The sequence below is a fragment of the Silene latifolia genome, chromosome 6, assembly GCF_048544455.1.
Source record: "Silene latifolia isolate original U9 population chromosome 6, ASM4854445v1, whole genome shotgun sequence".
Classification (NCBI taxonomy): domain Eukaryota; kingdom Viridiplantae; phylum Streptophyta; class Magnoliopsida; order Caryophyllales; family Caryophyllaceae; genus Silene; species Silene latifolia.
This window is the reverse complement of record NC_133531.1, coordinates 12,852,888-12,924,976: the sequence shown is the minus strand read 5'-3', so window position 1 is coordinate 12,924,976 and position 72,089 is coordinate 12,852,888. Positions and strand designations below refer to the sequence as shown.

The following is a 72,089-nucleotide window of genomic DNA, read 5'->3' as shown; positions in this document are numbered from 1 at the left end:
ATAATACGAAGTATATTAATTAATACGAATATAGTAAGACTACCTACTAAGTTGGTGGTGTATGTATTTATAACATACAAATTGGATATATCATAAAAACGCGACTTATACTATACGATGATCGTACAATGCAGATTTAAATGAGAGTTGGATAAAATTGTTACCGAAAATTTGAGATTTAAATGAGAATTGACATATTATAGGAGTAAGAGGAGGAAGAGTAGTTGTCATTGCTGCCTGAAACTCATGAACAGGTGAAACATGATGTCATTGGATATGTGATAATGGCTTACTATCTGTAATAACTTCATGATAGAGATATATTATTCTTGCTAAGTTAGCATGTTTAATACGATATCATCCTTTCAAATTCCTTTCCCTTCTTTTCCAATTTTCACTACTATTTCGTCAATTACTATTGTATGAGACTGTTATACACGTACAGTAATATCGTTTAGGTTTTTACCTTGTTTCATGGTTATTTCAATATTATGATTATGTTGATTGCCGATTCTACCGAAAGTAGTTCCATAGGTCATTTCACGTATTTTCAGGTTGATAAGTGAATAGCGTCACAAGGTGGTACTTAATCTAGAATTAAAATTAAGTACCTACACAATACATACGAGTTAATTAAGAGGGTGTTATTGTGATTCTCGATAGAACCTTCTCACATGTAAAACTGATCATGGGATTCTAACCATCAGGCTAATTAAGCTTTTGGTTGAGATGATTTCTTGATAAATATCTTTTCATGTTGATAGACCCCGCAAGTACATATGAGAGAGTGATATCGGAACTTAATACATATCATCTGATGCTCTAATCTGCTGACACCTTGTAACATCATAGATTCATAGTATCATGCATATATTCCCTTTGTTTCAATTATTTGTTTACCTTTGTTTTACTCAAAGGTAAATAAATGACTGGAACAAAAGAGTAACAAACTAAGGGATGGATAATGTAAGAGCATGTATGTATCAAGAATTGAAACTTGTATAATTGAACTTGTGCCAAAAGCTATTACAAATGTGTTGAAACATGAAGTGACCAATTACAATAAGAATAAAACATGGTTCCTTAACTGATTGAGATTTCATAACGCACGAAATCAAACACTCACCTTGTCAACTAAACTATATACTAATATGCTAATTAAAATTTACATTAATTACATGGAAAGCGATTAAGTAGCCGTCACCATGTTTTGGTGGTTATTGAATCAATATCTTGCTTCTATACTTCAAGTCCTCAACACATTTGATTTCTAACGTCTTGGTATACCATATTAGCTTAAAAATGAATTTAACACTCTTCCTTTAAAAACATACCAAAAATTAGTAATTATTGATATTGGTTGAGGCATTAATAATATCGTTAATTACTAGTGGAAGATTTCAGATGAATCGAGTTAGTTGGATTAATTAAGGTATTAAAGACCAGCTTATAAAATGATAATTACAGCCCTAAGGAGGCTGTATATAAGGTTCTGGAAGAGAAAATAAAAGCTTACCTTAAACATTTGTGATACTAATATATCAAAAATACAATTTACTTTCCAAAGAAAATACTAGAACGCCATATTAGATGGCTCAAAATATCAGTATCACCCTCTCATATACGGAGTACATGTTATGTAGGCCAGGGCCAGGGTCCATCATTTGATGGACCATATACATCATAGTGTGTTGCATGTTAAAGAGTAATACTGAGACTCAATGCTATCTGGTGATGTAATCTCATTTTACTTTCCGAAATATGAACCGTGTTCTTTCTGGCTTAATTTCAATTCATTTCAGTTTAGCTTAGGTCATTCAATTTAGTTCAGTTAAACTTGGCTCTATTCAAATTAATTTTTTCTTCAACTACATTCAATTTTTCCTAGTTGTATTCGGTTTATTCAATTAAGCTCTTTTCAGACAAAAAGAACATAATCTTAACTTTATGATCAGCTCGGTAAATCATCTGAAGTTTAGTGAAACAAGGACATAATAATAATCCAACGGCCACCTAAATAGAGTAGTAATGTGCTTAATTATTAAGTTTTGTATATGTAATACATACAATGAGGAATTTACCCTAAATATATCAAGGCATTAATAAGTGTTTATGAAGACAACTAAGCTTGTTCCTTAAATATATCATGTGTTTGTATGTGTGTGTCTTTCAGATATCCGTAAGTAGAAATTGCCCATGTTATGGCTTTATAGGTAGCAGTTAATGCCACACATATGTCATCACTCGTACTAGTAAGTATATATTTTACGTGACCATTTCACTGTGACATGCACCAACATCGTCATACAGTAATATATCATGCTATTAACTCCATTCGATATCTAACAATGTACAAGTAATTTGGTACGATAAATTGGTAAAAGTTGTTTAATGTCTAGGCACATAATACCGATAACATCGTGAGGTAAAACATCTATACATAAGTCGATTCATAAATTCGTTATTGTTATATCATAGTAAATCACATTATCGTCTGAGACACAAGCTTAACACAATAATATACGGAATATCATATATGTTAATAACTTAGCTAACATTATACGGAGTAATTTATTAAGGATAAATAGTATAACTATAATGTTCAACACATGATCATCGGTAAAATTGTCCTTGATACTAAGATTTTCATCAATAAATAGAGTTCAAAACATTTGTACATAAGTTGATCAAGTTCCTCATAAATTGGCTCATATCCGTCCATGGAACATATATCTTACCACGTCATATTTAATCAATAAATCGAATCGTAAGCCTGCTGTTGGCCGTGTTTATTGCACAGGGAAAAAAACATTTGTACATTAGTCGGTCTATATATCCAATCTTACACAATTATAAATCTCGGTATTATCTTCTCATATAATCCGTGTATATAATAAAGAGTAATTATTAGGACATATCTCAAATGTCACTATTGCTTTAAATTTGATGCAATGAAGGCACAAACATAAATTCTAGTGCATCACAACAAGTGATCTACACAACAAAAGAGAGTTCAAAGTCACATCAATTGTGTAGAAAACTGAGTATCATAATAATTTTACTAAAAAACAAACATACCCTAAGAGAAAGGGCCCATATCATAAGTAACACATACCCAAAATTAAAATCAGAAACCCTAGAAATAGCAAATTAACAGGTCCAAAAAAGAGCATCAACTCAACAAACCCTGCATGTTGACTACCCAAAAATTCCAAAATTAGGGCAACTTCATTAATTAAACACCCATAAATCCCATAATAACTAATATACTTTTGCAGATGTCCATTCTTTGCAATCATGTAAGCTCAGACATCCTTCATTTTTTTGTTATTACCTCAATATTCAATGAAATTTGTTACAAAGTAGTTGAATATGACGATGGCTTCATTTAATTTTCTTATGCTACCATTTTTTCCGATTTAGGGTTTATACATAATTACATACCAGTAATTATTGTGTGGTCGTTTATGTAAGGGAAAAAAATGATCATTTTATGTTAAATAGTAGAATCGTAACCACTTTTAAAAAGTTGTTATTTTGTAATAATAGAATTTTTTTGGTCAATTTTAACGTGAAATAGTTGGCCTGATATTTACTATAAACTGATCACGTTTTATGTGATTGCGACATAGGAAGGTCTCATAGTATAATTAGGATATGCATCCATGTTATATAAGGTGAGGTGTACACTTTTAATGGCATTTGACAACTCATGGTTGATGAAATTATGTAATTTAGGACATGACTTTCTTATTTAAAATTACTATTTTCCTTGATAATTTGTTTTCTTATGGACCACATCGACTATAATTAGTGTCTTACAAAAGGGATTGGAGATTATTTTTGTTTATATAATTTTGGGAACTAATAGCCGTTAGTTTGTGGCCACTTGGTAAATAAATGACAAATCTCTATATATACATGATAACTCATAAATCACGCATTGATAAATACACTAAATTTACAGTATTACTTTTAAAAAAGATGTTATAATTATACTGGCTACCTCCGTCTCAATTATTCATGATATATATAAACTGAGACGGTTATTTTTCCCTTAGTCTATTGAAAAAGCTAGGTAAAAAGTAAATAAAATCTCTGTTAAGACATCTGCAATAATACTAACTGTCTTCAATTCTTTATTATAGATATTGGTGGTCCATTTTATATCCAACTATATACTATGTATGAAATCCCAAAAAATAAATGTTCATGAGGTAGTTCAAAATAATTAGATAGGGGAGTGAAGTGCCCCAGACGAAATATATATGTATAATGAATTGAACCTTGTCATAGTTCCAAGGCTATGAGAACTACCTTGATTAAACCCTTGATTAAATAATGTTGAGTTAAACTAACGACATTTAGTTTTTTTGGACTATTTCAAAACTGGTTAATGACGGAATCAAGATTTGATATTACGGGGACGGAAAATATTAATTAGAAACTTTAGAATTTTTGTTGTTCAGCAAGGACAAGTGTCCTTGCTAGCTTCCTCAGCTTCGCCACTTAGTAAAGAGTATAATATAAGACCGTATCATTTAGCTTTAAATTATGCATGCCTATTTTTAATTAACTCAAAAAATTATTTGATTTTCATATCGACCAGTGGTCAATCGAATTATTTATCATCGTAAAATCGTCTTATTACGACATGAGAACTTGTGTAATTTTACCAAGTTGATTAATTGGTTCTTTAATCTACTCATACCCAACTAAAATAATATAGGTAACAGAAGAAGATTGTAAAAGATCTTAATTTAAGACGGTGTTAAGCAAGAGTGCAAGACCAACATTTTTACCGTCTAGATCAATTGGTTCTTCAATTGTTGAAGGGAAAATGTTGACGTGTCGACAGTCAATTTAAATACCGTGTTAAGCAAGACCTTTAACTTAAGACCGTGTTAAGCAAGACCAATCTTTTTACCGTCTAGATCAATTGGTTCTTCAATTGTTGAAGGGAAAATGTTGACGTGTCGACAGTCAATTTAGTAGGCATGCTTATAAGGTCCAAAGTGTTGTAAGAAAAAGACGTCTTAGCTAATCTTGTTTGATTGTTTTCTTTAGCTAAATCAATATAACACTGGTCACCTATCAAAAAAATACTCCCTCCGTCCGGTCAATTAATGTCCTTTGGTTTTGCGACAAAGCACTTTAAAAAAGAGGAGGAGTCGATAACTAAACGAAAAATTGGAACAAATTGAATGAGAATGATCAAATTACTCATCAAGTTCATTCTTAAAATAGAAAGGACAACAAATGACTGAGACACCCCAAAATGGAAAAGGACAACAAATGACCGGGACATAAGGAGTATAACACTGGTGTTGATAATATGGTTTTCTTGTCAGTTGATTAATCATGCCATCTATGACTAAACTAACAAGACACTCGTCTTTTTTGTTGTTAAATTAAGTTAGAGAATTAATGATCATAGTGGTGAATTTTGACAAATCATAATAAAACCCTGTCTAATACTCTTCGTATTTCTTTTCTCTTTTCGGAAATTAGGTCTACTGAAAGACGATCTATCAATAAATTTATGGGTTATTTCATAACAATAATCCATCCTATTGTTGGTCTGCAATAATCACTCCATCCTATCAATAATTTCAATTAAATCCAACCTAAACATCATACCTTCTAATAACAAACCAGCTGATATTTTGTGATGTTTATGTGTATCAAATAAACCAAGTTCTTGATTTATCACTTGAAAATATTACACATAAACTCGCATATATCTGCCAAATTTAGGTTGTCAAAAACTATCAAATATTCCAACATAAACTTCAAAAAATATCAAATTTGGTTCGTTATTAGAAGGTATGGTGCTTAGGTTGGATTTAGTTGGGATTATTGATAGGATAGAGTAATTATTGCAGACCACCAATATGATGGATTATTGTTATGAAATAACCCTAAATTTATTGAAAGCTCAATAATTATAAATTGAAGAAAAAATAGTATAAAAAATAATAAAAGGGGTTTATAAAATGAACGTTTAGACCATGGATAATGATAATGATATTTTATTATATTTTTCATTTTTTTTCATGAAAACATATAACTATTTATTTAATACTTTCACAAAACAAGTCCAAGTTCAAGGCCCAGGGGGGTAAAAGTTCTACAAATTTGGGCTTCCTTTCAAAGGCCCAATTACATAAAGAAGGTGATGGGACCCAATTAAATGTAGATAATATGGCCTATGTGTACCTTTCAAGTCCTCAAAACAAATGACAACCACATGAATATGATCCATTTTACAAGCCTCAGATTCTCTCAAAATTATATCCACATTTCCACCAACTATGAAAATCAACAATAACTTTACCAAACTCATCTAAAACAGAGAGTATAACCAACAAAAATACACAAACAAAGGTAATATACTAATATGGCTGCGGAAATTTGTATGCAATTGAGCACATCAGCAAGTATGAGAGTTATTGCTCAAAACTCTCATACACAATCGTTGCCTAAGTCTAATTTGTCGACAATTCGAGGTTTTACGAGATCGTTTCCGATGTTATCCTCAACACCTTCTTTCGTTTCGTCTCCTAGACGATCCCGTAACTCCGGTATTATTTGCAAAGCTAGTGAAGCTGTTCAAGGTAATTCTCTTCCAAAAAAAAAAAAAAATTATGTGCAAGCGTGTGACTATTATATTATACTCCCTCTGTCCCGGTCATTTGTTGTCCTTTTCCATTTTGGGGTGTCTCAGTCATTTGTTGTCCTTTCTATTTTAAGAATGAACTTGATGAGTATTTTGATCATTCACACTCAATTTGTTCCACTTGTCATTTAGCTATTGCCTTCTCCTCTTTCCTTGGTCTTTGTGTCAAAACCAAAGGACAGCAAATGACCGGGACGGAGGGAGTAATTAAATAGCGCAGTTAGTTTAACTGATAAAGTTTTTTATTTTTGATCAATCGAAGCGCACACTTAGTCTAAGACATTTTCGGTTAAACTTATTGAGATATGAACCGATGTGTGTTATGAACGTGCCACCATCCAAAATTGCCCGTGTGGTTCGCTTTAAATTGCGATTTCCATACTAGATATTTAGCTAGTAAAGTCATTGGTATCTGAATGTGCAGCATCCATAATTACCCGGGTGACTCGCTTTAATTTACAATTATATTCAGCATTTATATTATGAAATTAATTTACAATTCTAATTGATATCTTAACACTTATATTTGGCATGATTGTGTAGTCATAAATGTGACTGATTCAAGTTGGAAGGAGCTAGTCCTAGAGAGCCCAGTGCCAGTGCTAGTCGACTTCTGGGCACCGTGGTGCGGTCCTTGCAAGTTAATTGCCCCGTTAGTCGACGAATTGGCAAAAGATTACGCCGGAAAGATTAGAGTGTACAAGCTGGACACAGATGTATCTCCAAAGGTTGCTACCGAGTACGGTATTAAAAGCATTCCTACTATTTTGTTCTTCAAGAATGGTGAACGGATTGATTGTGTAATTGGAGCCGTGTCCAAGACCGTTTTGTCTGAAAAGATCGATAAATATTTAAGTGCTTGAACCGTTTGTCAACTCATTTGAACTCCAAAATAAAGACACTTTGTTGCCTGTTCGTAATGTTTCATGATTTGTTGATAAATTTGATCGGTTTACATTTTCGCCAGTACTCGCTGTATGTAAAGTTAATGTAATAGAATGAATTTGCTGAGCTGCTGCTTGCTGGTAGTGAGATGGTAGACTAGGTAGCACGGACACTCCTCCTAACTAGTCGTTCCGTGTCGGACACTCGGACACCCGACACTCGTCGGACACACGCCTAAACATGTTATAGTTTACACGAGGAATAAACTTTCAAAAAAGATTGATTAAAAGATTTGTTTGGGTTCGAAATTAGAATTAGTTATAGTTAAGGTCGAATTTTACCTTCAGTTGCCTAAATTTAGTATCAAATACACTAAATCTAGAATCAAATACATTACAATAATAAAATCATACATTATTTATAACCATAAAATATTTTTTTTATTAAATTTAAATAGCGTGTCCCGTGTCCTAAATTTCATGGGATGTCGTATCACGTGTCCGTGTCGTGTCCGTGTCCGGTTTGGTGCTACCTAGATGGTAGATCTAGAACGAGCGGAGCGAATTCGAGACGCTTCTTTTACCGTGAAGTAACGGTCGTGTAATATACGGAACAAGTTTCGAGATGGGTTCCGTGTTGTTAACATAAGGAGGAATGCGAAAAAAACTAATAGGATGAATTGAGCGATAGAGCAGCCTTGAATAACATTGAATCTATATAAACGGAGACTGCGAATTTTTCTTCGTCTCAACATGTTAGTACAAAACTTTTTAATCTAAGAGTATATATGATCAAGTAATGATACATTCAACTTTCGGTTTAGAAGCAACCTCGGTTCAGCAACACTTTGAACTCCCAACCTCCGACGAATCACGTGATTGAAGACGGAAACCTCGCTCAACCACTTAAACGGTCACCATTCTCGGTTTGTATATGGGAGAAAACAGAAGAGCCTGATTATGTTAGAGATCAGAAAAGAAAAATAGCACATTTTCGAGGATATGTGACGTTCTTTTTAATAATAGTAAAACGCTATGCTACATGTTCTCTCGTCTTCAGAAATTAGTACGAAATGTAGTTCACTTGAGCGAGCAGTGAGCACGGCCCTAAACTCCATCACGGTGCTGCTTCCTTCGTCTGGGGAATGACAAATCACTGAGAGCCTCAAGAGTTCTTGATTTGAATTTTTTTTCGAGCTGCACAAACAGCTAATTCCGCTCTCTCTTCATGGCGATGGCTTCCAGTCAAACTGAAGACCGTTAAAGCCATTCACGGCTCCAAGACCGCCAATCATTTGGCTCCCCAAGTCATGTTGTTGCTGCTGCTGCTGCTGCTGCAGGTTCATATTTACCCTTCCGTTCATCGAGTTATTACCCACGCCACCTCTAAAACCATTGACAAGGGATGTTTGGCCTATTCCCATTCCTCCACCAATTCCACCAAAGGGCCCGCCCCCCATACTCGAGTTACTACTTGTGGGACCATTAAGGCCCGTGTTACCAGATTTCACTTCATTTCCCAGGGAACCCAAGCCCATCACACCTCTACCGCCGTTCAGTTGATTATTCATCATCATTTCTTGAATGAATTTCTGGACAGAGCTTTGGGTATCATTTGTATCTCCATCACCAGACATAGCAGGCTGTCTTGCCAGGCTACCATGCGACGTTTGAGGAGGATTATTAGAACATGATTGAGTTGGTGATTGTAAAGGAGACATGTTTTGTTGGGCTTGCGGCATTGTAGTGGATGAACCAGGAGACAGCATTTGAACCGAATTTAGACCACCATAAGGACTGTTAGAATTGATCATGGGATTCTGATGTCGGGAATTCATTGAGTTCTGGTGGAGAAGCCCAGCTATGGTACTATGTGAAGTAGAGGAGGAAGACACATTAAGGGAGTTATTTACACTAGCCACCCCATTGGTTGAAGAAACCTGAATGGGTCCTCCCTGAGCCAAACTCTGATCGTTGTTGTTCGAGTTTTGAGCCATTGCTGCTTCTTGCTGCTCTTCGGGTTGCTGATTTTGACCCTGGAGTGCAGATGGTGTACCTGTTCTTCGAGGAAACTTGGCCAAACTTTCTGAAATCAAGTAGGAAAAAAAGTCAGATGCAAAATCAATGAGTCGCTTTTGCTTGAATTAAGTATTCCGTGCATGGTAAAATCAGGACGAAAATGCAAGTCGATAAAAAATGAGGGGAGGGGGCAACCATAGTGAGCACGTACGTGGGAAGTTAAATCTGGACAGAAGGATAACAAAAAAATGAGAAGTAGGCATGAAAAATTGAAAACTGTGGCAGTGGCATAAATTCAACGCTCGTTCCCTGCAACTTTTACAATTCCTATTAATTTTCATTTATAATGTGTCATAATTCAAATTTCGTCATGTGGAGACAATAAGCCGATAATAGGAGTACAAACTCTCATGCTTCTAATGCCTATTAATTCTTCGTTTTATAGTATGATTTTAGATATAGTGGACCGTCCTAGTTCTTATTTATCATGTAGAGGCCATTATGGATATAAACAAGGGAAACAACATAGAGAAGCTTTGTGGAAGCAGTTCATGTGACTGATGTGACAAATCGGTACGTAGAAATAACTATACAGAAGGACGACAAGCAAAGGCAGAGCCGTAGAGGCAGGGGTTAAATATATCAAACCAGATTTTCAAAAACATAAGAGTGTCCCGGCCTATGAGGAATAAGAAATGAAGAGAAATATTTCAGACTTACCCATTGGCCCTTCCCCCGTCAAACGACTATAATCAATCAAGTCTTTCATACTGTTGACCACTTCAGATATCTGACAGCGAAGAGACCAGCAAAGCAAAATCAGAAAAGAAATAATAATGATAAAATAAACAAAGCCTAAAAAAAAAGAAAAAAAAAAAAAGTTGTGAACATTTTAAAAAATTAGGAAAAAACGAAGACAAACACCATTGGCAGGAGACTCTTTAGAGGGACAGTGAGATGTTTATGCCAACATTACTTCACGTTAAAAAGCATCAAGCTTTGACTCACTATCACCAACAAAAAACAACTATACAGACCAACGAACCTGAAGGCAGCGAACATATCTCTTCGTATAACCTAAATCATTAACCAATGGCACTTCCAATGCTTTTGCCAATTGTCGAGCTGATGCGACAAACCTGACACATAAAGCCACCAGAGAAAAGGGAAAGAAAATAAAAATCACGGAGCATCAGCTTAAATACCACGGAAATTTACACAACCTGGGCTAACTCACTAACTCAAAGCTCACTAACTCAAAGCTTAATTATACAAACTGTCATAAGAGAATAGAATGGCCAACTAATCTTTGAGTTAGTGAGCTTAATGGGCATGCGAGTATATGGGTAGGGTTACATTTAAATGGGTTTGTCTTACATTATATCCACATGTAACCATCTTTTAAAATACTTATTTTAGCTTCACTCAACAATACTACAAAAGAGGCCCTCCATTTGTAAATAGCATTCTAAATAAAACAAAACCCTAGAAGGGCTAGAAGGACGACATTAAATCTGTTGTTGACTTCCGTGCCACCCACAATAACACAGGCCATAAAACTGATTGAATTACAATTTAAATGAAGGATAGTGGCCCTCTCACAAAATGCAAGTGGGAGAGCAAGTGGGGTATCCATTTTCCCTCCACTTGCACTATCCATTTGCATTTTGTGAGAGGGACACTATCCGTCTTCAGCTTATGACGGATAGTGTACGTCTTCAATGAGATTTTGTGCTCAAAAAATGTCATTACTGCTTACATGTTACAGTTACCCTGTAAATCTGAGGCAGACATACTGGAAGATGAATTTTGTGCAGCCGCCTGGTACTTTTGCGCAACAGTGCCAAGCTGACTAATCTGCAAAACAATCAACGTAAGATTTTTGATTTTAAGTAACGAAGAGAGATAGAAACAGAAAGCATGCATGGGAGAATAAGTTGTCATAACTGTAACTGCAGACTGATAACATGAGTGGCAGTATCTGGTAATCCGAATATACAAACAACATTGGCATATTATCTGCCATTGAGCCAATATATAGATTTGCTAACTTTAAATACCTCTGAAATTTGTCTTTACGTAGCAAAACTTCTTTAAATGTTCATCTTTTCTTATGCTTATTGAATTGATTGGGCCGTTTCTTTCTGGCGTGTGGTTTTTGTCTTTTTGATTTTGGGAACAGGGGTTAACCACAAAACAATGCTTAAAATCAGCGCCAATCAACAGTTAAATCCCTTGAAATCAAAAGTGTAACTAATATTTTTAGAGTAATTTTTATTAGCTTTTTTTCAAATATATAGAAATAACACTACCCTAGGCCTTAAAAGCTCCCAAAAACGGCGGGACCGATGGGTCTAATGTACACAACTTTAGCCAAATGATGGAAAAACAAAAAAAAACAAAAAAAAAATCATATAACCCATAATGTAAAATGTGTCGGGCAACTACTACATAAGAATATAACTGTACACTTCTCTTTATCGTGTCACATTCCAAAGAAAACATTCTAGTCACATGAATTACTGCAAAAAAAAAAATGTGGACACACGTACGCCCCCGTAAACTATCAAGATGAAGGTAGGACAAATCTACATCAGAAGATGAGAAAGATGCTTAATTGAGAAAAAAAACAGCTATAAGATCAACCCCTAGTATAGTTTAAAATATATTCCGCAACACACATGTACGACCAAGTTATCAAGGTTTTGGAGGTTATGTTGACCCTATTTTGGGGTTGTATCAATCACATTTATAGCCAAATGGTCGAGATCAGGCTAAGGCGACCAATTCTGAGATAAAGTCTCAAAACAAGATTTAATGCCATGACCCCTAGGCCCTAGGATAGTTAGAAAAACAATTTCATTTCATATGAATTCAACTTGATTTGTGACGGTCATTTGCTCAATGTTCTCCTGACTGCAGATCAAGATATACATAGCATGTCCTAAAAATTTGATAGGTGGAAGAACTTAGCAAGTTAGCAGTGTCAAGTTTCTGAATGTTTCCTTTGTTGGTGTTTGTTTCACTCTTCTCACCCCCTTTACCCTTGCCTTACCCCTAAAGTCCTCTACATCCATAACACCCCCTCTCCCCGAAGGTATTTTGATTCCCTTCCCCACTAACCCAACCAACCACCAACACTCACCCACTTTATCCCCCACAGCATCCACCACCAGGCATCACTGCACCAGCTACCATCTCCGCTTGCTACTGCCAACCTTAAACAGCCGTCCCGGCGCTGGTGACACACACACACACACTCACTGGTGGGCCAAACCTGACCCCAGTCAGACTCCCCTCCCATACACGAAACCACCGCCCAAAACCATTAAAAACCCTCCCCCACTCCCGAAATCCCAGACCCGGTAGAGAGTGACTAGGATCGGGTGGGAGCTGGCAACTGGGGTTGTGACGCCAGCACCGGCGGCTTTATAGGGTGGGCGGTGGAAGGTGGTGATGGTTGGGTGCTATGTTGCTCGGACTCTTCAATATGACATCGCGTACCCGTGTCGGACACTGGACACTCGGACATGGGTAGGACACTCGGACGCTTCATTTTAGACCAAAAACATGAATTTTTTCATAAAAATAGACAAATCCGACACTTGGACACATACCCGTGTCGGATACTTCTCACCGAGTCCGAGCAACATAGGTTGGGTGTTGGAGGTGGGTGAGAAAATGAGTGGGTGTTGATGGGTAGAGTGATTCACTTATTCCTTTTCATGAAGTAACCTACTAAGGATGAAAAACATGGGGTTATTCACCACTCCAAACCATAAAAAAAAAACCTCCCCCGCCCTCGAAATCCCCTCCTGCAATCCGGTAGGGAGAGATTAGGATCAGGTGGGGAGCTGACAACTGGGGTTGCCCCAGCGGCCTTACAGGGTGGGCGGTGGAAGGTGGTGGTGATGGGTGAGAAAACGAGTGGGTGTTGAAGGTTAGGGTTATTCACTTATTCCTTTTTCATGGAGTAACCAAACAAGGATGAAAATTTGGAGTGATCCCTTTCCTTTCCCCTCCCTTTCTTGATTCTTTTCCCTTACCCATAGACAAACCAAATGCCCCCCTAAAATATGCCGAGTACAATAAATGTAGCAGATAACAAAAATCATTTACTTTTGTTTTATGAGGGTCGAGGGAGACAAGGCCATTTTTTAGGAGCGATTTAAGGATTGATTCGTATTTACGAGGGCAGTTATTCACACAATGATACACTTATAAACACATAACTGACTGCAAGGGGAACTCAACTGCCACAGCTCAACTATGGCAGAACAGCGGAAGTTCGAGAATACGAGTTGAATATATCTAAACCCAAGAAGAATGAAGTAATGAAAGAATAAAATTTAACAGGCAACAAAATAAATTACCTGAGGTATCAAGAGTCGTCGGGGAATCAGCTCTTCATGTCGCCGAGCACAAAATTCCCACGAACATATCTGGAAAATATTTCAAATGGGTCTTAATTCAGGCAATGACATGTTTAACTAACTTCAAATACAACATGCCACAAATTTGTGTATACCAACCTTTAACTCTGGCGAGAAAACTAATCGAAGTTGGCCATCACGGACCACACGAAGTTGCTCAAATACACTCTCCTGAATTGCTTTTGCATAATCCAAGACAATTTGACCAGAGGAGTTCTGATATTCTCGAGGCATATCAACATACAGAAGTTCTTCTAATGTGCCACTTTCGTACTTGATCTTGAAAAGCCTTGGCAAGACCTCCACAGTCGCCTCTGGAAAGAATCGCCATTTGAACGTTATTTATTGGCCAAAAAAGTAACGAAAAACATTAATAGACTACAAGAGCTACAAACCACGTACCAAAACCACGGCCAGGCTTGCACTTGCATATTTCACAATGCCATACATCCTATTAATTTGCAATTGAAAATTTAATCAGTCTAACAAGGTATGTAAGGAAAGTGAAGCAGTAGAAACACGTAGCCAAACAGAAACTTTAGAATAAAAAGATACCATACATAGAAAAACATATTATTACTCTGTCCATAATTGAATTTGTTTGGCAGACGAAATAAGGAACATAACAAAATGTAGATGAACATGCAAGTAAATTAAGATGTGGGGTCACAACTCACGACTCACAAACCGCAATGACAACAAATATACAACAAACAAGGAAATATTCAAAATGAGAGGCTTAATCATTGACACCTTAAAATGAAAATTAAGAAGTTTATTAATGGAAAAACTGCATACCACTTTTGAGATTCATAAGCCATTAATAACTAAAGCAAAAAAATAAACTGTCACATGACATGTAATATCCAACTACTATTTAGGTATTATATGGGAGTAACTTGCCTGCGGAAATACTCCACTTGTTTGTCTACCACTTCCATACATAGAAACACACCACTTCTTTTTGGCATTTGGAGCGAAATACTCTGCAACAAATTTTCTCCAAAACTCGATATTGTTATCCTGCATATACCACCAGCAAATATAAGTCTCAGACAACAGCACTCATGGTATGCTCTCAATAAAGAGTCAAAATCTGGGATTGACCTCTGGTCTATGTTGCTGTTGATACATATAATGTGTGAGACGACGAGCACACATCCCAGGTTCATAAACTGATTTTACAGGTGACCTAAGAGACATGTTCTGGGGCGAAAAGTGTGGCTGTAATTGTGCCCTTTGTTGAGGAATAGACTTCAGAAGCTGCTGTTGTTGCTGTAAGTGAAGCATTCTTTGTTGCTGCAAAAGATTCATCTGGGCAGCTTGCGAATTCTGCCTTGACAGTGACATCTGCTGCATGAGTTGTTGTTGCTGCTGCTGCTGCTGCTGTTGCAAGAACAAAGACTGATTTGAATGTTGGGCCTCTGTCTTTACAGTCCCGGGCCCAATTCCTCGCATGTTCTGCAATTGCTGTTGTTCCAACTTAACCTGACCAAGACCTTGATTATGTGGGGTTCGATGCTGATCACCAGTCACCTGAGGCTCTGACTTTACAGGACCGCCACCACCTAACCCACCCCTAATCGACTGAAACGGCTGCTGGTGCGAAAATTGTTGAAATGGCTGCTGTGGGTGCTGAAAATTTTGGGATTCAGGCTGCTGGGATTGGGATTGGGATTGCTCGGGCAGCATATGGTCACCGGAAGGGTTAAGAAAATGCTGACCCTGAACCTGACCAGATGTACTAGGGTTTCCCATATTAGACGGGGGATTGAATCCCATTCGATTTGCAATTCCTGAAAGAGGGTCGGATTCTGCCCCTCCATTGTTCCCTCCTCTTGGGCTGTTACCCGTTCCATGAATACCCGGGCTCGCATTTCCATTCCCAAACGAATGGTTAAGTAGAGATGACACATTAGGGACATTTCCTAACAAGTTCCCATTATTAAATTGTGTTCTCGGCGAAACTAGAGAAGGGAAAGCCCCTTGTGAAGGCATTGGACCTCCTTGACCTCCCATCATCCCGGAATTCGACCTTATCATCGATGGTGTAACAGATTGGCCACCACTGGCACCAATAGGGGTGGAAGGCCCTGAAGGTACCATTTTTCTTTACAAAAACAGGTTTCTAACCTATAGTCACTTGGCTTCTATCTAACAAAAATCAACCTACCTAATGCAACATGAATGTCTCAATTTTGAATAACAGACCGTTTGGGAGCCGATATCATATATAGAAATCCACTAAGCAATTTACATTGAAATTTAGAGCAATGATACCCTAAAGTACTAATGAAAGACTAAAGCATCTGAAACACCTTTGTGCTTCACCATAACTTGAGAATCAGTAAATAAAACACCCAGTAATAACGATACTATACAAACCAGGCAACAATGTTTACTTCTGAACATTCGACGATGTCGTCGATTACTCCAATAATTCCACTTGGTTTGGTCTTGAAATTCTCAAGATTCTTCAAATTCTTGATTCTGAAAACAAAAAGGTACAAGATTCAGTCAAATTGAACTTAGATAGGTAAACGAAACAAATCTAAATCCCACATAAATGAAATAATCATGAACTCTTCTACTGTAATACGGAGTACAAATCTAACAAAAGACCCACATGGAAAATCTAATACTGTCTCTATTCATTTCGCGGAATTTTGAACAAACGTATGAAAATGACACGAGTGGAAGCGGTACACACTAACAAAAATTAGGATAAAAATTATTACTTACCAACTTTAAAGTTACAAATTAGAACTTTTATTAGGAACAACCGAACAAGCAAACAAGTTTTCACCTTTTGAGTAACCAAAAAATACAGAAATTCAATATATCGATCCAAGATTTCAATAGAGTAACGAAGAAAAGCTATTGACTTCAAACAAAAACAGCTAGAAAGACTAGAAATTGACTAAAAACGACGTCGTTGAAGGATTCAACAAAGCTAAAAAATACATTTCAACAGTTGAATTGACCCAAAAAAATAGAGAAAGAAATCAAAAAAATTGAGATATGGGTATTGAAATTCACAGTAAATAATGAACTGGATAACTTCAATTTATCAAAAATGAATTAAAATCTAGAGATTAAAGAATCAAAAACCCACCAATGAAATAGCAGAGTTTTAGGGTTTTATTCTTCCAATTTTTTTCTAATTTGGGAAAATTCTGTTAAATTAAATCTATTAACTAAATACTAAAGAGGGATTAATGGTAATTTATCTGAGTATTTGTTTTTTTTTTTTTTTTTTTTGGAGATATTGGTTGTATGCTGTTTGTTCTACGATGTATCTAAGCAAGAGAGAAAGTGATAGAGGGAGAGAGGATGTTTACTTGCGGACGTCAAGTTACTTTCTTTTTGAAAAATAATTTGGGTACTTCCATTTTGTTAGTTGTAAGTTTTGCATTACATGAAGTATCAATAAGTAGATTATATATCTGATGTAGTACATTAGATTATATAGTTTTCGAGTATTAAGATAAAGTTTTTGAGTTTTAATCTAAAAATTTTGAGTTTCAATTTAAAGTTTTTAAATTTATTTACTTAAACTTTAATCTCAAAAAGTTACATTATAACTCAAAAAAAATTACATACTATAAGTTCAAAAAAATTTGATTTTTAACATCATAAAACTAAAATATAGTTTATAAACTCTATTGTACTCGAAAAAAATACACAAAAACTCAAAAAGTCATTAAGTATGATGTAGTACATCGGATATACAATCTTTTTTCTCGATGAAGTATCTGTTTTAAATCTTAAAACGCGTAAATATATTATATTGTGTTAATAAAGACAAAAAAAATGGCATTTAATAGACAACTTGTTTTCTAATTCGTAATTTAGTACTGTATATATTTGACTTGTGTTAAGATTTTTAAGATTGATACCATCATCTTAAATAAGAATTTGTGATTTTAGATATTTTCACTCTTTGAAATTGAGTTGAAAGTGCAAGTCAAATCATCACATGTATAACGATGGAGATGAATGGATGGATGTTGTGAGGTGGATGGATGGATCATGGATGGGCTCATAGGTTTTATGTTGTATGGGATCATATGCTTTGTCAATTTACACACATTAGTAACGTTCGTGATGATTTGGTAGCAAAAAAAACAAGAGGTATATACTTTGGTGATTTATCTTTACCATGTTTAAAGTAGAACGGTTTACATAATATTGAAAAATAATTATTTTACGACATTTTAATCATCTTATAAATAATATAAGTTGTTTATAAGCTTTTTAATACGGGAATTAAGTGACCTTTATAGATAGATTTAAGGTCACCAACATTATTATAACCAAAGACGTACTCCCTCCTATTCTAGATAATTGTCCCATTTAGAGGATTGTACAAGAATTAAGGAGGGTAGTATAATAATGAAAAGTAATGCTTGGAGGTAAGAAGTTTGGATGAAGAGTATTATGATTATGATTGGTAATTAGTTAATTAAGAGGGTAAGTACTCCCTCCTTTTTTACACACCAAAATTCGTTTCCCTCCAAATTCATAAACTCAATGCTGATGCATAGACGGTTTTGCGTACACAGTTGGTTTTGCGTAGAAATAAAATTACATGAACTTAAATTATTACACATTCTAAATTGTAATTAAATTACATTAACTTAAAATAAAATTACATTAAACGATAAATTGACATTAAATTACACAAAAACTTGGACTTCAGATTAAATTACAAGCACAGTGAAGATCAAAACAGACGGATGGACTTCAGGTTAACTTTCGATTTTCGTCATCTTATCTTGACTAGCCCATATCAGTTGTTCCATAACCCAAATTGTCAGTCCAAATGTTAGATATCCAACTCACCAATATTGCAATTTGACACCAAAAATCAAATATGGAGACAAAAATACAAAGAGGCTTCATTATGACGCCAAAACCAAATTCTCAAAAGAGTGCAAAGTTCTTTGTGCTATAAATAGAAGGTGTATTTATTAGGGTTCATTGATTTTCTTTAGTCCAAAAAACAGCTTTCAAACAAAAAAATCAAAATCATTCAATGAAGAATCTCACAAACTTAGAAAGATCGAAAATTAATGAAACACTATTGGAAAACAGCACTAATGGAAAACCAAGGTATGGCATTATCAATGAAGTTGCAGCAAGGTTTTCAGTGGACAGGCCAATGGGTATAGTAGAAACCAAATGTATTGAGTCTATAAACAAACAAGTAACAAAAGAGATGATTCTACATTGTGTGTTGCCAACAATAAAGGCCAAATGGCCTTCTAATGTGAGTAAGCACATAATTATTCAACAAGATAATGCTCGTCCACATTTTAGCAATGTTGATCCAGATTTCAAAAAGGCAGCAACATCAGATAGATGGCAAATTGAATTGGCTTATCAAACACCCAATTCACCAGACTTGAATGTCTTGGATTTGGGTTTTTTTTAGGTCAATACAATCTCTCCAACAACAAAAAAAAAAAGCAATCAAGTTGGATGAACTTATTCATAACACAATCCAGACATATGAAGAACAAGATGTTCTTAAACTTAAATATGCTGGATAACATTGCAGGCATGTATGCTTGAAATAATGAAAAGAAAAGGTGGCATAGATTACCTTGTGCCACACATGCACAAATCAAAACTAGCAGCATCTCGTTTATTGCCTGAATATCTGAATGCTAACATTGATTTAGTGAAAGAATGCATACAATATGTACAGAATGTTGGTGATCCAAGCACTATGAGTTAGTGATTTCACTTCACATAGTAAAAGAGAGTGCGGAAAATATAGCAGGTACCAGTGGCACCAGTAATGAACCAACAGGGGACATTGAACCTGTTGGCACCATTACTGAAGCAGGTGAAGGTAGTAGTGACCCAACATTGGGGTTTTATCCCCCTGTTGGTAGCATTACTGATTGGTTCCTAGATTTATGTGCAAGGGAATGAAGAAACTTATATAAACATCATCAATATGAAACATTTTGGACAGTTAGAACTAAGCAAGGACTGGATATCTTATCAAAGTCATCATTTTCGCAGATAAAGTAAGAAGCAAGGACAGTAAACAATGAAGAAGGCCACAGTGAAGCATTTTGTTTAGTCTGTATTTGGTTTTGTTGTAGAACTTTGCAACTCTTCTGTACTATTCAGTCTTTGACACTAAGGATATTAACTTCAGACATGAGCAATTGAGTACAATTAGCTTTAGTAAACAACATTGTCGTACATACACAGCCTCATCACTACAAATGGTGGTGACATTGTATATGAACAACAACATTTCAGGCAATCAACTACCCTCAACATTAGAGATCATTGGGTAGATTAAATTAGAAGAAACAAAAATTATATAACCACCAGCAATCATCACCAGTCCCAAAAAAAAAATCAATGTAAAAAATTAAAGGAACAAGAAATCAACCTCCTGACGATTCGTCTTCGTCTGTAAGACAAAAACCAGGCCAATATTTAGAAAGCTCCCCCAGAAACCATTTTGTAATAACCAAATTTTTTCGTATGGACACCGGATCTAATTCCCCATCGGAATTACAAACATTATCAAAGTTACATGCAACATCATCTATTTTCTCCCTTGCACTCTCCTCCTTTTCATACTCCAATAAAACCCCAAACTCAGGCCATGATCTACATAGATCTTCCATAAACATTTTTCTGGTCTGAACAGATTGACGACTGGCTAACCACCTCTTCGCCTCCCTCTCAGAATCTCCTCACTTTGAATTAACCATCATCCTCATTTCCATCTCCCCATCCACGATTGTAAAAGGAGCAATATTTGAACAACATGCAACAACATCAGACGACCCATCATCAAGTCCGTCCTCTTTCATCTCCATCTCAAATTCACCACCCAGATAAAAATCTTCATATTTCTTCTCCATAGCACGAAGATCAAAATCAGACCGACTAGATTCAGATTTTTCCATCACAGATTCACCATCCAGATCAAATTTTGAAAAATGATCAGATTAATCAAAGTCGATGAACGAATATTATGAATAATAATCAATGTTTGATGAAGATTTAAAGAGGCGATGAAATTTTGATGAAGAATGGAAGAGGAGATGATAAATCTGATGAAGATTAGAAGAGAAAACAAAGGCGGTTGAGAGGAAATGAGAGGCGGAAGAGAGAGAGATAGGGTTTTGAGGGGATGTGGACGGGAATAAAAGGCGCGAGAGATTAGGGTTAATGGGATTGAGCTGGGTTGGTTTAGGGGTTAAGTAGATTAGTGGGCTGGATTAGTATACTAATAGGATGGGTTATGGCCTATGGGTGTGTTGGTTTGTAAATATTGAAAATTAACAAGGCTATTATGGTAATTACGTAAGGAAAAACACTATCAAAAATAGACAATGGGACAGTTACCTGACTAGACGGAAATGGACAATGGCTGGGACGATTATCTGGGATAGGAGGGAGTAGATATTAAGATAATTCGATTGCTTGTATCTAGGTATTTGGGTAAAATACTTAAGTTCAATTCCTCTTAAGGATCAGTATTTCAATTTTTGGACGGTGGTATTTAAAACGTAAAATTATTTAATTTCGATTCAACCATAGAAATTAAAATGTTCAAATAATTCGAATTTCAACTTCGGAGACATGCCTAATTAGAGATCCTATGGAATTTAATTTTAAATTTCAATTTTTAGGAAACCCTTTGCCATTGGACTTGCGGAGAGCATGTCAGAATGAAATATGTATTTTTTTTCTTTAAAAAAATAAAAGTATCATGCACAAAATATCTTTAGCAAAAATGTCACATTATAGGGAGTTCATTTTTTTCTACTGTTTTTCTTTTAATTTTTAATAATATATTTTATACTTCCTCCAATTTCATTTATTGTTCCCCTTTTTTTTTGACATAATAAATAAGGGAATCAATTTGGACCACACAATATACATAACCCCACATCAAATTAATTTTGGACCACACAAAGTTGTCCAAAAAAAGAAAGAGGGAACAATAAGGAAAATGGATGGAAAGGGAAAGAGGAACAATAAATGAAATTGGAGGGAGTAATAAAGTTCCTTCGTGAGGGTAACGACCTTACCTCTGAGTCTAACCAAAAAATTTACTTGATCCTACGTGGACCCGTTAATTTAAAGTATTGTATGAAACAAACTCCAAAAAGCAATTTTTTTTATTTTTTAAGCATAAAAAGAAAAAGGGGAAAAACATACTTCCGAACTTGGAGTGCTACATACTATATATATTTGGAATATTCTTATATGTCTTATTATCTTCTCAGGTCATTGTGTATGATAGATTTTCGAGGCAAGTACTTTGATGAGCATCAATAAAAAAAGAGGAGACGCGAAAATATACAGATTTTATAAAGGACATGTATGAGTGCACCACCGCGAGTATAATAAGGACTAATGTGGAAAAGACATGAGTATTTTATGATGATTAGAGTGCATCAAGGTTCGACCCTTAGACCTTTGTTATTTTCTATTGTTATGGACGAATTGACGGGATCAATTCAAGATGAGGTTCACAAACGATATTCTGTTGACTGATGAAACAAAGGATGGAGGTGAAAGGAAATTTGAGCTTTTGAGACACATGTTAAAATTTCGAGGCTCTACTTTGAGCAGAAAGAAGACAAGATATTTATTAATTAGAGTGTAAACGTAATGGAAATGGGCGGGAGCAAGGACTAGGGAGGCAGGTTGTATCACTCTTGAGGGAAGATAGTATATGGTTCCGACATTTTTAGATATCTAGGATCTATTATCAAGAGTGATGGTGAATTAGATGGAACTATGGAAGATGTGGCTCAAAATCAAAACAGGATGGTTGAAGTGGAAAAGAGTCACGAGATTTTTATGTGATCCGGGTGTACCTTATAGGTTAAGGGGTAATTTTTTATCGCACGACAATTAGGCTTACACTCCTATATATAACTGAGTGTTAGGCAGTAAACTTCAATCAACTATCTATTACTCTATTAGTACTCTTAATTGCTTAAATCGAAACATAAGTTTTTGTGTAAAGCGAGTAGCCACCTAGACAAGCATATTGTAAACATATTCTTTTGATCATTATTGTTAACATCTATTTGCCATATTTTAGATCGCAAAATTCTTGTTCCGGATGGCTATTTTTCGTCTAAAGCTTTATATGGGTATATGTGCTCATTTTATAGTTAAATGTAACCACTATGGTACACTTAGTGTTATAGCTTATGGTAACTTGTTTTTCAATAGTGATCATATTTGGCTGTAAAATGGTTACAAAATTCCGTCTTATTTGTTTCCACTATTACAAAAACAACGGTCAAAAACCGTTGTTATATAAAAAAGCGGACGTTGTTAAAGCGTCCGTTGTAAAAGGTTTTAACAACGGTTGGTTTTCTTAAGGAAACCGTTGTTAAAAATATTAACAACGGTTTTAAGTATTAAAACCCGTTGTGGAAAGTGTGACTCAATTTTGGTGGGAAAGTTATAACAACGGGTTATAATATACAAAACCGTTGTTATAACTAAAGACAACGGGTTGTTTAAAATAACCGTTGTTGTTTGTTCTTAAAAAAAAAAAAAAAAAATTAGATGTTACTAGATGCATGCATAATTACGGCCCGTTATAATTCCGATGCATGCATTATTACTGCCATCATTGTGCATATGAACGGACAATATGGAATGAGAAGGGTTAGTAATAAGATTTGAAGCATCATTGAGAGAAATGATGATGATTATGGCACAACTTCCTAACATATATATTAATTAAAAAAACAACTCAACCAACACATTGCTTAGTATAAATACATTGCATTATCTCAACTAACATTTCCATTATCTCAATATATATATCTCCAAACCCTAACTGCTAAAACAAACTCCAAATAAATTAACCCTACTTAATCTTTCAAAACAAACTCCAAACTCCAACAAAATGAATGATATCATCCTTAAGACTCTTACTATGATCGAGAACAACAACAGTTTCATCCGCCGGTTGCTCTATATTGAGGAAAGTTTCAAGAGCTACCTTGCCGATGCTCGATCCATACTGAAGGACGCCAAAGAAGATGGCTTGACGGAGCAAAGAAGAGCGATTGCGGCTATATGACGATATAGCAATCTGCGAACGAAACCTCCAAATAGCCAAGGAGGAGAGGACGGATATGATAGAGGAGAATAAGATCCTCTATGAAAATATAAGAATTGCATTTTTATTAATGTAATTTTTTTTTAATTTATGTATTTATAAATATATATATATATATATATATATATATATATATATATATATATATATATTAATTATGTTTATCTTGCTTCTTCATCTTGCTTCTTCTTTGTTTTACTAACTAATTATGCGAACAATACTTAAACAAATAACATAATGGTCGATAAAAACACATACATGCAAATGAAATAATTAGAAAAAGAAAATAATGACGATGAAACTAACAAAGGATTTTGGCGAAATTTACCTGATAATTACAGAACGTAAGAGACGATGAAATCAACAGTGACGGCGAGAAGATAAAGCGACGATGAGAAAGAGAGAGAAAGAGACGATGAGAAAGTGTGTGCTTTGTGTTTGTGTTTGTGTATTAATGTTTGTGTTTTGTGGCTGCAGCAGACTTGTGTTTGTGTGGTTTATAGTATGCAAGGTATTGACAACGGTTATTGAACAACAACCGTTGTCAAATATGTTTTAACAACGGTTGTAAAAAACAACCGTTGTCAAATATGTTTTAACAACGGGTTACAAACGTAACCGTTGTGATTACTTTTCACTAACTTTGCGCCAATTTTGCACCAAATTATTAACAACGGTTCCTCATGTGTTACCCGTTGTTAAAACTAATAACAACGGTTTTTATAACCATACCCGTTGTAATTAATTTTAGTAAAATTCGCGCCATACATTCTACAACGTCTATTGTGTAATTCGTGAATAATCGTTGTTAAAGGGGCGTTGTAGTTGCCTGAATTTGTAGTAGTGTTCATACCAAAATAGCCCGTCTAAAGCAAGACCAACTGATTTTAGATAGTTAGAATTCGTTTCTGTTGATATTAAAAGCACGACAAAACCATCCTATTAAAAAACATAAATCTATAAAATACTATTAAAAGCCTTCACTAAAATGGCTCCTAAAGTCCACGTCATTAAAGCCACGCGTGATTGAAAAAAAGCCACATATGATTAATGGAATGCCACATTTGTTTTATGATTGACACGGTTGCACTAAATGGCCAGCACATCAGCGATTATTCGGCCAGCACATCACCAATTACCAATTTCATCCCTCTTTCTACAATCACATTTCATATTGTCCCCGTACTCCTATCTCCCTCCTCCCCGAAAACGACATGATCGTCCAAAAATGGCGAGCGTGTATGCGCCCTCTCCTACCAACGAGGTCCTCCAGGTTCCCACCATATTGTATCCGTATTATGTCGTCCAATTGTTGCCGTATAATGCCGTTTGGCCTCCAGTCCCTCATACGGCTTCAGGAATCCTCAAATGGTCCGTCGGTCGCCCATTTAGACGGTGGTGGATACGGTGTCAAACCGTTTGTCAGGTACCGTTTTATTGTTCGATCCTGTCATGCGTTATGTATCCGTTGGTGTTTCACTGTTTCATTGGCTTGTCCTTTCAATTTCCGGTTTAATTTCTTCACTAAATGTATAATTAATATCGTTTGACTGTCACCGTCTACCGTTTGTCTTCCGTAGCCGTTTACACCCTATTATATATGATTAAATTTGTGGGTTTATTCCTTTCCCCAATTTCTACTCGGTTGGCTTCCCTTCTTTTACCTATTCTCTACTTTTATGATTCAACTCTGTTCTTATCTAATATATTTGTATTAGAATTTTAGACCTAATACATGTTTTCCTTTTATTTTATTGTCAACCCGCTTTCAACGTCTCAATTTGACCCTGCGTTGAATGCGGTTTCTGCAGGTTGCAAACGGTATTATGCGGTTACTAGCTGTGTTACTCCTCTCGTAGGTATTCACTTTTTACACTTCCCTCGACCCAATTATGTCTCTGTTTTGGTTTGGGTACTTATGTCGTAGTGGGTTTTTTGGAGTTGTTAACATACCAAGCAAATAAGGAAATACCCAATCCAATTAACCCATTTTTCACCTTTAAAATAGAGGATAAAAACTTACATAGAACTATCCGAACAAGCGAAACACTATGAATGCAACATGTTTGGAGGGCTTGCAGCAGACATATAATCGAACATTTTGGTCTTAATTGAAAATTTAATTTGACTAAGAAGTAAGAAGTTGTGTAGTAGTAGCCTCTCTACCAGTAAAGACACTCTGATATTTTGTTCCTGTCAAAGATAGTACTTGCATATGGTATAGCAGCTACACAACTCTTTCTTTATTCATGCTTGCAAATTTAATTTGTACTCATTTTTTTATTTAGTCCTCCATAGTTTTATATTTTAGAAAGATAAATTTTATAGTAGGGCATCCCTGTTTAAGTTCCTAAATCAACCTACCTTATGCAGTGGCTCTGGCACATCACCATTTTCTAAGTTATCATTGTTGCTTTGAAAGTGCACTCCTGCCAATTGTCCGGTTCAATGTGTACTTGATTAGGTATTGGTATCTGAATTGACTGAGGTTTAAGCGTGGTAAGATATTAAAGAAATGGAGGAGTATAAGATATGGGGGTCTACTTTGAGGTTAGCCGTCAGAACAGTAACAAACAATTTGTTGACCTGTCACTGCCCATTAGCTGATGTTATAGGACAAAATAGTTTCTTTATTAGAAATTAGGTAATTGATCAATGAAACCAAACTTCTGAAATAAGAGTAGGTTGGTCATGAAATGTGAGGGAGTTGAATTGAGTAACATTATAACCAAAAAATCCTGGGGCACTATTTGACAATGTGGTTTTCATATTTCATTCTAGAACTGATATGTTTTTCGCCACTGGGAAACAATATGCCGGGATGATGTAAGCATAAATTGTGTGCTTGCATCCTGAAATCCGGAAAAAAAACCACTTCGTATATCCTTCTTTGTCTTATTAATCTGCATATTGAGTTTTAATTTAATTTTTCTTTTCTATTTCCTTTGACTGATGTCTGTTCAGCTGAATTCTACACAGGCCATTGTCGAAGACAAACAGCTTGAATTTCTTCGGGGTCTTCCTAGCGGGGTCTACTGCTGGTGTCAGGATACCTTCACCGACATGTAACCTCACTTCACTTGCTTCTTTTTTGGGTCTGTAATTTTTCATTAAATGTTGTTTGAAGAGTTTGACATTCTACATTGGCGGTTTGACCTGCATTAGATATAGCTTCAACATTCAGGATAGTTTGAACTAAGTCTAATTAAAATATCCTCTCCTGGCTGATTTTTGGTGCTTGTGTTGTCTTTCGACATGTCCTTTCGCTTAACACTGGAGTCTGGAGTCTGGACTCAGACTTCTTCGACGTTACTTATCTCTTTGTTATTGACAGTTTTTGAATAGTTGCTTCATAACATGTACGTTTTCGAACATAATTTGCCAATTGTTCTGATGTGTTAATGGTCTCTCCACAGTTGGCTAATGCATAAGTGATTTTTTCATAGTGTGACTGTAAAATACATTATTCTATTTGTGGATGAGCACATGTCTTATTCTGTCAGAGTCATTAGCTACTTACTGCAAATATGGAGAAAATTATATTATCATATGGTTCTTTGAAGTTAGGACGTGCTCTTTATGGAACTAGAAACACTAGGCCTACTCATGCAATCGCATGGCCACACTCATAGAATTAGCTGTACATGATTGTCGACGTATTGGGAAAGAGGGAGAAACGTCAGGACCTCTATCACACTCTTCCTGTTTCAAGCATGTCATTGTGAACGATAAGAATGGATGTCCATACATATATTGCCATTCAAGATAATGTCACTGTTTCACTATTGGTCCTTGGGTTTATATTTTCGTATTTAATTGTCTTTACTTCTAAATGCATAAAACGTATCTGATTTACCAGAAGTGTGGTGTCAATCATATGGACTAGTTAGTTTTATTATTATAATATATCCATTATGTGATTTAACTTTGAAAAGAATGACTGATCTGTATTGTTAGGCGGCATGAGCTTCTCTTTTTAAACAACTCACATCTGTACATGTTTGTTGTGTAGAAGTGGTGGGTTGGCATGTCATGTAACAACACAGAAAACTACAATGGAGCATAGTTTTCGGAAAAGAGGTCGCCCACGCAAGACAAGGCCAGCAGAGGACCCTAACTCCTTCACCACAAGCAGGGCAACCCCATCGGTATCCATTTGCGACACCATTCTGTGGACAGCGGGCCGCCCACGGGGGCGCTTGGGAGTGAAGGGGCTCGAAAACAAGCGTTTGCATTTTGTATGGAGTCGCCACCAATTTTTATGGGAAATTGGAACCGTTCGAATACCTCGTGTCATGTCAAGACACAAAGTAGTGACATGAACACTAAGCAATCGTTACCCTTAGCATTCTATGTCTAGAATGACTCTCGCGGATGCCAATGAACACGGGTGCTCACGGAGATCTGGAGTAAGGGGTGAGGGTACGTATTAGGAAGCTCTTTTGATCGAACACCTAATCCCGCCCGCCTCGATAGCGGCCTCTACTAATGATTAGGGAAGTTATTCGTACTTGATATATCGTCGGCTATATGCATGCAATGCAACATCCAATAGATTAATCCTAACATGTGAAATTAGCTAAGTCGGTTAAACACGTAATTAGCACACAATTAGGGTCGAAGTTGGATTTAATGTTCAATTACATGTGGAAGCATACAAAACAATAAAATAAATAAAATAAATTACAATAATGGAAATTACATTAATTACATTGGATTAGGCGGTTTATGTCGAAAATACCTTTAAAACGGATGATTTGATAAAAAGGAACAAAATAACAAATTAACGAACAGGAATTAGCGATATTACGAATATTAGTTAATTAATACGTAAACTAATTAATCTAGGTCAAGGCAGAAAAGGAGTTCAGGGACAGAAGTCGTCCTGGAACAGGCGCAGCAGGCACTGCGCCCTTTGGAAGAGGCGCGATTCTTTGCGTGCGTCTGTTCCAAGGACGAATTCTGGCTGTGAAGCCGGAACTGCAATTGTTAACGTTAATTGGTGAATTTAACGGACTGATTACGATATTAGACTCGGATGAAAGTGATTTACAGATTATTTACATATGATTGAGTCATAAAACAGCAAAACATGGATGAAACGAAGACAAAGACAGATTAAACATGTGAAGGGTCGATGTTAATGAACGAACCAAACAAGCGAATAATTAACTAAACATGATGAATTGACGATGAATTAATGACTAAACAGATGAAAATATATCAACAATGAATCCCAGAAACTCAATATGAACGAATTGAATTTCTAAAACCCGAATTGAATTTAATGACGCAAAACCCGCAAATATGAATTACTTGAGATTTAAGTCGGATTAGATGAATTAAACATGTGAATGAACGATGAAATATATGATACAATATACATGCTAATTATTATGATTTTATGACGGAGAATTAACAGACGAACAAACAAAACAAATAAATTTGATACGAATTGCGAGAGGACGGAGGAAGAAGAAAAGAAGCGAGAATCTGCGGCGGCCTCACAAAGAGGCGCGGCAGGTGCTGCGCTCCTTTGAAGAGGCGCAGCAGTTGCTGCGTCTTTTCTCCACTGTCTGTCTACTGGAAATCCGCAAAAAAGGTTTTAAAGACGGTTTTTTTAGAAATCGATTTTAATGGTGTTTTCGACATAAACCTTACAATTGTTATACAATAATAAAAATACAATAAATAAAAGGAATTATACACCCTCAGACTTACATGTTGACGGAACGAGAAGAACTAAGAAGATCGATTAGTGATGCTCGACGCGAATGCAAGGAAAGAGTGCCCTCGAAAGAGGAAAACGATTTAACAAGTTGATTAATTAGATTGATTGAGTGTAGTGGTCAAATTGGTCGGTCATGCAACGGAGAGGCTGGTACCCGGAAAGATCCGAGCTTACGTGGTCGGAAGTCCAAGCACGTAGGCGCCAATTAGTAAGAACGAAGTCTAGAATGCAAAGGGAGAAGAGAAGGGCGGACACTCGCGTGAGAAATATGAGGAACGAAGGCTCCTATTTATACTAATCACGTGAAGGAATAGGGTTTCGGAGACTCTTTGGAAGTGAATCTCGGAAAGATATAAAAAAGATACGTAAATCATGCAAAGAAGGGCCTGGGAAGAGGCGCAGCATGAGCTGCGTCTCTTGGAAGAGGCGCAGCACCTGCTGCGTCTGTTCCCAAGAGGTTTCCTCCTGCTTAAGAAAGATTTCCGCGTTTTAGTTATGGTAGGACGGATTTATTTGATTATCTTTTAAATATTACGGGATATTATTTGCCAAAAGATAAAATTTGATGAATATGGAATAGAAATATCCGGAACATTCCAGAACATTCCGACTCGGGATTTAACAAATATCGAGAAAATGGAGACGGTTTTTGACCGGACTCGAATGTACTCTAATTACTGCCAAAACGACCGTATCGGCACGTAGATGACAACTAAGAGGTTGACATTTATATTTGAGCAATCACTTGACGATAAACTTACGAACTGTCACTAACCGTTCCGCGAATCAAACATGCGGCCCAATCATCACTTTGGGTGGTTTGCGAGGGTGCGAAACGAGGTGTCTCTGAGCCCCCACTTTGACCGAGGCTTGGACAAGGCGAAAGTCAAAGTATAACCATCAGGTCAATCGAAGATTACAACCTGACGACTATGGCGACGCGAGGCGGTTCAAGGGGTCCGAACCAAGGACTGTCGTCGGGAACATTTTAGAGTCTGTCGACTATCGGGGAGGGTCGTTTAAAGTCCATTAGACTACGTAAGGAGGCTCGCCACCATAAGAAGAGATCATACCCGAGACTTAATCGAACTTCGCGGGGAATAAGAGATATTGAAAACAGCAGGGACGTCGGTAGAAATCGCTGGGGAGAATCCGCTTGCGTCGGTCTCGGCGACTCGCGAAATTTGGAAGTTGAATCTGCTTGCGTCGGTCTCAAGCGAACTCTTGTTGGGGACCTATCGACGACGAGGAACATCTTGATCGTCGTAGGGGAAACTTCGAATGAGCAAGATCTTTACAAAATACTACTGCGCTGGATAAAATGATTTGACGACTAGGAACATCCGAATCGTCATGAAAGAAAGTCTCGAGTGAGCGATCGCAAAATACTACTGCGCCAAAATGGTTGAGCAATATCACAAATACCGCTCTGCGGGATAAAATGAACTCGGACAATACTGCGAAATATTGTCGCCTTTGGATAAAATGCGGGCCGGAACGAAAGGAAATCGTCGAAACGGACCAAAGTGATAAAATGTCATCGAGGAAGAGGCGCACCAAAGATGGGCCCACGAGTAACGAACTCATAACGGATTTTTGAAAATCCATCCGGAGGGAAACAAAGGAAGAGGCGCAGCAAGAGCTGCGTCTCTTGGAAGAGGCGCAGCGCCCTTTCTCTCTTCCCCCCATCAAAGAATTCCGCGTAAAAACGCGAAATCAGAAAGGTTTTATTTCATTTCATTTGAAACACAAATCCTTCAATTTCTCTCTCAAATCTTCACCATTTCTATCAAGGTTGGATTCAAAAGCTTGCCTAAAATATGACTAATCGAGGTATGTGCTTTAATCTTGCATTAATCTTCCATATTTGTCGAATTTTGAGCCGCGAACATTAGGGTTTTCGACCCAATTGATCGAAAATTTGGGGCTTTTCCCCCAAATGAATTTTTCATGCCAAATTGATACTAGAAACGAGTAGTAGGCAATGTTAGGAACATAACCATGTATTTACTTCGAATCAAGTTTTGAGCCCTTGAGCGAATTTTGAGACGGTTTTACAGCTAGATCGAAAATTGCTTCGAAAATGGCCTTAGGATTGCCCATCTGTGATGAAATTTGATAGTAGGGACCCTTGGATGATGGGTAAACTTTCTGTCATCTCGGAAGTTTGGTTTGTGACAACTTTTGCAGGACACCTTTTAGGGCATAATCGCCGTTATAGCGAAATGCTGTCGAATTTTCGACTCGAACTCGGAACTAGGTTTTGACTTTGACTTGACTTGACCCTATCCATCACATGAGTGATTGATTTGGCGGGAACACGGCCAAGGATGGCCGGAAAGGGGCGATTCCTGGGCCTTGAAGGCTCGAAAACTACTTAACAAGGGCTTGTCGTCATGTGACGCGGCCTGGATTTGCTTTAATCGTTGCAGGTGACGATGCTTCTACTTCTGGGAGAGATCCTATGGATATAGACGCCGCTGTTGTTGAGGAGGCTTTAGAGCGAGCCTTCACCGCCGCGGTGATGGTCGCTGCTGAGAGGAGGTTCCCGAGGAGGAGGCTGCCGACGAGGAGGAGATTCCGAGACGGGCCCACCTCGGACGAGGGGGTCGCCACCGAGAGGTGCTCTGCGTGGGCCGAGACACGGGAGAGTAGGCACCTTGTGTGGGCTGCAGAGGGTCACTTGTCCTACAGGACGGTGAAGAGCTTGGTAAATAGGAATTCCCTAACTCATTACCTATCCTTTTCCATTTTTGTTCAAATCTCTTCCAAATTTATTCCAAAACTAAAGATAGCTTTGTTTCAAATTTTAATAGGAGGCCGGGAACATCCGGTCGTTCTCGGGGTATACGACGGCGATGGAGCATTACGAGCGGCTGTCGGAGGAGGAGAGGGCCATGATCGAGCGCGGAGCGTTTGGTCCTCCTGGTTCGAGTTTGGAGGGATATCGTGAAGAGGAAGTTGCGGGCCAACCTTAGCCTGGTTCGCGCTTTCTTGGATCGATTCTGGGATACGACTTCCACATTTCACCTACCTTTTGGTGAGGTGGGAGTCACCTTGGAGGACTACGGCATGATTTCTGTGCCGTGCGGGGGACCGAGGAGATGGTGTGGCCGGAGAACGGCATGAGGGCGGACTCGGCCGAGGCGAGGAGGTTGATCGGTGGAACCCGTCGCCGAAGGCTGTTGCGGTCTTGGGTTTGGTACCCGATACCTATGTTCGAGATTACTTCGCGGGGAAGACCCCGTTATCGGTGGTGATCGATGGGAGGGAGACGGCTCCTCCTCCTTGTCTGGTGAGCGGAGGGGCTCGTCGTGGCTTTGGTGGTTCTTGTCTTCGATTTACCTCGGAGACAAGGGTGAGAGGTCGTCGACGAAGCTTCTCCCCTTTCTTTCGACCCGAGTTCCTTAGGGCGTTGGGACTGGTCATCTTTGGTTTTGCGGTCCTCATCCGCTTTATGAGGGCCATGGTTCGCCCGAGCCGATGGAGAAGGGGACTTCTCCCGGCGCCGTCGGACCCGGCTGTGTTGGAGGTATGAACCTTCCTTTAGATCAACGTAAATTCCTTTCTTTTATCAAAGATCGTCATTGACCATTTTGCTTTACAGGCGTGGGTGTACTCTTACTTTCCGGACCTCGCGCCCAAGAGGACGGAGCCGTTGGAGAGGGCCTATCCCGTGGTGAGGGATTGGGTCATGTGCCGGACGAAGAGCAAGCGTTCTTCTCACAATGTCTACCGGCGGGATGTGAACGCCCTTCACTGAGCAACGTGAGTATCCCATTTGTATTCATTCACATCTTCTCATATTTTGTTTTCAATTGATCATAGGAATGACCTTTGCCTTCATATTGTCACAAGGGTGCCCGGACCTTGGGCGGAGTACGCCTGGAGCGCCTCCCTTTGTTCTTTGAGACCCTTCGTCCTAGGAGCTCGAGTCGGCTGCTGTTGTGGACGTCGATGGGTCCTGTATGGTATCTGGGCGAGCGGTTAGCTCGTCAGTGCTTTCGGGGTGCGTTGACGGTTCCCGTCGATCCTCCTAGGACGATGTTTAGGGAGCCTTCCGAGGCTGAGAGGGAGGCGGACTTGGCCGGTGTCGGTGGCGACGACCTTCTTCTCCCTGAGGAGGATTACTCAGCGTTCCTTTACGGGAGGTTGGCGTATTGGCCGGTAGTGGTGAGTATCCTTTGTTTTCTTGTTGATTTGATTTTGAAAATTACGACGAAGGATCATCGATTAACGAGAGTTGTTTTGTCCTTGTAGGAGGTTGAGGCGGCGGGCATCGAGCCCCCAGAGTACCCCGAGACCCTCGAGTACACTGACGCCACTGGGAGGACGACGATCTCCGAGCTGCGTGATTTTGACGGATGCTGGCCTAGATGACTGGCAGCATTTGATTCGGAGGGTGAGCTCCCATTCTGCATGGTTTTCGTGTAAGAACACGTTTGACTGAATTTGTTTAATTTGCTGAGAGTTTCCTTTTGAAATGCAGGTCGCGCCATCTCGGTTCGTGGCACTATGGAGGGTGGCCAACCGGCTACGAGCTACGGCCATTGAGGCACTCGTCGGCGGTCGAGGTCGTCAGGTATGAACCTTTATATCCATTTTTCGATCTTCTTTTTTTTTTTTTTTTGATTTTCCAATTGAGTTGATTGACATGAGCCAATTCGTTGCTGTTTGCAGGATGACCGCGAGTCAGGACGAGAGTTGGCCCAGGCTCGGGAGGAGACGGCTCGCTTGTCGAGGGTGCTCGAGTTTCGGGATGCCGAGATCGCCGCTCTGATGGCGAGAGTTGCTGAGTTGGAGGGTGTCCAGCAGTAGCTTGTGCAGTTTTGTAGATTTGTACATTTTGATTTTGAAACATTTTTGGACTTGGTTCGGGGCGCGAGCCCCCAGCTTTCTTGGATTTTTGATTTGGTCGGGGCGCAAGCCCCCCAGTTTGCTTGTGCATCTGGACTTGTTCGGGGCGCGAGCCCCCAGTTTGCTTGTATATTTGCTTTTTGTTGTATATATTATGGCCTGAGTGCCTTTGCTGCTGGGTTGTTTGTTTGTACCTGCAGGTTAGTTATTGAACAGGTTTGGTAGATAACGGTTTATGCCGTTACGCTGCCGAAATTTACATGGAAAATCACGCGTTTCATACATCTTATATACACATAAGGCCTTTAATTAGCGCACAATGAGACTCAAAAGAAACGCAAAAATGCAAAAATTTTGCCGGAAATGACCGGAAATGACCGGACGGTAGGGAGGGTTACCCCCGAAAAAAAAAAGAAAAATAGAAATTTATAAGTTAGAAAATGTAGAAAAAGAAATTAAGAAAATGAAATAAATGTATAAATGTTTGAATAATAAGAATAATTAAATGGACAATTAAATACACAAATGTGATAAAATGGCGAAAATGTCAATGTCGCCTCGAAAGGCGTGTCCGTGAATTTAGGAAATCCCAAGACATGGTAAACTTTCGTAGTTTACCAAAATAAAATCCCATAGGGATAGGAAATCACGCGTGTTATAGAATTAGGAAAGATCCAAACGCGGAAATTACAGGAGTGAGCCTGGGGAAGAGGCGCGATGAGTCCGCGTCCTTTGAAGAGGCGCAGCAGTGCCGCGCCTTTGTTCCCAGAGGGGTTTATTCTGACGGATTTTGGAAACAGCAAATTAGTATAAATAGAAGCGCTGCCGAAGCTTTGAATCATATAATTCTTCCGTCTTTTCTTCGCCGCTTCTCCTAAAACTCCTGCCATCCCTTCTACTGCTCAAGGGTATAAGAGTAAGTTCAGAGATTTGCTTGGACTGACTAGACTCGAGGTAGATCGTCTTGTTACCCCGAAAGGCGTGCGGATGTTGGATTTTATAGATCGATTCATCAACAGGGCCGACCCTACTGTCTCTTATGTTGCTAGAAAGAGAGCATTTGGCTTCTGTTTGTTGCATGTGTATGTCTTTCAGGGACATGTTGATGAGGACTTGAGAGGTGATCCTCGCCTTTTGAGCCTTATTGAGCAAATGGAGCTGCGCAGGAGCCCAGCTTGTCTGTGCTTAGGGGAGATCATTTTGGGTTTGGATAATAGGAAATCCAACCGCGATCTGCCGTTCTTGGGAAGTCCCGTTATCCTACAGGTAAAAGACACCTTCTTTTTCTTTTTTTTCGTTTTTTTTTTTTTTTTTTTTTTTTTTTTTTTTTTTTTTTTTTTTTTTTTTTTTTTTTTTTTTTTTTTTGGCTTTTTTTTTTTCGTTTTTTTTTTTTTTTTTTCGTTTTGGTGTCTAATACCTGTCTTGGTAGGTTTGGCTCATGGAACGGCTCCGATTGCTTGAGCCCCGGTTCATGCGCTTTCCTATCATGCCCGTATGATTTCGATGAGGACACGGCTGTACATGGTGGACTTCACCCGGGTCTGCGACTATTGGAAGAACAAGCTAAAGACTGATGACGGCCCTTTGATCAGGTGGGTTGTACCGTGGTGGCACCTCAAGTCTGTCACTGGGGTGTCTTCTTTAGATCCCACTAGGTCCGTGCGCATCCCTGGATTGGAGTTTATGGTGTGCATCTTTCCTGAGAGGTTGATGAGGCAAGTTGGGTTGAAGCAGATGATCCCTAGGCTTGACACCGTCCCGCAGACTGCTATGGCGTTGACTACCGAGAGCCGAAGAGAGTGGGCTATGAAATGGGCCCAGAGAAACATGTGGTTCCTGAGCTTCTCCTCCAATGCCTTGTGGGTGTCGGACTCCTATCTGAGGTGGAGGAAGGCTGCAACTTCGGAAGAGCGCGAAAGACTGAGGAAGCGCGAGCCCGTTGATTACAAGGTGCGCGAGGGAGAGAAAGAGAAAGAGAAGCATCTGACCGAAGGAGAAGAAGAAGCCGGTTTTCAAGTCATTCATCCTTCGAAGAAATCAAAGACTACTCCTGCCGTAGAGATGGTGGTTGACAAGAACGGGAGAGTCAGGCCTCGAGAAAGACCGTTGGTGATTAGGTCTGAAGTGGTGCAAGAGCGCCCGGCTCGAGGTCGTGACAAGAAATATGACAAGAACGACAAGGGCAAGGGAAAGATGGAGGAATAGCCCAAGTCTTAGTTATTATTATTTGATTATTATTATTATTGTTGTAAAAAAAAGGAGGGATTTTTAGAATCCTAGCCTATCTATTTTTATTATTTGTCGTACTATTATTATTAGAAAGTGAATGAAATAAAAGAGGTTATGTGGTTATGAAACCGTTGGCATTTTCTTTAATTATTCTTGTCGAATTTCAGATGCGATGCAAATGTCCTTCTATTTACATTTATTTTATATATAATGGCGGGTTGAATCCGGTGAAGGATTGCCTACGTATTCACTTAAAGAAAGCGAAATCAAACCCTTGCGCGTAGTTCGAGTAAATGTAAAAGAATAATTGTTCGAAGCAAGAGCTTGTAATGAACATAGAAAACAAGCATGAGCTTTGCTTACTCTGGAGGTGCGAATTCAGTTTGTTTGATGATATGAGGATGACAAGTTTGCCAAGATGCAAGAGCATAGTGACATTCAAATAGGCCGGTAGTTTATTTAGTGCCACAAGAGCGACACGTGGGTTTACGCGAGGCGCGTTTCTGTTCTATCCTAGGCATAGTATCGTTTCAGTTGGTCGAGATTTGTGGGGTTTGAAAACTCATTTCCATCCAGGTCTGTGATTCTAACCGCACCCCCTGGGAGTATGGATTTGACAAGATATGGTCCGGCCCAATTAGGTTTGAACTTCCCTCTCGGGTCGACAGGTAAAAGAGCTCTAACCGATTTGAGAACTAAATCTCCTTCTTTGATGTTTCTTGGCCTAACTCTTTTGTTGAAAGCTCGTTTGATACGTGCTTGATATGTTTGGACATTATGTAAGGCACGTAGCCTACGTTCATCCAAGAGGATGAGTTCTTCGTATCTATCCCTTTTCCAATCGGCTTCCGGGATTTGACTTTCTAGTAGAATACGCAAGGATGGTATTTCTAGCTCAACTGGTTGTACGGCTTCCATACCGTAGGTCAAATAAAAAGGAGTAGCCCCAGTGGGCGTCCTGACTGATGTACGATACCCCCACAAAGCGAAGGGTATTTTGCTTGGCCAATCTCTATAATTGTCAGTCATCTTCTTGAGGATCGTGACGACATTTTTGTTAGCCGCCTCTACCGCGCCGTTAGTCTGTGGTCGATAGGGCGAGGAGTGATGATGCTTGATCTTGTACTTGGCTAGCAATTGTTCGGTTTCGGCTTGGAAGTGGGACCCATTATCGCTAATGATCTCATGCGGGCAACCATATCGACAGATGATGTTGTTTTGTATGAACTTTGCCACGTTTTTAGCTGTAAGAGCGGTGTAGGAAGCCGCTTCTACCCACTTGGTGAAGTAGTCAATCGCTACTAGGATGAAACAGTGACCTCCTGTTCCTACCGGGTTATTTTCCCAATTATATCAATTCCCCATGCGGAGAATGGCCAAGGAGATGTCATTGTGTAGAGCAACGAAGGAGGGACGTGTTGTACGTTCCCGAAGATTTGACAGTTGTGGCAATGCCTCACATATTTGATGCAATCGGATTCCATTGTGGTCCAATAGTACCCTAGACGTGTGATTTTCTTTGCCATCATAGGTCCACTCATGTGAGGACCGCATTCTCCGTCGTGGACTTCTTCCATTACTTTTCGTGCCTGTGAATGATCAAGGCAACGTAGGACTACACCAAGAGGTGTTCTTTTGTACAATTCTCCTTGCATCAGGATGTATTGGGAGGCTAGTAGGCGTATAGCTCGTTGTCCCCTTTTGTCCATTTCTGGCGGATAGGTACCGTTAAGCTTGAAGTTTAGGATTGCCTGGAACCAGGGTTCTTGTGCGATCTCTTCTTCATCGGTAATCTGATGGACATACGCCGGCTCCGACCGTCGTTCGATACACAAAGGCATTTCCATCATGTAATCTGGCATGTTTATCAAAGATGCAAGTTTCGCAAGAGCGTCTGCAAATTGATTTTCCTCTCGAGGTAGGTGTAAGTAGGTTACATGATCAAAGAATTGAGCCACTTGGTCTATCCTGGCCTGATAGGGTGCAAGGCTTTCACTTCGGATTTTCCAGGATCCCGTAATTTGGTTGATGATCAGTGACGAATCCCATGCACTCGTAGGTTTTTGATACCTAAGCTTACTGCCGCTTGTAGTCCAATGAGACAAGCTTCATACTCTGCAGCGTTGTTTGTCACCTCGAAGTCGAGTTTGACAGCAATCGGTGTATGCTCACCTTCAGGAGAAATGAGCAACACTCCTATCCCAAATCCTCTTAGGTTTGATGCTCCATCAAAGTATAGATCCCAAGACTCTACATCGGTTTGAAGTATATCCTCGTCGGGAAATGACCAAGTATCTATGGTTTGTGCGTCGTTGATGGGATTTTCTGCGAAGAATTCGGCGACGGCGCGACCCTTTATTACTTTCAGTGGCACATATTTGAGGTCAAATTCGGAGAGCATCATGGTCCATCTTGCCAGACGTCCGTTGAGAACGGGTTTCTCGAAGAGGTATTTGACTGGATCCATTTTGGAGAATATCTTGACAGAGTAGCTAAGCATGTAATGACGTAGCTTCTTTGTTGCCCACACAAGAGCGAGGCATGTCTTTTCGAGTTGTGAATATTTGCACTCGTATTCCAAGAACTTCTTACTTAGATAGTAAATAGCTCTTTCTTCACTTCCTACAGTTTGAGCTAGCATAGCACCCATGGCAGTTTCAGTTACTGTGAGATATAAACCAAGAGGTTGATCTCGTTGTGGTGGCATGAGCACTGGTGGTTTAGCCAATATCTCCTTGATTCTGTCGAATGCCTTTTGACAGTCGTCGTCCCACATGGTGTGGTCTGTTTTCTTGAGCTTCTTGAAGATAGGCTCGCAAATCATCGTAAGTTTCGATATGAATCGACTTATGTATTGCACTTTTCCCAGGAATCCTCTGACTTCTTTTTCTGTTTGAGGTTGTGGCATTTCAATCGTAGCTTTGATTTTGGAAGGATCTATTTCTATGCCTCGTTGGCTAACGACGTACCCTAGGAGTTTGCCAGATGTCACCCCGAATGTGCACTTTTGAGGGTTGAGTCTCATATTGTACTTCCGTAGCCTTGCGAAGAACTTGCGAAGGTTCGCAATATGTCCCTCTCTTTCCTTGGATTTGACAATCATGTCGTCTACATATACCTCGACTTCCTTATGCATCATGTCATGTAGAAGTGTAGTCGCGGTGCGTTGGTATGTAGCTCCGGCGTTGATCAATCCGAACGGCATTACTGTATAGCAATAGGTTCCCCATTGGGTGACGAACGCAGTCTTATGCATGTCTTCCATGGCCATTTTGATTTGGTTGTAACCCGCATATCCATCCATGAAGGATAGTAATGCATGGTCTGCAGTATTGTCTACCAATATGTCGATGTGAGGTAGAGGGAAGTCGTCTTTTGGGCTTGCTTTGTTCAAATCCCTAAAGTCAACACAAACTCGGATTCTCCCATCCTTTTTGGGCACGGGTACTATGTTAGCTACCCAGTCAGAATACTCGGAAACTTTGATGAACCCGGCTTTGAATTGTTTGTCAACTTCTTCCTTAATCTTTAGAGCCCACTCTGTTCTCATTCGTCGAAGCTTCTGTTTCACAGGTTTGAAACCTGGCTTAATCGGAATTCTATGTTCGGCGATATCCCTGTCGATCCCTGGCATGTCTTTGTAGGACCAAGCGAAAACGTCTTTGAATTCATTTAGGAGGTCTATGAAATCGGTTCTTTCGGTTGAGCTCAAGGTAGTCCCTATCCTAAGTTCTTTGGGTTCTAGTTCGGTTCCAACATTGATGGGTTCGGTGTCCTCAATTACAGGTCCCCCTTCCCCTTCCTGTAGTATTTCTTTGGCTACGTAGGGAGGTATTTCGGTCAAGTCTGGGTCTTGGTCATCCTCAGCATCATCATAAACAGAATTGCACTCAAGATAACGCAAAGAGTAAGCAGAACCTGATTTATTCATATTAAGATTTGAGTAAAGTTGAAACAAAGAAGCCAACTGATCCAAGGATAGTGGCGGCAAAGGGACGATAATTGGGGCATTTCCCGAACTACGTGACTACTCGAAAATAAGCTAGGAGAAACGAGGGAGTGGGGATGACGACAGAGTAGACTCTCTAATGACTTCTCTAGACTCTGACTCTGACTCCGACTCCGACTCTGATTCGAATTCGTCGTCTTCTGGTTCTTCTTTGAACATCTCTCCTTCTCCAGTGGTGAGCTTGAAGAGTCTTCCTTGACTGTTGGTCCATTTGATTGATTTTCTCCACCCTTTCTGCTGCTTGGTGTCGATTTCTGTGATCAATGCGGTGGGGTTGAAGCGATCGTCTTGAAGTATCGTAGTAATGATCTCATCTGCGCGCCCTAACAAATCGGTCCTCTCCAAACAGGAGGCTAACAGCTTGTTCGTCTAAGCAAGGTGCTTGACGGGTTTTGACGGTAGGAACCGTTTCTGGAGGGATGAAGTAGCAATCGTGAAAGATCTCGATTCCGGCTAACTTCTTCTCGAGGTAATGCCAAGGTTCGGGAAATCCATGAAAGAGTTCCGAACTTCCTTCTTGAACGAAGTATCCATTCAAGGTAGGGAGATATGGCCTCATTTGGACTCCTACATACTTGCGGTTTTGGACTTGGGCGAGCATTTCGAGAACTTCTTCTGTTGTGGATTTGTATCCTAGTCCAAGTGGTATTCTCGATGAGTTGCCTTTCTTGTATGGCGCGAAGGTGTTTTCCCGAACTGGGTTCAAAGGCATTCCAGGGAAGTATCCCTGGTTTTTGAGAATGTGGTTGACCACCAAGTTGGAGTAGGGATTATAGTATAAGGGTGCCAACTCACTTTCTATGACATTTACACTTTGGAAGCCCCCAAGTTCGTATATGGGATCCGCAAGGACTTGATTATTTGATTGCTTCTCGATTATGGCCTTAATGGGTGACGAAGTGATTGTCACAACTTTGCCATTTAGTGGGATCTTGATCTTTTGATGAAGGGTGGATGTTACTGCTTTAGAAGCATGAATCCAAGGCCTTCCCAGAAGTATGTTAAATGAAGCTTCGATGTCCACTATTTGGAAGTTAACCTTTCGTTCGATTGGTCCCGTTGCTATGGTTAGGTTAGCAAGTCCTACCACTTTTCGTCGTGTACCGTCATATGCACGTACACCTTGATTTGTAGGAGTCCAGTCCGACTCTCTCATGCCTAGTTTGTGTGCCGTTTTGAGGGGTATGACGTTGACCGCGGAGCCATCATCTACCAAGGTCATTGGCACATTCTTCTTTAGACAGATGACGGTGATGTATAGAGCAAGGTTGTGACTGGCGCCAAAAGGTGGCAAGTCTTCATCCGAGAAAGTAACAGGGTTACTTAGTTTCGGGGATTCTTGGAAGACCAAGTTGACTATATCTTCAGGAGTAGAGTTGTGTGCCACATTCAATTTGGCCAAAGCTTGCAGTAAAGCTTGGCGGTGTGGAAATGAGCTTGCCACTAGTTGCCGTAGGCCGAAAGATCACCTTGGTTTTTTGTAATTGCTTGAGCAAATGATCAGTGGGGTCATCTTCGTTGTCATTTGGTGTGATGACATTGGTGGGACCGTTTTGAGTAGTGCTTTGGTATGGACGACCCGAGCGAGTTAGGTGATCCACGTCTTGGTCTTCGCCATTTTGGACTATTTCTTTGACTAAAGAGTTTTCAATGAGATATTCGTCTTCATCGTCATCGGCCCAAACTCCATTAATCGCGGCTAGTTCCCTCATCCTCATGATGTCACTTTCTAGTTGTATGATTTGATCGACTAGTTTATCGGCCGTGGTGATGACTTCTTGCATAGTAGCATTTTGAGAGAAGATCAATGGTACGCGTTCTTTAGGTGTTGCATTGGGATCGCGCAAGATCATTACCATGCTTTCTAATTCCCACACTTGTCTATCTACACTCCTTGCCCAGGCGATGAAGTCGGAAATGGTAGGGGAGATGGTAGAATAGAGTCTTTCTTTCTCAATTGCATGGATTTCATCCTCGGCGGGAGAAATGAGATGTGAGCAATCTAAGGTAGATTCATCACTTGTAATCACTAGAACTCCAAGAGGATTCTGAGTGTTATTAGGCTTACCTCCTGGTGGAATTGGAAGTCGACCATCTTCGATCATATCTTGAAGCACGTGTTTCAACTTGTAGCATTTTTCGGTGTCGTGCCCCTTACCCCTATGGTATTCACAGTAGGAATTTTCGTCCCAGAATTTGGATTTCCTTTCGGGCTCGGGAGTAGGTCCAATGGGTTGGAGTTTGCCTTGCTTCACTAGCCTTTTTAGAGCATTGGAGTATGTATCCCCAAGGTTTGTGAACTTCCTTGGTGGGCTAGTTTTCTTGGATGGTTCGAGAAGGTTAACTTCGTCGGTCTTGCTAGTAGAGCCGTATGAACGACTTGTGGACCCTTGATATCCTCGACCTACCGTTTTGGACAGGAGTCCTTTGCGGATGTCATCTTCAATTCGTGTCCCTAACACGGTTAAGTCTTTGAAAGTCTTGATGTTTTGATATCTCAAATGGTTGGCATATATGGGCTTGAGATTGTCCACGAACTTCTCCACAAGAGTGGCCTCATCCGGGCGTTCTACTAGTTGAGTACTAGTCTTCCTCCACCTACTTAGAAAGTCGGTGAATCCTTCTTTGTCATTCTGGGTAAGAACCTCTAGAGTGCGCATATTGACTTGGATCTCGGCATTATCCGCGTATTGTTTTGAGAATTCGATCGCGGCGTCCTCCCAAGTAGCGACCTTTTTGTGATCTAAAGTGTAGAACCATTGCTTTGGGATGGTGTCGAGAGATGAAGGAAAGATCCTTAAGAACATCTCGGGTTTGATGCCTTTGATAGACATGTAATCCTTGAAGGCACGGATATGGTTCAAAGGGTTCTCATGTCCCTTGAATTTAGGGATATCCGTCATGCTAAAGTTAGTGGGCAATTTGGAATTGACGGCTTCATACTTACGATTGTTCTCCCTGTAAATGTCATCTCCTTTAAGGTACATCAATTGCTCCTCTAGGTATTGGAGCCTTTTCTCAGCTGCGGTCGTCCCCATGAGAGGATTCTCATCCTTAGACTCGTCATCGGAAAATTGTAGTACTTCACCTTTAATGGGAGGCAACCTTCCCTCTACGTCAAAGATACGGCCTTCGATGAGCTCGAGGCGGTCATAGGTTTGGTTTTGGGTAACTTGCATTTGGGCTAGCGCGGCTAGGATTCGATCACTACTTTCTTGAATTTGCTGGAGGTTCGTATCATCACTTGACCCAGGCATCTTGAAAACTGAGTAAGAGATCGGCGACGAATCAAAACACAATCGACCATTCTATCACACTTGCTAAAAGAGGAAAAGTTTTGACTCGTGAAGTGGGTGTGTGCCACTTGTGTTGAGTGAGTTTTGAAGAAAGACAAGGTCTTTGAAAATGTGTGTCCTAGCCAACTGTAGTGTAGTTGTAGGAGTGGACTCGAAGTGAGGTTTTGAAATGGGCTTGTGGCCCGAATTTTGACACGACAAACGGACAGAGTTTTGACCGGATTTTGCGCTAATTGAAGGCCTTTATTTCGAAATTCTTGATTTGAAATTGGGTTTTGATTTTTGAAAATTTGTCATAGTTTTGTCTAGAAATGGTGATCATGTAGAGTTTTACACATTTATACAAGCATTATAACGGAATGCTGAGTGCTTTTAGAAGGGTTTTGGTTTAAAGGGTGGGTTGCCATACCGAACCATCAAACCCGAAGTCTGTGGAGAGGCTCGTGCCAAACAAGAGTAAGGCCGATTCCTAGTCCATTTCCTCAAGTAGTGAAGGCCCTTGATACAAACAAGAGTAAGCACCATGGTATGGATGACGTCAACCGCTATCCATCCTTAGGCCCAAATAAGAATTAGGACCGTTTAGACGGGACGATTGGTCGAATGGGTTGGGTTGGGCCTAGGAAGGCCGAATAAACGGTCTAGGAAGACCGAGTTATGAAAACCGACAATTGTCTTGTACAAACTATTCCCTAACCTTGTTCGAGTTTCACCCTAGCTACACGTAAGTGTATAATCCCAAATGAGTCGCCAAACGTGGACGCGGGCCGCCACGGGGCGCTTGGGAGTGAAGGGGCTCGAAAACAAGCGTTTGCATTTTGTATGGAGTCGCCACCAATTTTTATGGGAAATTGGAACCGTTCGAATACCTCGTGTCATGTCAAGACACAAAGTAGTGACATGAACACTAAGCAATCGTTACCCTTAGCATTCTATGTCTAGAATGACTCTCGCGGATGCCAATGAACACGGGTGCTCACGGAGATCTGGAGTAAGGGGTGAGGGTACGTATTAGGAAGCTCTTTTGATCGAACACCTAATCCCGCCCGCCTCGATAGCGGCCTCTACTAATGATTAGGGAAGTTATTCGTACTTGATATATCGTCGGCTATATGCATGCAATGCAACATCCAATAGATTAATCCTAACATGTGAAATTAGCTAAGTCGGTTAAACACGTAATTAGCACACAATTAGGGTCGAAGTTGGATTTAATGTTCAATTACATGTGGAAGCATACAAAACAATAAAATAAATAAAATAAATTACAATAATGGAAATTACATTAATTACATTGGATTAGGCGGTTTATGTCGAAAATACCTTTAAAACGGATGATTTGATAAAAAGGAACAAAATAACAAATTAACGAACAGGAATTAGCGATATTACGAATATTAGTTAATTAATACGTAAACTAATTAATCTAGGTCAAGGCGTAAAAGGAGTTCGGGACGTAAGTCGTCCCGAACAAAGCGCAAGCAGTAATCGCGCCCTTTGGAAGAGGCGCAGGCGATTCTTTGCGTCTGTTCCAAGGACGAATTCGTCGTGAAGCGGAATCGCAATTGTTAACGTTAATTGGTGAATTTAACGGACTGATTACGATATTAGACTCGGATGAAAGTGATTTACAGATTATTTACATATGATTGAGTCATAAAACAGCAAAACATGGATGCAACGAAGACAAAGACAGATTAAACATGTGAAGGGTCGATGTTAATGAACGAACCAAACAAGCGAATAATTAACTAAACATGATGAATTGACGATGAATTAATGACTAAACAGATGAAAATATATCAACAATGAATCCCAGAAACTCAATATGAACGAATTGAATTTCTAAAACCCGAATTGAATTTAATGACGCAAAACCCGCAAATATGAATTACTTGAGATTTAAGTCGGATTAGATGAATTAAACATGTGAATGAACGATGAAATATATGATACAATATACATGCTAATTATTATGATTTTATGACGGAGAATTAACAGACGAACAAACAAAACAAATAAATTTGATACGAATTGCAGAGGACGGAGGAAGAAGAAAAGAAGCAGGAACTGCGGCAGCCTCACAAAGAGGCGCGGCAGGTGCTGCGCTCCTTTGAAGAGGCGCAGCGATTCTGCGTCTTTTCTCGATCGTCATCTCTTGAAATCCGCAAAAAAGGTTTTAAAGACGGTTTTTTTAGAAATCGATTTTAATGGTGTTTTCGACATAAACCTTACAATTGTTATACAATAATAAAAATACAATAAATAAAAGGAATTATACACCCTCAGACTTACATGTTGACGGAACGAGAAGAACTAAGAAGATCGATTAGTGATGCTCGACGCGAATGCAAGGAAAGAGTGCCCTCGAAAGAGGAAAACGATTTAACAAGTTGATTAATTAGATTGATTGAGTGTAGTGGTCAAATTGGCCGGTCATGCAACGGAGAGGTGGTACCGGAAGATCCGAGCTTACGTGGTCGGAAGTCCAAGCACGTAGGCGCCAATTAGTAAGAACGAAGTCTAGAATGCAAAGGGAGAAGAGAAGGGCGGACACTCGCGTGAGAAATATGAGGAACGAAGGCTCCTATTTATACTAATCACGTGAAGGAATAGGGTTTCGGAGACTCTTTGGAAGTGAATCTCGGAAAGATATAAAAAAGATACGTAAATCATGCAAAGAAGGGCCTGGGAAGAGGCGCAGCATGAGCTGCGTCTCTTGGAAGAGGCGCACACTGCTGCGTCTCTGTTCCCGGAGGTTTCCTCCGCTAAGAAAGATTTCCGCGTTTTAGTTATGGTAGGACGGATTTATTTGATTATCTTTTAAATATTACGGGATATTATTTGCCAAAAGATAAAATTTGATGAATATGGAATAGAAATATCCGGAACATTCCGAACATTCCGACTCGGATTTAACAAACTATCGAAAAATGGAGACGGTTTTTGACCCGGACTCCGAATGTACTCTAATTACTGCCAAAACGACCGTATCGGCACGTAGATGACAACTAAGAGGTTGACATTTATATTTGAGCAATCACTTGACGATAAACTTACGAACTGTCACTAACCGTTCCGCGAATCAAACATGCGGCCCAATCATCACTGGGTGGTTTGCGAGGGGTGCAGAAACGAGGTGTCTACACATTCAAAGTACGATTCTTCCACAGCTGGCACCAACTGACACCATTCAAACCGAACCAAGTCAACCCTTGGTAGCCGGGTACTCAGCTTTGTCGTCAAATCTCCCGCCGCCTACGTAAACCGACGACCACAACTCACAAACAACCGCTGCCAATCCCTCCACCAGTGCACACAGTTCAAACATGGGCGGTCATGAGACGGACCACAGGCCCCGTAAGAGAGGCCGCCCGTTTATTGGAACAACCCCTACTGCTGGAAAAGTTGTTACTTGTGCTACTGAGACAACGGCCGTTCCCAGCGCCCCCGCAAACGAAACAGGTCACACAAGTTTTAATTCTATTTGATTACCCACGCACGGAGTTTAGAAACCGTTTTAACATTAATTTAAAACCATAACAAAGCAGGTGCCCTAGACTCAGCTGTCGTGCCTACAATTCAGGAGCTGCCTAAAGCATCTACCAGGAATAACCCCGGAGGTACGCCCTACTTTATTTTTCCCGGACTTTCGTAAAAACCGTTTCTGGAGCACAGGTAGCATGTGTTACTGCTCATTTCACTAACTTCTTCCGCCGGCTGAAATTACACAGGCATTGCCCGCAAGGGGCTGGCTCATCGTCAAATGGGTCGGCCACGCAAGGCCAAGGTACCAGGAAACTCACGCCAATGCCCAACAGACAACATGCAGACAACAGACGCTGTTAGCTGTCAAAACAGCACACCAGGTATCACCTGCTGCAATATGGTTACTGAAAACTGATCCACTGAACTACTGTACTGATAACATTAGTTTTAATTTTTTCCCCGGAAATATTCAGGCCCCTCAACTCCATCTTCTGATAGTACAACTCTCAAGAGCACAAACCCAGCGGTCATGTTACCTACAAGTAAGCCTCACTTCACTTAGCATTTAATCAGGCAAATCATTGAAGCATTTACGCCTCTTCAAACAACCTGCTGCAACACGGTAATTAGAGAGAAACCGTGACTTAAAGCTTTATTTCAAGTAGAAACCTTTCCTTTAGTACTTTGAAAATGAAGCACAAACCCATCATATACACTACCACGCGAAATAAAATAAGTTTTAACGTGACCATGACTAACAGCAAAAGAACTATGCACCCTCTAAAGTAACTTCTGCCTAACCAACGGGGAAATATTTAACAACATGGAGCTTCGGTGGCCCTACCGAACTATGTGAGTTCTGTGACGCCGTAGTCTGGAAGGAAGAAGCCGTAGGCGAGACTCCCAAAAATTCCCGACCAAAATTCAATATATGCTGCCAAAAGGGTAAGGTCAAACTCACACTACTCAAACAACCTCCAGAATTATTAAAAGGATTACTAGATCCTTTGGGTGGCACACGTTCATCCGAATTTTGGAGGTTGATCCGGTCGTACAACACTATATATGCATTCACATCCATGGGTGGCAGAGTCGACAACGCCATTAACAAAGGTGGTGCGCCATACTGCTTCCGACTTGGCGGCCAAAACCACCATAATATCGGCTCACTCCTTCCACCATTGGGGAAACAACCACAGTTCATGCAATTATACTTTCACGACACCGAAAATGAACTAACAAACCGGGTGTCATCCTTGAATGGGGAAGGTAAGAACAGCCTTCAACCGGAAATTGTCGAGGGCCTTTCCCAGATGATGTACGATCACAATGAAATTGCAAAGCTATGCAAAATGTCCAGGGAGCGCATGGGAAATGAGGACCTACAGCATGTTCAATTATGCCTCCGGGCTGCCCGTTCCAAAGATGATAAACAGTTTGGTCCACCAACAGTGAATGAGTTTGCAACACTTATTATCGGGAACGGGGAAACTAAAAAAGGGTCCCGTGATATTATAATCCAAGAACGTGCAAGCGGATTGCAACAGATCTCTGAACTCCATCCAAAATTCATGGCAATGTAGTATCCTCTAATGTTTCCTTACGGTGAGGACGGATTTAGACTGGGCATAGAGCATTCTGATGCAGCCACAACAAGCAGAAAGAAAAGAAAAACTGTGACAATGCGGGAGTATTACTCTTATAGGTTCCAAGAACGTCGAAAAAATGGCAAACTTATTGACGGGATATGCATTCTGTGTGGGAGGTTAAGGCAGCAGTACATGTGTGACGCATTTACCTCTGTTGAGGAGACTCGCTTAGATTACGTCCGGCACAACCAAAAAACAATCAGAAAATACTCCCTGCGTGGCCTGACTGACGCAGTCGCCGCTGGTGAAGTAACCCCTGCTTCACTTGGCCAACGCATTGTCCTTCCCCCATCTTATCCCAATTGTTTCAGAAAGCTTTTCCAACTCTACCAAGACGGGCTGGCTATATGTAGATGGGCAGGTCCGCCAGATTTGTTCATCACTTTCACCTGCAACCCAAAATGGGAGGAGGTCTCTGAATTCCTAAAAGCTATCCCTGGCCAACGGCCTGAAGACCGTCCCGACATCCTTGCTAGGGTGTTCAAAATTAAGCTGGATGAACTCATTGTAGACTTGACCAAAAGGGCTTTCTTTGGTGAAACACTTGCAGGTATTACATTAATCATCCCTTATATTCAATATAACTTAAACTACCAAAAATAACACAACTTTTATTTCTTATCATCCTTTTTATTTTCCTCTGTACTTCATTTTAAATTTGTTTAGGCTACTCCCACCACCCTATACCCAGCCAAATCAATTTACTGCTTACATGCTGAACGCGATAGTATAAAAAAAGGAAAAAGGCTCACATGTAACAGTGCTCTTATCTTCCAAGATTTAACTCAAACACAACGTCCCACCAGTGTTTTATCAATTGAACACTGCTAAACTACCAGAAAAACCACCACTTTTATTTCTTATCATCCTCCTTATTTCCCTTTGTACTTCAATTTATCGCTTACATGCTGAACGCCATATTCTTAAAAAATAATGCCAAACTCCGAGACCTGAAAAAATGATCGGACGTCTAGACTCTGGATCCAAAATTAAGGAGAACAAGTGAAATAGAATTTTCTATGGTTCATATTACCGTATAAGTAGCAGTCAAACTTTAAGCACATGATATGTACTCTAATTACTAACTTTGTTCATATCACTCAGTTATTTATACAGTGGAGTTCCAGAAGAGAGGATTGTCGCATGCACACAATTGCTTATTTCTGCGCCCTGAAAGTAAACAGACTGACCCATCGGAGATAGATAAGATTATAAGCGCTGAATTACCGGATAAAACAGAAGACCCTACAGGTTATGAAGCAGTCGTGCAATTTATGCTACATGGCCCTTGTGGAGAAGCAAGGTCCAGCTCACCTTGTATGGTTGATGACAAGTGCTCGAAGTACTACCCGAGAGATTTCTGCTCTCACACATCTGTCAGCGACGATGGCTATCCTGTATACCGCCGAAGAAAAGATGGTAAAGAAGCTGAGAAGAATGACCACACTCTTGACAACAGATTTGTGGTGCCTCACAACATTGACCTATTAGTGAAATACCAAGCCCACTTGAATGTGGAATGGTGTAACAAACATAGATCAGTCAAATACCTTTTCAAGTACATGTCGAAAGGACCGGATATGGCACACGCAAGTCTGCATGAAGTACGTCCTCACATAAATGAAGGCAACATGAATGAACAGCCAGTTGATGAAATAGAAACATATCTTAAATGTAGATATGTATCTGCTTCCGAAGCCTGCTGGAGGATCTTCGCATTTGAAATACAATTTAAGCAGCCACCAGTACAGCGCCGCCTTATCACTTAGAATCCGAACAATATGTTTTCTTCGAAGATTACGAGGCGCCAGATGACGTCCTAGAAAGAGTGGGAGATGCAAAAACCACCCTTACTGAATGGATGGTTACAAACCAAAAACATGAAGACGCATGCTTACTAACATATGCAGAGTTCCCGAGAAAATGGGTTTGGGACAAGAATGGGAAAATATGGACAAGACGGAAAAAGGGTTTCAAAATCGGAAGGATATACTTTGCTAACCCAAATTCCGGGGAGCCGTACTACTTACGTCTTCTACTGAACATTGTTAAGGGGGCAAAATGTTTCGCAGATATCCGTACCGTAGACAAAGTTGTGCACCCTACATACAAGTCAGCTTGCAATGCTCTCGGGCTACTAGATGGAGACGAAGAATGGCATGTGGCCTTGAACGAAACAGCAAACTTTAGGAGCCATTTTAGTGAAGGCTTTTAATAGTATTTTATAGATAAAACACACTGGAACGGCCCAGACCATTAACGAAAAAATCTGTTAAGCATCCAGCCTTACAGCATATTAATATTACGGCACATACCTAAATTGACGACCCTAAAAAAAAAAGATAGGAAGACAATGGTGAAATAATAAACGACAATTAGTTTACGGGTACAAATAAACAAATTTAAAGACGAAATACAATTATAAGTTAAATAAATTGTCATAATGAGAGACACACGGTAAAAAAAACCACAAAAGGAAAATGCTACAAATAAACAGAGAATAAGTAATACTATTCATGCTGAATTAAATATATATAGCAAAGGATTAACTGCCGGTAAACTTCAACAAACAAATCATCTAATTTGTGAAGGTTTAAGTACAACCTTAATTTCATGCAGCTTGGACAAATGAACTATGACAAACGAAAGAAAAACTTTGTGACACTATTCCCAGCAGTACACTATAAGAACTGTAACACGTCAAGGTTACAGCAGCGGGTAAAGCTAATACTATACTGCGATCAAAATTACGGTCCCAAAGGATAGGAGCGTTCACTGATTGAAATGCTAATAAGATTAAATCACAGCTAAAAGGGAATAACTTTATTAATTTTTTACCACCAACATCACACACCTATCTGAGATGTTCAAAGGAGAATGAAAATTAATACAAAATAAACAAATTAACAATAAACGTATATTATTATTACGTGAAAAGATAAAATCAAATTAAAGGACCCAAAACAACACTTGCAAAAACCACGAAGAATGTAGTAAGCCAGACAACAATAACTAGGATTAATTGTATGAACCACATATAAAAGAAAACACAAAAAGTCAATCATAATGAGAATATTAAAGCTAATAATAGCAGTAGTAAATGAATTTTAATGTTGCAAGAAAAAATATCCAAACAACAAGTATCCAAGGTAAACAATCCAGTAATAATAAAAAAACCGAAAAATCAGGAGAAATGGAAAACCAACAGCCACTACATATAATTTATAAATATGCAAACCAAATGCAATTCACATATTCGCCCACAGAATACAATAAAAAAAAACACAAACAGTAAAAGATAAGCAAGCAAAAAATGGCACCTCAGATTGTCAACATCGCAGCCATGGTCCCATCGAAATCCAGATATCAAATCACAGCCCGAGCAACACGTATATGGGAGGTCGCACCAAACCAAAACGCCAAGCCACTATCCCTCGACATGGTCCTGCTTGACACAAAGGTAATACTAAGAAACTCACAAATACAACTAAAGTAATGAAAAGGAAACAAAATAGCTAACATGATATTGTTCAATATACGTAAACAGGGAGAACATATACACGCGACAATCCCACAAAAGTGGATACGCAACTTCAAAGATGACATACAAGAAGGAAGAATATATGAAGTAGCACACTTTGAGGTTGCAAAGAACAACAGGGGGTATAGACCAGTGCACACCAATGAAAATCTAATCAAATTCACACCTTTTACATCAATCATTGAGCAACCCGAAGACTCAAACAAAATAGAGAAACACAAATTCGAGTTTCACCAACTGGATTTGATTCATGAAAGGAACAACAAGACTGACTACTTGATAGGTACGTTACCAAAAGGTTAAACAAAGGCAAGGGAATAATAACAACACAATTACATCTAACATGTAAAAAATACAGATGTCATAGGGGTGCTCACCGGGGTGAAAAACAAGACAGACGTACGGACAGAAAAAGGCATAACAGAGATACGAAACATCTACATAGAAGACGAAAGGTAATACCAAAAAAACACTTATACACTCTGGATGATTAAAAACATAAGGAACTAACAAATATGTATCATAGACAAAATGAAGTCAAGGCCACATTATGGGGAGAGGCAGCAAACTTTGTCAGCGAGGCCGATACTTGAGGACCAGGAGTCAACAAAATCATTGTCATCACATCAACGAGGGTAGCGCGATACAAAGGTAATGAACACTAAATATAACCACCACGCGTAAAAATATAGAACTAACACGAAAAAAGCGCAGATGAATTGTAACACCCCCATACTCCAAGTGCCTTACCAGGACCACTCAGGTATAAGGATATTACCATCTCGGTTGCTCGAGGCAATGAATATCATAAGACAACAAAGAAACGTACTTTAAAAGTAATTATAGTTTAAGTGATTACATGTTCAAAACCAAAACTGATAAAAGGAAATACAAGTTCTCAAAACTATCTACTATCAAAATACTATCAAGCGTCAGTCACAGTGGAAGACTTCTAAACTGCAACGTGGTGACTCATCCCAGCTATCCCATACGCATCGTCTCATACCTGCTCAATAACTGCTCACCACCCCCGAATGGATCACCACAGTTTTTAAAACATTTAAACGGGTCAAGACTAATCACACAATTTATATGATCCAACAACACAACAAACAACATAGCTCAAACAAATACACACACAATCACACCCACTCCAATCAATCTCCGTCACCGATCCCCCACCGGACCACCCGCCAGATGGGGGACCGCAGCCGTTCCCACCTAAGCCCCGCTCATCATACCGAGCGATAACCCTGTCCCATTAATGTGCACATCCCCTTCCGTGGCGGGTTCCACGAAGGGCGAAACTAGGGCGTGAAGCCAGTCCCGCAAGTGACTCCACTCAGCCGAGAACGCATCTCGAGAACCAGAGACCAACAATCTGCAATCACAATACAACATCAACAACCGTCTAAATTAATCAACAATATACAATCACAACCGTCTGAATCAATCAACAATCACTAACTACAGCACAATCACCACACATTATGTAATTAATACTGAGTAGGGAAACCCTACCTGGAATGCAACACAAACATCAGACGATCTAGCAGCTGTCTCAAAACCTTTCCTCTACAAGCCCTTCTCCTATACACATAATCATACAATTATCACCTAATCAACATAACCCTCCCAAAACCCCCAAATCTACCTAATTAGGGTTTTAAACAAACTCAAAGAAACAGTATAAAATTGGTATGTAGATCTTACCCTTGACGCAAGGAACACTATGATGCAAAGAACAAGATGATCCGACACTCCTTGCCTTGGGGATTTGCCAACAACGTGACGAGAGAGAACTACGTAACTCCTTTTTCTTTTGAAGGGTTTAGAAAGGTTAAAAGTAATTAAATAAACTGACGGAAACCTTTTATATCAAACTCGCGTTATTAGCAAAACCCGTCAAATTATTCCCCGTAAACCGGCTACTCGATCGAGTAGCTAAGGTACTCGATCGAGTGCCCCCTTACTCGATCGAGTACCCACGTTACTCGATCGAGTACCCAACAAGTCAGAAACTATTTTAAACTGCAACTCACCCTTACGCGACAGAGTAAGGCCTACTCGATAGAGTACCCAGAGACTCATAAATACGGAGTATTACATGAATACCAACTAAGCAGTACATACGGCACAAAAGTCTACATCAACATCCAAATACCGGAAGCCAAGAACCTCCTGGAAAGGTAAGAGCAAACGGGGAAAAAAAATGACAAAGAAAAGGTAAACCATGTTAACCAAAGTGTTTATAAAAAATGCAACAGGATAGCAAACCCAAGAACAGTACAACAAATAGAAAACAACAAACAAGAACTGACAGACGAAGTTATGATGGCAAATACGAAAACACTAATGGAGCTAACAGAGATGGAACTCACCGACCCGGTAAGCAACTTCAAGAAATTAATCAAAACATGAACAACACAGAAAACTAACGCTCTATAAACGTCCAATGCCAAAAAAAAAAAACAGAAACAAACATTTACGTGTCAAGGAGTGATATCAAGTGTACGCACAGACGTGGAATGGAGATACATATCATGCCCGACATGCAGGAAAGGACTAGACGCGGACAACGTCTGCCCAAAATGCAGTGAGGAAATACCATACCCAACTCAAAGGTAAAACACCACCAACACCAAAAGACAACAGGAACAAAACAAAATAACCAAAAATAAATTCCACAGGTACAGAATACTTGCAACACTAAATTACAGCAAATCCGAAGCAAGCATTGTTATCTTCGATAAAGAAGCAGAAAAGGTCATCGGAAAGCCAATTGCAAAAGTCCTAGAAATCTACGAAAAGGTAAACTACACAGACAAACTTGGTAACTACTTCAAGGAAGGTAACAAAAAACCACAATGAAAATGCAGGAGAAAGGGAAGCAAAAGGTATACGAGATACTACAAGACTGCGTTGGAAGACAATTCACATTTAAGGTCATGATCGGAACATCAAACTATGGAGACACAAGAGAACTGAAGGTAGTAAAGACATACTTGGGCGAACAAACAAAAACGGTATGAAAAAACACGGAAAAAACACGGAAAAAACACACCACCACTGAAAAAACCCCACCACCAACTAACAAACAACTTACACATTACAGGACCTAAAAAAAGGGGCTCAGGAGATTGACACTGTAATGGAGCCCAAAACACCAGAAAAAAGCCAAGCAGAAAACAAGTGAAGAGTAAGTACAAACCACACAGCAAGACCACTACACATGTCCAACACCCATACAAATGCCACATAATAACACCATCATTGCATGACAGGCATAATGTGAACAACACAACAAAGCGCCCAATGGAAAACAGCTTGGAGACAAACAAGCGCCAACGAACTCAGGAAGACTAACACGGCCAAAAACAAAGGATCCAAAGCGTCAAACAGATAAACAAGAAACGAGATTTGCCACAACTTAGAAAGCATGGATAAACGCAAAAGGAACAAACATAACAACAAAATCATGTTTCTCAAACCTAGATCACCAAAAACATCAATAAGTTTAATACCTAATTTAATTTGTTTGTTGCCTTAGTAACATCATGCATGCTCTTCATCATAGACTGATCCACTAACCGGGCCTCTTTTGCATACTCCGACATGCCCTGCACCACTGCCGGAACTACCTGTCACTGAACTTTCACTCCTTACCGATTCTTCAAAAAATTGGACTACAGCAACTCAAATCTGAATCAATTCAGATGTAGACCTTACGTTGATCTCTTTTGTATGTCGCCTTACTAAAAACATACATGCTTTCCATCATCGCCCCCGTCACTAACAGGAGTCGTTTTGCAACCTCGGCGGCGTATCTCTCCACTGTCGGAACTCCGATTCCCAAAGGATTCATTTGCTGATGATTCATCGAGTTCTGGCAAACCTGCACATCCCAAATTCGAATCAATAAACATGTTGACCTAGACCTAATTCCCCCAATTTCTACAAAAACTGAATGATTTTCGACACCAACTATAACGAATAGGCGGCTGATCATTTTGTTTGGCGAAAACCAAACGTGATGGGCTTCAAAATTGAAGATCTGATGATTTCAAAATGAACGAGAGATTGGGGATCTACAATGAAACGCAATGAAAGGGCGGTGTGGGGGTGTGTCGTGTGCACCAACTAATTGATTTGCTAACATTTATTTCCTATTTTCTCCTTTTTCAAAAAATTAATAAAGTAATACCGTCATGAAACCGTATACAGCGCACCGATATGAACCCGAATACATAAATACCACTACGAAAACAACTCAATACAAAACAAAATGAACCCGAAACCAACCGAGAAACTATTAACAAAAAAACCCGTGATTTCCACGGGTCCCGAAACTAGTTTTTAGTAAAAATGGGTATATTCATCTTAATAACCTTAAGACACGCCGAGTAGTTAGAATAAATAGGACAAAACCATACTCCCTCCATTTTTTTATTTCACCCAATTTCTTTTTGCACGGTTATTACGAAAACCGATTAAAGAATGGAAAAGTAATGAAGGAGAGATAAGTGGGCCTTGTTAATAGTAGAAAATTGATTAAATAATGAAAAAATAATGAAAAAGCAATGACATACTAGCTCCGTCCACGATGTTAACTTTCTCTCTCTAAATTTTAAGAGAGAGCTTTCCTCTCTTTTCGAGAGCTTTCCCAATTTTTCTCTACATCTTCTTTCCTGCAAATCTGATCTTTTTATCTTCCCAAAAGTGTTCTGACAGCTCAAGAAGTTGAAGGGGATTGGGCTGGAAACCTGTGGGATTATACTTTCCGTATTAATTTTGCTCTACATATTTGCAATGATTAACCTAGAATGAATTTAATTGGGTTTTGAAACCCTACCTAAATCCCCTTTTTGCAATTTGGGGGATTTCTGATTTTATCCTTTCATGTTAGCCTACATTCCTACATATATCCCATCATTGCTTATTCGCTCATTTAATTGGCTTCGTTTAACCCTAATCCATTTTTTCTGATCTTTGATCTTCTTTCACGTGTAAATCCTTCTTTATTATCTCAATTATTTCTCTGCTACTCTTTTAATTGGGTGTCGTCTTCTTTTAGTTTTCCTCTTGAGCTTCCCAATTCCGCCTTGAGGTGTCAATTAAGATTGACGTATCATTTTTCTTACTTCCCCTTTACTATTTAAGCTGATCATTATGGCTGTAGGTTTGAAATCCAAATCTTCCCATTTCATTTCTCTACGAAATACAAATTCAAAATATCATAAAACAAATTCAAGTACAATTAATAGTTCTACAACCTCTTCTTCTGTAATGGATTTTGAACATCAGTTTGGAAGGTTCAATCAAGAGTATGAGGGTGCGGGTAGTGAGAATCACCACCACTATCAGCATTACAATCAGAATGTCCATCAACCCCACCCTGATGCTGCTTTCAATCCTATGAATCCCCTTCATGCAAATGTTTGGCGCTACCCAAGGACGGGTGGTGTTATCAATCTGGATCCTACTGAGTTAGGCAAGTCAAGGGAATTTTGGGGGAATTGTATTTTGGGGTTTATGGTTGATTACCATCTGTTTGAAGCTGAAAAACTCAATGATATCATTTCAAAGAAGTGGACCTCTAATGGGAGGATTACTGCTTTTAAGATGGGGGAAGTCTATGTTTTTCATTGTGAAGATGTTGAGGACCTACAAGGGCTGCTGGCAAAAACGACGGTTACGGTGGATGGTGCTGTGATGGTTCTAGCAAGGTGGTACCCTGATACGGTTCCCCGGACTGTTAAGTTTCTATTTGCTGAAGTATGGGTGAGGGTGTGTGGCTTGCCTTTTGAATACCTCAACATGCATGTAGCTCAGGTTGCGGGTAAACTTCTCAGCCATCAATTTCAAGTTGAACCTTTTCATCTTGTGCCCGAGAACGATTACCTGAGAATTAGGGTCTGTATTAAGCTAAATGAACCTTTGATGCCGGGTTTCTTTTTGGCAATGAAAACGGGTCATTTACTTTGGGTGCAATTCAGATATGAGAATGTTTTCAAGTATTGTATCAAATGTGGAAAAATTGGGCATAAAGGAGCGCAATGTAGAGAGAGTTTGGTATCCGTAGTGTCGGGTATAGAGAGGATGCTTGATAGGTCCGTGGAAAGGGGATTTGCCGTTTTCCAAGCCCACAGTAATCACACCATGTTCAATATGGATCTTAGGGCTATGCCGTCTACGACCAAGTTCTTATCTCCAAGAGTCATGGTTGGGAATAATAGGCTTAGGACGGGGCAGAGTAGTAGAAGGGAGTCACCAGAGAGGTATGTTGATTTTGACTTGGGTGTTACTGCTGGAGGAAGGGTTACTCCGGGTATGAGGTTTGCTGTCACGGCGCAACCTTTTGCAGGCCCAGTTGTTTTCAGAATTGGAAGAGGAGCGCATGGTACTGGAGAGGGGGCAGGAAATGCAGGGGGACAGGGGGTAGGAAATACAGGGGGACAGGGGGATGCTGTTATGAGTGAAGCACAAGGAGGAATGGAAAGGGTGGCAAGAGCTCCAGTTTCTGACACTGGCATTGCCCCTACTGTACCTATCCAGGATGCAGACATGCATTACACTGAGGATCAGAATGTAAGGGTGGTGGTTCCAGGTGCGGGGGGATGGTTGGATGAGGAAAATGAGAATAATGAAATGTACCACAGTGCTGAAGAAGATTTTGGTACTCATGGGGAGGGTTTTCGCAGACAGTCTCATGAAGTATTAAGGCAGTTACAGGAGAACGACCCATATGTGCTTTATGCTGGTGAAAGTAATATGAGTGGGGTGCTGGATAGGGATTTGCGGATTCAGGAAGCTATTAGTAGTAGAGTTGAAGGTGATGAACAATGGGCACGTTGGGATGATGACCTAAGGGGTTTTAATCAACTTTTTGATCCTCCTGTTAGTGGAATACCTATACGGTATCACTACCCTGATGGGTCTGTTCATCAGGTTGTGGAAGGTACTAATTTGAATGATCATCTTCCAAATGGAGGGACTAACCAGGAGAGAATGAACCAGAATGAAGTTATCATCATTAGTGACTCTGATTCTTCTATGTCAAAGGCGCCTGAAGATGCTTGGATTGAGGACCCTGCTGCTGTTTCAGAGGCTTATGAGGAATCCTCTGAGGAAAGGTTTACTAATGTTGTCATTGTGATATCTTCTTCTGAGGGGTCTGGGGCAGAAGTGGCTAAGGGTGAAGGGGTTAGGGAGAATACTACTGTTGCTGCTTTGACTGAGAAAGAGATGGAGGAATTTGGCGAGCATGGGTTTGAGGGGGTACGACCTATTTCTTTGAGGTCTGTTGGTATTGAGAAGAAGGAAAAAGAGCTGCAAGCTGGGTCCTCTACTTTGCAACCTCTAGAGAAGGTCTTTAAGGAGGTTGGGGACATGGCTGCTGTTCAGCTGGAATTGGGGGAAGGAAGCAGGAAAGGGAAGTCTAAGCTGTTTGACGTCTCTGCTGTTGGCAACAATTCTAAGCTCATGGCGGAGATATCATCAGGAAATATCTCTGATGGATTCATGAGGTTGGCAGATGCTTATCATTTATCAGACTTGCAACAGACTCATAGGGAGGAAATAAGGATGGCAAGGAAACTGAAGTGCAGTACTGATGTTGTTGAGTACATTGTGCCTGAGCAGGCAAAAGAGTCGCTGGAAAATGCTAAGGAGTATTTGAGGCAGCTTGCCAAGAGAAGCTGTGATGGGGATGGTATTTTGGCTGGTAGAGAGGCAGGTATGAACTATGGCTTTAGAGTGAGTGTACCGGAGGTGGTTATGATTGATTCAAGTGATTCTTCTTCATATTCTGTTAATGGAGCCCCTGGAGTTCTTACTGCTACTGCTGATTCTGGGTTTTTTGATGCTGATGGCGTTGCGGAGGTTGGGCCTACACAACCTCCTCCGTCACCATGATGGGCCTTGTGTGGAATTGTAGGGGTCTTAATAACACGCTCGCCCTACAATTCCGAAGATAAGAGCGTTGTTAGATAGTAAGTATTATGATTTCCTTTTTCTTATCGAGACCAAATGTAATGCGAATAAAGTATTCCCTATGTTTAGATCATTAGGTTTTGTGAAGTGTTTTGGGGTTGACGCCGTTGGTGCCTCCGGAGGTCTATTGGTGGGGTGGAAAAGGGAAGCAAAGATGACTCTTGTAAGGGCATGTAATAACTTTATTGTGCTTTTGGTCAAGAAATATGATGGTCTCTTTTGGTATCTTGTGCTTTTTTATGGTGCTCCGGAGTTAAATTTACGTTCTTCTGTTTTAAATGAATTGGATGCATGGATTGAGTCTTGTACGCATCCGTATCTTATTATTGGAGATTTTAATCAGGTGGATTGTTTTTTGGATAAATGGAGTTGTAGTCAGAATCCTATTAGGGGAGCAAATGAGTTTGTAAGTTAGAAAATTAGGAATGAATTAATTGATATACCGTTCAAGGGGTCGAGATACACATGGTGTAATAATCGTAAGGGTGCTCAAAGGATATATGAGAGGCTTGATAAGGCTTTAGACTCTAAGGATTGGCTCATTCATTTCCCAAACACGGGTATTAAACACTATCCCGTACAATTATCGGATCATGCTCCCATTGAGCTTGACTTACAGCTTACTGGGAGTGGAAGAAAAAGACCATATAAAATGGATGCTTGGGTGTTAGATCATGAGGAATGTTTGAATGGGATACGTGTCGCCTGGAACCAAGTGGTGGTTGGTTCTCCGGCTTTTATAGTAGTCTGAAAGCTTGCTAGGGTACGAACTACGACAAAGAAGTGGGCCTTGGATAAAAAGGGTGAGTGGAGGAAGGTATGGGATGATTTTGATAAAAAGTTGGAGGACGGTATGAACTTGGATGTTTCGGGTGGAGGGGAGGAGTTGTTTACGCAAGCAAATGAGGAAGTTAAGGCTTTTGCTAAGGCAAATGCGATCTTTTGGAAACAACGTGCTAAGATGCGGTGGATCGTGGATGGTGATACATGTACAAAGTTCTTATTCAACTGGGTCAAGGGGAGGAAATGGAGGAATTATATACATGGGCTTAAAGGTGATGATGGTGTGTGGATTTATGATCACAATCTTGTAAGTTCCGAATTCCAAAAGAACTTTAAGGCTCTGTACGAGGCTTGTGATGGTAATCCAGTGGGGGAGGAATGGCGACCAAGGGCTTCATTTGATCGGATCCTATCTCCGGTTAAAAGGGTTATCTCGAATGATGATGCGGACCATCTTCTCAAGCCTTTTACAGCTAAAGAGGTGCGGGGCGCGGTTTTCCAGATGGGAGCGTATAAATCCCCGGGGCCGGATGGTATTCCGGCGTGCTTTTATCAGAAATGTTGGCCTTTGGTGAAGAAGGAGGTAACTAAGGCTGTGCTATCTATTTTGAATTCTGGCAGGGTATTACGAGAACTGAATAGAACCTTTATCACTCTTATTCCTAAAACTGATAGCCCGAAAGTTGTCTCGGATTACAGGCCCATAAGCCTTTGTAATGTCCTCATGCGCATTGTGTCTAAATGTATCACAAATAGAGTGGCAAGGGTTATGGGATCTTTGGTGAATGAATCTCAAAATGCCTTCATTCCTGGCCGGTATATCAGTGATAATATTTTACTTGCCCATGAGACTATTCATCGTATACTGAGCCATAAAAAAGGAAAACATGGTCGGTGTGCTTTTAAGGCGGACATGAGTAAAGCTTATGATAGAACCAAATGGGATTTTTTGGAGGCAGTTCTCATACGGTTTGGCTTTCCACCAAAATTAGTACAACTGATTATGAATTGCGTTACCACGGTTTCTTATGAGGTCCTTTTTAATGGTGCTCCGCTGCCTCGTTTTCAACCGCATTGTGGTTTGCGCCAAGGTGATCCTTTATCCCCGTACCTTTTTATTCTTTGTATGGAGGTACTCGTAGGGCAGATTGAGCATGCGAAGGAGGTGGGTCTTTTGAAAGGGATAACGCTGTGTCAGCAGGAGGAACCGATCACACATTTATTTTTTGCGGATGACTCTGTCTTTTTCTTACAAGATAAGGGCCAAGCAGCGGCTAGTTTAAAAAGGATCTTGGATGAGTATTGTGATGCATCAGGACAAAAGTTGAATTTGGATAAATCTGGTATTCTCTTTAGTCCGAGTACAACATTAGCAAAGGCACAAGAGACCATGAGGATTCTTCGGGTACGATCTTCAAAAGGTATTGGAAAATATTTGGGGATTCCTGCGGAATTTCAGGAATCTAAGAAGGGGATTTTTGATTCTCTCCTTGATTATGTCACTAAACGCATCTCTTCATGGAATGGAATATTCTTATCGGCAGCTGGTAGGCTTACCTTAATTTCTTCAGTCCTATCAAATCTCTCTAATTACTTTCTATCGGTTTTCAAAATTCCGGTAAGTGTGTCAGCAAAGCTCAATTCTCTGTTGGCGCAATTTTGGTGGGCTGGGTGTAAACTGGGGAAAAAGCTTCATTGGTGCAGTAAGAATTTTCTAAGTCTTCCTAAGAGTTCGGGAGGTTTGGGTATTAGAAATGTTGGATGTCTCAATAAGGCGCTGCTTGCTAAACACGGTTGGAGACTTGTCTCGGGGGATGATTCTTACTTTAGTAGGATTTTCCGTCGAAAGATTTTTGGAACGAATACTTTCGTGGATGGACTTCGTCCTAAACATGGGTCGGGTTGTTCATGGGGGATTAAAAGTATTATGTATGGCCTGGAGCTGATTCTAGATAACATTGGTTGGAAGCCAGGCTTGGAGTCTAGTCTTAACGCGTGGAATTCAAAGTGGGTCAATGCAAAGACGCCAGAACCGAAAGATCGTTTGCTTGATTCGGCCTTTCTTTTTCTAGGAAGCCTTCAAGTACGGGAGCTATGGAATCGAGACTTGACGTGGAATGCTTCTCTAGTGCGTGCCCTTTTTAAGGAAAAGGATGCGGATTGGATAATGGCATCTCCCCTATGTACGTCTGGAAAATATGACGAAGTCTTCTGGCCCCTCACTAGTGATGGAAATTATTCGGTGAAGAGTGGGTACGACATTGCCTTCATGGAGTTTTTTGAACAACATGGTACTTTAAAAGATAAATCAAGGATCACCATGTCAGGGAGGGGTTTTTGTAAATCCCGCCTTTGGAGCTTACCTGGGCCGAATGTATGGAAGGTTTTGATCTGGAAGATCGTCACAAACACCCTGCCTGTAGGTTTTGAGTTTCATAAACGATCGATTGAAGGGAGTCATACATTTCGGATGTGCATGGGGGATCAACAATACAGCGAGACAATTGAGCATATCTTTAGAGATTGTCATTTATCTTCCCGAGTTTGGGCAGGCACGGCCCTCGGGATTCGGGTCGAAGGCACTGCGATGATCCCGCTTGGTGATTGGGTCATAAACTGGATCCGGTATTTAGATACTTTGGAGGAGGGTGAAAGTCGAACTTTAGTCTTCTTGGCAACCTTATGGGGCCTTTGGACTACTCGTAATAATGCGGTCTTTAGAGGTGATCAGGTTATGCCGTGCGTACTTCTCCAGTCAATCGCTAGCAATGTTGAGGTATATCTACAATCTAAACTGAATGAGAAGGAGTACAATGAGAAGATGCAAGGACGTGTGACACATTCGTTAGGAACTGATGATATACAGACTATTAAGGATGGTCACCCAGTTTATATGGTTGGTAGACGGGGTCATTGTAGAGGTATTCGGATAAAGGTTGATGCTGGATGGTTGAAGATTTTGGACGCGGCAATAGGGTGGGTGGCGTATGATAGTGATGGGATAATCATTGAGAGCGGAAGCAGGAAGACTAAGGCTGAATCAGCTCTACAAGCAGAGGCCTTAGGTATCTCTGAAGTTCTTCAATGGGCCGTCGGTAGGGGATTTCTTCATCTAGAGGTAGTGTCGGATTGTCTACCCTTACTTTGCCAGATTGCAGGTTTTGCAGGAGTTCATCATGGCATTAAAGGCATTCTACAGGATCTCAAGGACTTTTATGCGTCTTTTCATTGTTTAAGTTTTGCCTATATTGCTAGAAATCTTAACGTTGTAGCACATGGTCTCGCCTCTCGGGCCATGCGATTGTAAAACTCTTTATTTATGGTTGCCAAAAAAAAAAAAAAAAAAAAAAAAAAAAAAAAAAAAAGCAATGACATACTCCCTCCTATTAACCATTTTCTTCCTTATTTCCTTTTACGGATTATTCACGTTTTCTTCCCTATTTCCTTTTTTAGGTTGATTTGTATGGTCCAAATTCAATAACATGTGGGGTAGTGTGTTTTATGTGGTTCAAATTCAATTTCTTATTTCTTGTGCAAAAAAAGAAAAGGGAAGAAAATGGTGAATAGGAGGGAGTATATTGTAAATACACAAGTGGGATAAGGGTACTTTGTCATTTGAATCTCTAAATAAGGAAAGACGGGAAATGAGGTGAAAAGAATTAATTTGGCAAAAGGGGGAAATGAAGTGAAAATAGGAAAATAGAGGGAGTATTTCGTAGCAATTAGTCTTGCTGAAGACGGGTCGGAGCAAGTGACGGATAATGACACTCACAAAACGGATAGAGGGCACAAGGTGGGGACACCCCTATGTGCTTCCCTCTCTCCTCTATTTGGGTCATTTATGAGGAAAAATGGTATTCGTTACTCCAAAGTGACGGATACATGCTGTTACAAATGAGATTTTGTGATTTCGTAGAGACTATAATTGAGACAAATCAGTCCACAACTCCACATAACATGACGTTCATAGGTCTCAAATGAGATTTTGTGATTTCGTAGAGACTATAATTGAGACAAATCAGTCCACAACTCCACATAACATGACGTTCATAGGTCTCAAATAAGTCAAAGGAAAATCAGATGGTACGAAAAGTAACCATCATATCATGATATAATCACAATTCTTTCTTTCTTATAGAAGACTGCCACGTTTTAACGACCACAGTTTTGAGCTTCATGGACCATGAATCATGGTAAATGGTGCACCCACTTTTAGACCATGCCCATACAAGGTTAATTAGTAGGTTATGACTTTGCTTGGTTATGCTAATGATATAATTAAGCAAGTATAATTGGTGATCTTTGATGGTTAATTTGTGACCTTTTGCCTCAAAAGGTCAATTTGTGACCATTGTTGAGCAAATTGACCTCCTTAGTGACCTTCTAGGTGCACACTTTTTATTGGTTGAAGAATAAAAAAAATTGACCTCCTTAGTGACCTTCTAGGTGGACACTTTTTATTGGTTGAAGAATAAAAAAATAATAAATAAAAGTATATAATATGATAGTGGGGTATGATTGGGAATGTTGTAAAGTGGAAAATGATTGGGTTGATGACCTAGGTCGCGAACTTCTGCTTGGGAGGGTGAAAATGGTTCAAGGTTAATAAGGTGAGATTAAGAGTAAAATCGGGTCGTGACCTAGTTAGCGTGATTATTGCTTGAGGATGGTCTTAGAGATAAGGGGGTTGGTAGGGGCGTTCGCTCTCCAATGAATGGAATTTTTGAAATATTTAATTTTCCGAATTTTTTTTGAATATACTTTATATTATTATCAGTTCGCTCCTCTTAAAATTTTTCGCCCCTTAAACTTGAATCATGGCTTCGTCACTGAGTCGACTAACACTCTACTAATCTACTATCAATATTCCGTAGGAGTCTCATCCTCTCAGTCTAATGTATCCATATTATATGTATCAATGTACAAAGTATGTGTTAATGTGTATATCGACCCATTGGCCATTGTTATCATAGTAACGATCACATATGAATAATAAGAACGAACACGGTCAAATACTAAAACTCCCGATTCTAATAAGTGTATAGTACATCAAATTAGAGATAGAAGGTACCAAGTAGTTATGCTAAGTACTCCTTTTATTGTTATTAATGAGTAATTTTGAGTCCATCTTGATTATTATTCACTTTTAGTTCAATGGCAATAAGCCAATAACCATAACAATCCTTCCTTAAAATTTGTATTAAAGATAAAGATAAAAGAAAATTGGTAATTACAGCCTTATAAAATTGTTGATTACAGCCTTATAAAATTGTTGAGTTGATTACATCCTTATAAAAATCACTTTTTGAAAATTACAGTCTTATATTTTTTTCTTGAAAATTACACTCATAATATTACTTTCTTTAAAAATTGCACCACGATAACGTTTCCGGTCAATTTTGTCCCATATACCCTTGCCTATTTGTTGACCCATATATATCATTGTCTATTTGTTTGCCTACTTACAAGATCTTTTCAATTTACCTATTATTTACCTTTTTTTTTATTAAAATTATTTACCTCTTTCATTCACTCTAAAACCCTCTCACCTTCCTCCGTCCTCACCCTTGTTCTCTCAATTTTTCCCCAATTTTCCCCAAATTTAATCCATCCCAATTGTCGAATAACGGCTCCAGATCATGAGTGGCAAAGTTGTCGCAAAGTTATGCATCGTCTGACAGTTCTATTTCAAAGCGTATGTATTCGTTCATTCTATTTTTTCCTAAATTTATCTTCTTTGTTGTTGTTGGTAGTGTTACTGCAAATCTAATATTTTCTCCAATTTGTTATTTTTCAATTGATCAAATCAAAATTTAGGGTTTTAATTTGGGAAAAATTGAAGAACCCTAATTATTTTCAATTTGGGGAAAATTGATGATGACGAACACTAATTAATTTTAAGAGAAAATGGAAATAATAGAATTAGAAATCAATTAAATTGATTAGGGTAGAATTTGAAGAAAATGGGTGAATTAAATTAGGTGATATTAACCAAGTGGTGTTAGTCCAGTGGTAGCCGGGTTAAACCTTGAAGCTTGCAGAAATGCAGGAGTTGAGAGGTCCCGGGTTCGACTACCAACTGGGGCGATGATCACTTGGCCACTGCAGCCCCCGAAAGGGGTGGCTTACATGGTCCATGTGGTGGTGCGGGAATATATGCATGGGCCCGGAGGGATTCAACTCCCTCGTCATAAAAAAAAAATAAAAAAAAATTAGGTGATATTGTTGAAGAAATGAAAAATTAGAGAGAAATGGAGCTGTGAAATCTGATTCGGGGACGAACATGTGACCTTATAAAGGTTAAGGTAAGAGTATTTTGGTCTTAGAAAATGAATTTAAGTCACACAAATTCAAATTGGCATCAATTTCTCGCCAGGGTTAATGTTTTGACTGTAATTTGTGATCATAATCTCAAAAAAAAAAGTTATAAAGCTATAATTTTCAAAAAATGATTTTTAAAAGACTGTACCATTTTTTCTAAAGATAAAAAAATAATAATTGATTCGAAAGGAGGGTTAAAATAAGGGATTTGCTATATTCCGCCCCTAGTTTTACTCATTCCCCTAGCATATTACCTTATTGCCCTTGAGTTATTAAAACTCTTTTATACACTACGTCCTTGTTTTTTTTTTCTCATATTCGAATTCCGATTTCAAAATTTAATAAACCCGCTTCAAAAATTAACAAAATCAAAATCGCTTTAAAAAAATAAAAACCCCACATATCACTTTTCGTTTTTTTATATATTTTAGTAACGTTGATTTTCATATATTAATAAACGACGATTAATAACAACGATAATTAATAACCAAAAACGATTAAATTAAAAACAAAATTGACGATTAGAAGAAAACAGAATTTCAAACGGCCATAACTTTATGCTCGGGTGTCCGATTTTGATGATTTTTTTTCAAATTGCATAACTTTTTCGAGACGAACACAATGGTAAAAAAAATAAAAAAAATTGGAAAGTGGCCCATTCGTGTGAAAAACACGAACTGGCCTGGGCCGTTTTATGTGATTTACACAAACCAACCTAGGCCAGTTCATGTAATCCACATGAACTGGCCTAGGCCCATTCGTGTGATTTAAATGAACTGGCCTAGGCGGATTCGTGTAAATCACATGAACCGGCCCAGGCCAGTTCGTGTTTTTCACACGAATGAGCCACTTTCCATTTTTTACCATTGTGTACGTCTCGAAAAGTTATGCGAATTGAAAAAAAAGTCGTCAAAATCGGACACCCGAGTATAAAGTTATGGCCGATTAAAGTTTTTTGCTCTTAATAGTTAATTTTTATCCAATTTAAATCGTCATTATTTATCGTTTATGTTGTCAATCTTCGTCTAACATAGGCAAAACGTTCATTTATTCGGCTGTTCAATATTACTTTTTTGTTAATTTATCGGTAATTAATATGATAATTCATATCTAATTTAAGTTTTCATCACTTATTTTCGATTAATCGATGCAAAGTTGGAAATTTAAAATGAAAAATAGGGGCGTAAGAGCATCCGCAAAGGTGGGGAGGTGCCTCCCCATATGTCTTCTCTCTCCTCATATGGGGCTCCTCATTGTTGCACAAAGCTCCCCAACATTTGAGGTTCCACTGTTTTTAGAGGAGCAAAAAAAAAAAAAAAAAGCGATTTGTGTTACTTTTTGGGAGGTTCCCAAATTTTTGTGTGTGCATTGGGGAACCCCATTGTTGCATAAATGTAATTATGAAATGGGGAGGGTAAATGGAAAAGTTAGTGGAAAATGAGGTGGACGAATAAGAAAAGGAAATAGAAGATATGGAGAGCCTCACCTTTGCGGATGCTCTAATAAGTTATGGGGCGGCAATTTTGTAAAATAACGAGGCAGTGAGGTTATGGTGAGTTACTTCCTGCAAAAAAAAAAAAAGGTTATGGTGAGTTACTGTTGGCTTGAAGCTTGAGAGAAAACAAGGCACGTGGATATTTATACGAAAGGGGGGCCCTTACTTGAGTTATGGGAATATTTATACGAAACGAGTGGTGGTGATGTGTTGGTTTAATTACGGAGCATATTCTTCATGAACAGTTGGTCTTCCTTCAGACGACTTTTTTGTGCAAAAGCAATAAGACGGATTTTATTCTGGGTTACAACCAAATGTGACCACTCCTGGAAAACAAGTTACCATAAGCTGTAACACTGACTAAATCATTGTGGTTACATTTGACCATAAAATGGTCACAAAATCCCGTCTTATTATTTCAGACCAAAATGACCGTCTGAAACAAGAATTTGTGCTTCACGAATTAATCATTTCCAATCATGCCCCTTTATGGCCTTATGAGTTATGGGTATCCGACACTATCCGTCTATACTCTATATGAGCCGCATGTATAATTTTGCTTGCTCATTTGCATTTTAAGTTTTAACCAATTTATATATGATTATTTATGCTTAAAAACATGGTTTTTGGAAGGTCAAAGTTCTAGCTATTCCCTACCCAAAAAAAAAAGATATTTATCTATTGCAAATGGTCAAAATTATAAATATACTTTTTGCATATAGTTTGTAATTTAGCTTTTTTTTTTTTAAATTAATAAATATATTGATGTAGTAAACATATGATTTTAGTCCGTTTTCCATTATTGTCTTTACTATTTCGGTTTTCCTAACGTGCACCGCATACGTTAATAACCTATATTTGAAAACATTTACAAGATACATTCTCATGAAATACTTAAGTATAAACTCATTTTTATCATAATTAGTGAGAAAATCACCATATTTAGCTATTTATCACCTTAAAGAGACTACAACAGTTTGGATTGTTGGTTGAAAATGAACTTCTTTTATTGCAACAAAATTTCAAATTACTTAGCAAATAGGGTGAATATTATCGAGTCAATGAAACTCAAAATACCATATCTCATCATGTACCGGAATAAGATACTCATGACAGCTTGCCGACTGTGTACGAACGACACTAGTCAAATGAAGCTATTTATGCTTATTTTAACCTCACTTGAAGCCTGAATGAAGGTTACCCATCTAATAATTATTTATTAATAATTTTTACTATCTTAGTTCCGATCATTTATTGTCTTTTTTTTCGGCCCAAGAACATGAAGGGAGGAGGCACCACTAGAATGTTTTGTTATTGAATGACATGTGGACTAAAATGTAGATAAGTGATCAAATTATCCATGAAAACTATTTTTAAAATAAAAAGATAAATAAATAACTGAAATACTCATAATCAAAATAATAAATAAATAATTCAGACGGAAAGGATGCATGTTTAAAACTGTCTCAAAGTCCTATTAAAAGGCACAACAATCACATAGCCTCCCTTAATATCGATGGCCAATTTCCTTCATTGGGGCCTCAACAAGCCAATCCTCTTGTATCGATGGACTTGTTTATTTCTCGTACAATGTTGGGCTCAACTTTTTATATTAGCCTAATCTACATATTTTGTTCTCCTTGCATGTTAGTCTACTAGGCCATGTTCTGTTCTTGCTTTTGCACGTCGGCCACGTTTAGCACTAACATGCACTCTATTTTTTTGGGATATTCTACATGTATCCCTCAATTTTCCTACTTTCTACATACCGTTTCTATATTTTTTAAAACATACATAATACTTCTAATTGCTGTCATTATCACTAAGTGTACCCCTAAACTTTAATTTCCATAAATTAAACTCAGTTTTAGGCGTTAGCTAATGACTTGGACGCGTAACCAAACTTGTCATTTATTATCCCATAATATAAGGACTCTATTAGGCTCAATATCCATCTTGATCCTAATATTTATTGATATACTAGTATTGGTGCCCGGCTTCGCCCGGGCTACCTCTACATACCATTAAATTTTTTTTTCGTAAAATAAAATTATTAAAGTTGCATAACCCATAAATTTATCATTATTATATTTTTTTATGACATATCCTAAAATTACGATGAAATAAATTTTGAGACAAATTCACTACTCCCCTTATTAATATTTTACTCTTATTAATGAAATAATAGTAATAACATTTCACTATTTGCCCGTAATCATTGTTACTTTCACTACTCCCGCCGTAGTTATTGTTATTGTCACTACTGCGGCATTAATATTGATAATTTCACTACTCCCGCCGTAATTATTCTTACTTTCACTATTGCCGCATTAATATTGATTATTTCGTTACTTCCGTTGTTGTTTCTACCACTTTCACTAATCTTGATGATAATATTGTTACTTTTATTATTCAAATGAGTGATTACTATCATATAACTATATTCAATGTTACTACAATTCTTTTCTTTACTAACGAAATTACTTTTACTACTTAGGCGTGCGATTTTAAGAGAATTATATATTTATAAAAATATATTACACA

The 72,089-nt window shown here is 39.2% G+C and overlaps 5 protein-coding genes across 6 annotated transcripts; 4 read left to right on the top strand and 1 right to left on the bottom strand.

Moving 5' to 3' along the window:
* The first annotated feature begins 6,233 nt into the window (after positions 1-6,233).
* On the top strand, positions 6,234-7,641 carry LOC141586391 (uncharacterized). The gene is made up of 2 exons (XM_074407601.1): positions 6,234-6,617; positions 7,223-7,641. The coding sequence occupies exons 1-2, from the start codon at positions 6,401-6,403 to the stop codon at positions 7,540-7,542; spliced, it is 537 nt and encodes a 178-aa protein (XP_074263702.1). The 5' UTR covers positions 6,234-6,400; the 3' UTR covers positions 7,543-7,641.
* Positions 7,642-8,261: 620 nt separating this feature from the next.
* Positions 8,262-17,373, bottom strand: LOC141586390 (transcriptional corepressor SEUSS-like). 2 transcript variants are annotated; one of them, XM_074407599.1, is made up of 10 exons: positions 17,131-17,373; positions 15,123-16,505; positions 14,919-15,038; positions 14,418-14,466; positions 14,115-14,329; positions 13,956-14,024; positions 11,342-11,439; positions 10,628-10,721; positions 10,303-10,372; positions 8,262-9,649 (listed from the first exon to the last, which is right to left on the bottom strand). In XM_074407599.1, the coding sequence occupies exons 2-10, from the start codon at positions 16,119-16,121 to the stop codon at positions 8,790-8,792; spliced, it is 2,574 nt and encodes an 857-aa protein (XP_074263700.1). In that variant the 5' UTR covers positions 16,122-16,505; positions 17,131-17,373; the 3' UTR covers positions 8,262-8,789. The 2 variants fall into 2 exon arrangements, with proteins under 2 accessions (XP_074263700.1, XP_074263701.1); XM_074407600.1 differs by having other exon boundaries at positions 16,758-17,131.
* Positions 17,374-48,843: 31,470 nt separating this feature from the next.
* LOC141587528 (uncharacterized) lies at positions 48,844-49,347 on the top strand. The gene has a single exon (XM_074409006.1). It carries the CDS (start codon positions 48,844-48,846, stop codon positions 49,345-49,347), a length of 504 nt encoding a protein of 167 aa, XP_074265107.1.
* A 99-nt stretch (positions 49,348-49,446) lies between these two features.
* On the top strand, positions 49,447-51,182 carry LOC141587527 (uncharacterized). Its single transcript, XM_074409005.1, has 2 exons — positions 49,447-49,963; positions 50,518-51,182. Exons 1-2 carry the CDS (start codon positions 49,447-49,449, stop codon positions 51,180-51,182), a joined length of 1,182 nt encoding a protein of 393 aa, XP_074265106.1.
* A 1,544-nt stretch (positions 51,183-52,726) lies between these two features.
* Positions 52,727-56,660, top strand: LOC141587526 (uncharacterized). Its single transcript, XM_074409004.1, has 8 exons — positions 52,727-52,873; positions 52,961-53,237; positions 53,313-53,409; positions 55,222-55,342; positions 55,430-55,578; positions 55,675-55,765; positions 55,834-55,980; positions 56,532-56,660. Exons 1-8 carry the CDS (start codon positions 52,727-52,729, stop codon positions 56,658-56,660), a joined length of 1,158 nt encoding a protein of 385 aa, XP_074265105.1.
* The last annotated feature ends 15,429 nt before the right edge of the window (positions 56,661-72,089 follow it).

Excerpts from the sequence above, each read along its gene's own strand:
- LOC141587527 (XM_074409005.1), top strand. The coding sequence starts at position 49,447 with ATGCGGGAGTATTACTCTTATAGGTTCCAAGAACGTCGAAAAAATGGC. Across the intron at positions 49,964-50,517 it reads CTTTGGTGAAACACTTGCAG|TTATTTATACAGTGGAGTTC; the intron begins GTATTACATTAA and ends CATATCACTCAG.
- LOC141586390 (XM_074407599.1), bottom strand. The coding sequence starts at position 16,121 with ATGGTACCTTCAGGGCCTTCCACCCCTATTGGTGCCAGTGGTGGCCAA. Across the intron at positions 15,039-15,122 it reads AACAGCAACATAGACCAGAG|GATAACAATATCGAGTTTTG; the intron begins GTCAATCCCAGA and ends TGGTATATGCAG. Across the intron at positions 10,373-10,627 it reads GATATGTTCGCTGCCTTCAG|ATATCTGAAGTGGTCAACAG; the intron begins GTTCGTTGGTCT and ends CTTCGCTGTCAG.
- LOC141587528 (XM_074409006.1), top strand. The coding sequence starts at position 48,844 with ATGGGTGGCAGAGTCGACAACGCCATTAACAAAGGTGGTGCGCCATAC.
- LOC141586391 (XM_074407601.1), top strand. The coding sequence starts at position 6,401 with ATGGCTGCGGAAATTTGTATGCAATTGAGCACATCAGCAAGTATGAGA. Across the intron at positions 6,618-7,222 it reads AGCTAGTGAAGCTGTTCAAG|TCATAAATGTGACTGATTCA; the intron begins GTAATTCTCTTC and ends ATGATTGTGTAG.
- LOC141587526 (XM_074409004.1), top strand. The coding sequence starts at position 52,727 with ATGGCACCTCAGATTGTCAACATCGCAGCCATGGTCCCATCGAAATCC. Across the intron at positions 52,874-52,960 it reads TGGTCCTGCTTGACACAAAG|GGAGAACATATACACGCGAC; the intron begins GTAATACTAAGA and ends ATACGTAAACAG. Across the intron at positions 53,238-53,312 it reads CAAGACTGACTACTTGATAG|ATGTCATAGGGGTGCTCACC; the intron begins GTACGTTACCAA and ends TAAAAAATACAG.